The sequence below is a fragment of the Zingiber officinale genome, chromosome 7B, assembly GCF_018446385.1.
Source record: "Zingiber officinale cultivar Zhangliang chromosome 7B, Zo_v1.1, whole genome shotgun sequence".
Lineage (NCBI taxonomy): Eukaryota > Viridiplantae > Streptophyta > Magnoliopsida > Zingiberales > Zingiberaceae > Zingiber > Zingiber officinale.
In genome coordinates, this window is record NC_055999.1 from 4,717,561 (window position 1) to 4,789,649 (window position 72,089).

The following is a 72,089-nucleotide window of genomic DNA, read 5'->3' on the forward strand; positions in this document are numbered from 1 at the left end:
GGCTTTCGCTTTGGTCCTCGCCGCTCGGAGACTTCGCCCTTATTTCCTAGCACATACCATCATAGTCCGGACGAATAGCCCATTGGGAAGAGTGCTGCTGAACCCAGAAGCGTCCGGCCGGCTCATCAAATGGACAACGGAGTTGAGTGAATTTGACATCCAGTTTCAACCCCGTTCGACAATAAAGGCGCAGTCCTTGGCAGATTTTGTTACTGAAGTGCAAAATCTCAAGCCTGAAGCTATGTGGAAAATATTTGTGGATGGATCGTCCACTCGGCTCGGGAGCGGGATTGGTGTATTATTACTCTCTCCCCAAGAAGAAAGGATGCACCTATCCGTACGATTGGATTACAAGGCCACAAATAATGAAGCGGAGTATGAGGCTCTCATAGCCGGTTTGCAGGCAGCTCGGCATGTAGGCTCTGGTCGAGTGACACTCCATTCAGACTCCCAGTTGGTCGCTCAGCAGCTCTCGAGCACTTTTGAGATTAACAATGCTTGGCTCAAGCTTTACGCTGAGGCCTTTGAAAAGCTCAAGGCCCACTTCAGAGAGGTCATTATCCAGAAGATACCCCGAGCGGAAAACCAGGCAGCAGACGAGTTAGCCAAGCTTGCAAGTTCAATATCACCGGTCGTCATTCAGCAGCCAACTGAACAAGTATCTTTGGTGGCGCACGTCGACCGGATGCAGGGCATCGCGTTTCCGAGCAATTGGAGGACAGCCATCATGGAGTTTCTGAGATCAGGGGCAACACTGTCCGATCGGGAAGAAGCCCAGCTATTAAGGAGGAGAGTCGGTCGGTTCACACTCATTGGAGACCAACTCTACAAGAAGGCTTTCTCCCGCCCACTGTTGAAGTGTGTGAGCTCGGAGGACGCGGAGTACATCCTCCACGAAGTGCACCAAGGATCGTGCGGGGGACATCCGGGCAGTCGATCGTTGGCTAGGAAGATCCTGCTGGCCGGGTACTTCTGGACAACCCTACAAGCAGACGCCGCTCGGACCGTCGCGACGTGTCTCTCCTGCCAGAAGTACCACAACGTCTCCCACCGACCGGCGGAAGAAATGAAGGCATCTACAGTGTCTTATCCGTTCGATAAGTGGGGAATGAATATTGTGGGTCCGTTCCCTATGGCTACCGGTCAGCGGAAGTTTCTACTGGTGGCGGTCAACTACTTCTCTAAATGGGTGGAGGCCGAGCCACTGGCGAAGATCACCGAGCAGATGGTCAAAAAGTTTATCTGGCAACATATAATCTGTCGGTTCGGCATTCCTCGCCGGCTCATATCTGATAACGGGCGACAGTTTGCCGGGAAGCAGCTCGAAGAATGGTGCAAAAGTTATGGCATCGGACAACACTTTACTTCCGTGGCTTATCCCCAGAGCAATGATCAAGCAGAAGTAGCCAATCGGGAGATTCTTCGCATTCTTCGGGCTCGGCTCGACCATATGGAAGGAAGCTGGGTGGACGAGTTGCCGGGCGTCCTATGGGCTATCCGCACGGGCCCAAAGGAGGGAACGGGCGTCACGCCATTCCATTTGGTGTACGGCGGCGAAGCGGTTATCCCGGTTGAAGTCGGTATAGAGTCCGTCCGGATCCAGAACTATGATGATGACAACGCCGAGCGGAAGAACTTGGAGTTGGACTTGATCGACGAAGAGCGAGCCAAAGCGTCCGTCCGGCTGATGGCGTACCGGCAGAGAATGAAGCAGAACTACAACCGGCGCGTGATCCCTAGAGCGTTCCAGGTCGGCGATTTAGTGTGGAAGAAAGTAAAGCCGGTCGGGGACGTTGGCAAGCTGGAGGCTCCTTAGGGGGGCCCCTTCAAAGTCATCGAAAAGCTCCGCTCGGGTGCTTATTATTTGGAGGATGAAGACGGACGGCAGCTGGATCGACCATGGAGCGCAAATCATCTCCAGCCGTACCGAGCTGGGTGAGAGGTGCGCTGATGTAATTCATTTTGTGTATCTCTTGGTCGCCTGTGTTCTTTTAATGCAGGAAGCAAAGTGATAAAATGTATTTTGGAATTATTGGTCGAACGGTCGACTACACGAAGACCACGTGCCGCTCGGACCGTGTTGAAATTAGCCTTGAAGACCGTCGAGCTCCGACGTTAAATATCAAGAGTCGAACCGGCGACTATAAACCCTCCGGCCGGAAGACCGTCGAGCTCCGACGTTAAATATCGAGAGTCGAACCGGCGACTATAAACCCTCCGGCCGGAAAGCCGTCGAGCTCCGACGTTAAATATCGAGAGTCGAACCGGCGACTATAAATCCTCTAGCCGGAAGACCGTCGAGCTCCGACGTTAAATATTGAGAGTCGAACCGGCGACTATAAACCCTCCGGCCGGAAGACCGTCGAGCTCCGACGTTAAATATCGAGAGTCGAACCGGCGACTATAAACCCTCCGGCCGGAAGACCGTTGAGCTCCGACGTTAAATATCGAGAGTCGAACCAACGACTATAAACCCTCCGGCCGGAAGACCGTCGAGCTCCGACGTTAAATATCGAGAGTCGCGCCGGCGACTATAAACCCTCCGGCCGGAAGACCGTCGAGCTCCGACGTTAAATATTGAGAGTCGTGCCGGCGACTATAAACCCTCCGGCCGGAAGAAGACAATAAAGAGGTCGACTCTTAAGTCGTTTGGCCGATCGTCCAATTAACCAAAATTACTTTGTGAACATCTGGAGAAAATCCCGTTTGCGAAACAGGATATATTCCGCCGAGCGGACTAGCTACGCAAAATACTTCGTAAAAACCCCTTTCGAGCACAAGAAAGGTGGGATGAGAGGCGAATAACGAGGAGAAGCAAAGGAACATGAACGGTAGTTGGCGAGCCGAGCGGACAACACTCATATTGATTAGCAAAAGAAAAAGAAAAAGCAAATAAAAGGATAGCATTCAAGACATTAAGGCCGAGCGGCAGAATTACAAAAATAGATAAGTGTTTGGCCGAGCGGCCGAGTTACATAAAAACTTCCTATTCAAGGAAATCATAAATGCCCTGGGGGATTGTGCCGAGAAGCGCCGCTTGGTCTTGGGCCGGGATGAGGACGGAGTCGGCAAGATGACCCTTGGACTTCAAATAAGTTGTGGTGGCAGTCATAGCGAGCTCGAAGGCAGTGTACATCCGTTCGCAGACTTTCTCCGAGAACACTTCCGAACGGATGTAATTCAGCATCAGGGCTGCGACTCGGCCAGGCTCAGCTTCTTGATACTCCTTGAAGGCCGCTTGGGAGGCTACGAGGGACTCTTGCAGAGTTTTCAGCTCCTCCTTATGCTTATTTGCCTCCGCCGAGTGGGCCACCTTCTCGTCGGCCGGCTGGTCCATCAGCTCTTTAACCTTTTGCTCCAGACCCCGAGCCTCGACCTTCTTCTTCTCCAGATCGGAGATTGTCGTTTTCTTCCACTCGGTGGCGAGGTTTTTCTTCCGCTCCAGCGTCTTCACCTGCCTTTCAAGTTCTCCCAGAGTGTAGGCCTGATCGACCGTCTTCTTCCGTTCGGCCTCCAATAGAGCTTGGGTCTTTTTGAGCTCTTTCTACAGCTCGGCATATGATGGACCTTGTGAGCCGGAAGGGCCGCCCGGAGCCTTCAGCCTCTTTAATTCTTTGTCCACCATAGCCAGACGATTGGAGACCGCAATCTCCTCCACCCATCTCTGACATAAGCAAGAGTGTTAGTAGCCGATCGGAAAAAATGCGTAAAGGCCTTGAGAAAATTGGCTTACCCCAGTAGCCTGCTGCATGTGGCTGTTGGCCAGACTGCGGAGTGGAATCATAGCGACGCGTGCCCGAGCGTCGGCCCACATTTTGGCTAAAGGCCCCTTCAGGGTGATCGTGTGCTCGGGCGCGGTCGGCCGATCAGACTCGGGCAACAATTCTTCAGTGGGGAGGTGAAGCGAGACCCGGATGGTACGATACCGATCGGGAGTCGTCTGGGCAGAAGCCGGGGAAGGATCGGAGGCCGGCGCAGACATCTGGGACAAAATTGTTGAACGTTGAACTCGGCGGGCAGCGGGCGGAAGGACGCTGACTGGAACGGCCTCGAGGGGGTCCCTGGACGCGTCCAATTGTGACGGGGTCCGATCGGACGAGATGGCCTCCACCGCTGGGGCTTTGCCGCGGGAATCAGCGATGGTCCGCTCGGAAGGCTAGACCGCGAAAGTCGCCGATCGAAGGGGTGTCTCCACTCGGCGCCTCTTTTGTCGAAGAGGGCGCTCGTCCTCCTGAGTCGAGCCCTGCTCCCGGGCGGAAGGCTCTTGACTAGCGATTGCGCCAGCCGCCTGTTCCGGGAGGGAAGCCTGAGCGGCCGATTCCCCCACGTTCGTGTCGCTCTCCCCTTCATTAGAGCCGACCGACTGAATGCCAAGCGTCTCCATCTCTTTGGCGGTCACGGCCTCGAGCGCCGTCGCCTTCCTCTTCAAAATTCCAGCCATCACCGACTCCATGATAATGTTCGCTGCAAAGGAAAAAGGAGAAAATCAGTTAGCAATCAAGGCAAATGTACAAGCAAGATTCTTACCGAAGCCGCTCGGGAGGGGGGGGGTCCTGATCGGACTCAGGCCAAATATGTACATCACCCCTTCTGGCAGGAACTTATTGATGTCAAACCTCAGACCGGCTAGCATGTTGGCGGCGTGAAGATAGTCCGGTCGGATCTTGAATCTTCCTAGTTCAGGGGAGGTTGGTGGTCCGATCTGCCACTGCGTTCGGAAGGGGGCCCGCTCGGGCATCCGAAGGTAGAAGTAGAATTCTTTCCAATGCTTATTGGAAGAGGGCAGTTTATTGAAGAAAACTAAACCGGGCCGAGCCTGGAATATATATGTGCCCAGCTCGGACTGTTTAGGGTAATAAAAAAAGAAGAAAACCTCCGGTCGGAGGGAGATATTGTGGATTTTGAACAAGACGACGACGCCGCATAAAAGGCGAAAAGTGTTGGGGACTAGGCTTCCGAGCGGAATGCCGAAAAAGTTGCAAACTTCAACGATGAAGAGATGAATGGGAAATCGCAGACCGACTGTGAATTGGTCGCAGAAAACACAAAAAGCTCCGCGCGACGATTTATGTGGCCGAGCGGAGGGAGAGGGTAAGATAATTTCGAAGTCGGATGGGATATCAAAATTTTCCATTGGAATATCGGCGTCGCGCCGATCCAAGCGCGACTCCAAGGTAGTATACCATGGGCCGAGAGTTTGTTCTTGAGGCTGAGAGGAACTAGCCATTGTCCGAGCGGACGAAACCAAAAAAGGGCGACGGAAGATAGAGGGTAAAAGGAAGAAGATGATAGATGAAACAGTGTGCAGAGGACAAAAACACGACAAGAAACACAAGGCTAACAAAGAAAGAAAGAAGAAGAACCTTACAGAGAAGAATGAGGATCGGAGAAGAACACTGAATCGCCGGAAAAAGGAGAATCGAAGTCGCCGGAGTGCTGGAACGCCGAAGGAAGCTTCTGGGCACGCGGAAGCAGAAATGCGGCGAAGGAAGAAAGCGAAGGCTTTATAGGGTGGAGCCCGAGCGGCCTCAGCCATCGATTACAGGTCACGGGAACCGAAACCCGCATCTTACCGTCCATTTCGAACTAAGGCGGTCCCATCGAAGGTAACGCCTCCGCCGTACACTGACGGCATCAGGGGTGCCACGTGGCGTCGCAACATAAGTTACATTTAATGAGTGTGTGCTCGGCCTTAATGATCGAAATTGATGTAAACGTCGAGGAGATCCGAGGAATGTTGGCGTTGACGGATGTTTTTAGCTACCCCCGTAGGGGCCGAGTGGAGGGTAGTTGCATATGAATGCCGCTCGGCGCAACTGATGGTCCAGTCAGTCGGACTAATCGCCTCCTTCGACTAGACTTGAAGGGGAGGCAAGTGATCCAGCAGTAAGGACGGGGGACCCCCTTTGAGGGAAGTCAACGCCACGTGGAGGTCAAAGGTCAAATGGCCGGCCGGAAAAGGGGAGGCCGACCGACCGAACGGGGACTAAGCGGAAGCAGCAAAGACAACCTGACAAGGAGTCGGGTCTCCGACGCTCATGATGAACAAGGTCGCCAGGCCGAGCGGGTAGTCCGCTCGGCCGAGGCATAAAGCAATAATGCTGTGAACAGTTCCATCCGAGCATACGACCCGGAATCTCCAAAGCAGATCAGTATCTACGTCCGGTCGGACGTGATGGGACTGCCGAGCGGCCAGACGCTCGGCGTGGGAACAGAAGAGACAAAAGGACAAGGGAGACATCGAGAAACATCTTCTGACAACAGGCGTGTCTAACGACTAAGTCATACGCTGACTTGAACCTTACGACAGAAGATTATGCCGTCCCATCAGATAGGTGCTCAGGCTGTAGCAGTATGGTGTCAGGTAAGCTCCTCTGACAAGCCCATACTGAGGTATGGTTAGAGGACACGTATTCGCCTCGGTATGTGTGCATGAGACTCTTCACAGCTCTATATAAGGGTCCTCATACTTCGTCGGAGGTACGCTTTCTCCGATATTCAAAGCCACTTCCTAGTTTCCTCTTGCCTGACTTGAGCGTCCGAGGGTCGTCGCCGAGAACCCCTTCCCGGCCCGACTTCTTTGCAGGTTCGCCGGAAACCCCTACGGCCGGCCGGAGATCCACGTCATCAGTTCGGAGAGCGTCACGTGCCCAGCGTCTGTTGATTCAGCGTTCGGACAGGATCAGTTATCAATTTTGTATCATTCCTTGAAAATAATATGTATTTTTATAGAAAATTATTTTTTTGATAGTATTTGATATAAGTAATGTCTATATGAAATTATATATATGTTTTTTAAAAATCATAGATTTACTTATGAATTTTTGAAATTCGATATGAAATTTAGTTGAAATTGCAGACACGCCAATCAATTGGTCGCTATTACCAATCGATTGGTACATGCAACAATTGATTGGTGGCTAACACCAATCAATTGCCACAGGCAGTAATCGATTGGTCATTGAAACCAATGGATTGGTAGCTGCTGATTTCAACTAAAACGAGGTTATTTTAGTCGATTAAGCCGCGTTTATGTAATTTAACTATTCCTAACCTGACCCTTTGAAATAATTGGATAAGTATTTAAGGGTAATTTTTTTGATGAAAATGAGAAAGGGATGTTAGAAAGGGGAAGATGAAGATTTAAGGAGAAGGTTTAAACTCAAGGTTGAGTTTTCAACCTCATGACTTAAATTTTGAGATTTTCTAAAGGTTTAGAAACTCTTAATCATTGTTAATGCAATGGTTGAAGTTGGAGCATGCTTTGAAGAGGAGGCTCACCTTCAAGGTATGATTTGGATAAGAACTCTTGAAGGATAATGGTTGAATGCTCAAGGTGGAGCATTAGACATAAAGGGAGGTAGAGAATCTCCATTGGGATGTTGGAAGGTTAAGATGCATGAAATTTTGAAAGAAATTTTTGATATATAGCAAAGGGGAAGAATACAGGTTTTAAATTAGAAAATTCTCATTCATATTTTGGCATAAAGAGAAGAAAGTTGGGCTAATGAGTTACCATAACTTATACATATTATCAAATATCAAAAGGGGAAGATTATTTGTATAATCAACCTCGGGTCAAGGCTGACCAAGTTTGGATTAACATGAGCTTGAGTTTCGATATTTGATTAATATGTGTGTGAGAGTAGTTAAGTAGGTTAAGGTTGATCGGATACTTGAAGATGTTATAAGTCCAACGAAAAGTTGGTAAAAAAAAGTCCAAGTGGGTCAAGGAGAACCGAACACTTGACACATATAAAAAGTTTAAGTGGGTCAGGATGATTGGACATTTAGCAAAAGAGAAAAATCCAAATGGGTCAAACGTTGATTGGACACTTGGTGATCGGAAGTCCAATGAGAAGTTGACAAAAGGAAAGTCTAAGTGGGTCAAGGAGGACTAGACACTTAGTGATTGAAATCCAACGGAAAGTTGGCAAAGGAAAAGTTCAAGTGGGTCAATAAGGACCAGACACTTGGTGATCGGAAGTCCAAAAGAAAGTTTGTAAGAGGAAAGTCCAAATGAGTCAAAGAGGACAGAACACTTGGTGATCGAAAGTCCAAGGGGAAGTTGGCAAGAGGAAAGTCCAAATACGACGAAGGAGGACTGGATACTTGGTGAGAAAGTCTTGATAGACCAAGGTTGATCGAATATTAGACAACAAAAAGTCTCAATAGGTCACGAATGACTGAATTTTGAACAGAGAAAGTTATGGTAGGTTGAGGTTGTTGGTGCAACCTTAGGTCAAGGTTGACCTGGTTGACCAGACTCGAGTTGACTTGACTCGAGTTGTGTTTTGATGTTTGACGAGGATACAAGCTTGGGAGATTGTGGGTGCAACCCGTGGTCATGGTTGACCTGGTTGACCCGAGGTGAGTTGACCTGACTCGGAAAAGTCCAAGCAGGGAGCTTGGCACGGGAAAAGTCCAAGCAGGGAGCTTGGCATGGGAAAAGTCCAAGCAGGGAGTTTGGCATGGTGAAAAGTCCAAGCAGGGAGCTTGGCACGGGAAAAGTCCAAGTATGGAGACTTGGCACGGAGAAGTCCAAGTATGGAAGCTTGGCACATGGGAAGTCGGAGAGGGCTCGGTAGCTCATTCTCCGGACTGTGGTCAGAGAGGCTCGGGAGCTCGTTCTCTGGACCGGATGGAAGTCGGAGAGGGCTCGGTAGCTCGTTCTCCGAACTGTGGTCAGAGAGGGCTCGGTAGCTCGTTCTCTGGACTGGATGTGGAAAGTCCTGGTGAGTGAAGCCAGGCAGTGGGAAAGTCCTGGTGAGTGAAGCCAGGCAGTTGTGAAAACCCTAGTGAGTAAAGCTAGGTGAAAGTCCTGGTGAGTGAAGCCAGGCAGTGGGAAAGTCCTGGTGAGTGAAGCCAGACAGTTGGAAAGTCCTGGTGAGTGAAGCCGGGCAGATTGGAAATCCTGGTGAGTGAAGCCAGGCATGGGAAAATCCAGATGGATCAAGGGTGATCAGACATTTGGTGTTGAGAAGGTCAAGTAGGTCAAGGGAGTGACCGGATACTTGACACGAAGAGAAAAGTCCAAGTGGGTCAAAGGTATTGACCGGACACTTGGTGGGGAGTCTTAGCAGGTCAAGGGAGTGACCAGATGCTAAGCATGATGTACCAACAGGTCAAGGTTGACCGGATGTTGGTTTGGAAGGTTTGGGACTTGGTTTGGGCAAAAACCAAGCTCTGGATCGATGAGTGGATCAATCCAGTGATACACTGGGTTATCTGATCGGTCTGGTGATCGATCAGTAACCAAACAGTATGCTACTATATGTTATCTGATCGGTCTGCAGACCGATCAGAAAGCGAACAGAAGGCAAAGAGAAAAGGAGGGGATCGGTCTGTGGACCGATCCACATGCACCCTGATCGGTCCACAGACTGATCAGGAGACGATCAGAGAGTTGGGAGAAGAGTGCTGATCGGTCTGGGGACCAATCAGTATAGGTCCTGATCGGTCCCCAAGACCGATTAGGGAGGCCTCGGACCGATCAGGGTGGAGCCTGATCGGTCCAGATATATCTGTTGAGATTCAACGGGTATCTCCGTCTTCTTCGCTGTCTGCTTTGCTCCTCAGTTGTAGGTTCAGGCTATATAAAGGAGATCGAGGGCTGCTACAGAACACTCTTCTTCTGGTTCGAAGTTTCTGCTTCTTCTTCTTCACTGCTGTGATTTGAGCTTTGCTGAGCTCGCTTCTGCTTGAAGCTTCGTGTGAGCTTCATCGGCTGGTTCCTGCTGTTGTAGGCGTCGCTTGAAGCTGCTGCTTCATCCAGTCAACAAGAAGGCAAGCTAGGGTTACTACATTTTTGTATTGTACTTAGTTTCCTGCTGTATTCTTGTACTCCTGTTTATCTTGCTGTTGCAAGACATTGTGGCGAGGTTTCTCCACTCAGAAGGAGTTCTTATTAGCCGGTTTTCCGGGGACTCATCCACCGACGGATTGATAGGCTTCATCCACCTTACGGACACGCCGAGGAGTAGGAGTATCACCTCCGAACCTCGTTACATCGACGCGTGTTGAGGTTTGATCTTCTTGTCTTTGTTTCTTTGTTTTATTTTCCGCTGCGCTAACGTCAACTTGTAGAAAGAAACGAAGATTTGGGGTCGGATATTCACACCCCCCCCTCTCTAGTCGCGATCATCGGTCCTAACAAGTGGTATCAGAGCAAGGTCGCTCTTCGCCGGATTAACACCCGAGGGAGCACAAGCTAGAGATGGATCAACTCGGAGAAGACATCACCATTCCACCTTTCTATGACCGCGACGACTTCGCGTATTGGAAGGTAAGAATGAGGTATTTTCTTATGACTAACCTTAAAAATTGGAGTTGTGTTCAATTAGGTTTCAAACCTCCAATGGATAAGGAAGGAAAACCACTCGAGAAGAAGAAGTGGACAAGGGAACAAATCCACCATTCCACAATCAACGATGAGGTAATGAAAGTATTTGAATTCTCATTACCTAATGACATTCTATGTAAGATAGGTGGATACAACAATGCCAAGGAGTTGTGGAACAACTTGGCTAGGTTCCATGAGGGGAACTCCACTTCAAGCCATGAAGAGGAGTCAAGTGAGCCAAGGAGTTCACTTCATGGAGGAATGGATTTAGAAGTTGAGGGCCACTCAACATCTAAAGAAGAAGAAGAGGAGAGTTCTTCTTCAAGTTCGGAGCAAGAAGAAGAAGCTTCTACCTCCGGAAGGGATGAAGGAGAGAGCGTTCATCCATCCTCAACTCTAGGTAACTCAAGCCATTTAGTTTCTAGCAAATTACACATAATGTGCTTTGAGTGTAGGGAATTTGGACATTACAAGAGTAAATGTCCAAAGAGGGTTAGGAAGACTCCACCGGCGCCAAAGATCAAGGAAGCCGGAGTCCCGATACGCAAGAGCAAGGAGCACGTGATGTGTTTCCAATGCAAGAGAAGGGGACATTATCGGAGCCAATGTCCGAGGGGGAGACAATCTCACAAGGACAAGAAACCAAGCACGTCGATAGGGGGAGCTAAGGAAAACCCTAAGGTAACCTTTAAGGCTCATTATTGTAATTCTAATAAGACACATGCTAGTAGTTTTATTGCAATTGCTAATAATGATAAGCATGTTAATTATAGGAATCAATATATGTGCTTAGGTGCTAAACATGTTAGCTTGAATAAGGACAACTCTAGAAATGTCAACCCTAGGATTAACTCATCTAAGGTTAAGGGAAACCTAGGTAGGAATCCCAAAACTACTAGATATATGCCTAGGAGTACCTCAAAGAACAATGACAAATTAAAACTTGAGGTATTAGAAAAGGAGAATCAAGTCTTGAGGTCAAGACTTGACTCTCTAGAAAAGGCTCTTGAGGACTTGACTCTAGGGTCTAGGGGTCAAAACCCCAAGTTCAAGGACAAGAAAGGTTTGAGTCACAAACCTAAGTCCCAAATGGTCAAGATCACTTATCACAATGTTCCATTCGATTATGGAACAAAATCTAGGGCTAGGAAGACCATCACCAAGGTCACAAGGGGAGTCACCCCTAGAGTTGATCTTGATGAGTCCCAAATGACCAAGGCTTCAAAGCCTAGGAGGGTTGCTAGGGAAGTCATCCCTAGTGAATTTTTAGTGAACCCAATGAGCTCAAATAGGTATTGGGTTCCTAGGAGCGTGATTTCATCACGCTAGATTAGTTAGGGTGTGTCAACCTTACTTGAATAGGTAGTTAACCTAATCATGGCAAAATGTGGCACTTTAGGATTTTTCAAGGTATAATCAAGCCTTGAAAATGAAATTAAGAATTATTCCTAAGGTGATTAGAATGTGCCAACCACATTTGAGGAATTTTCTAGAGTCAATCTAGTTGGCACATAGTGATCTAAAAGTCTTGAGGATATGATTTTAGGTCTATTACACTTAGGAATATAGAATTTATGGCAAAATGATCAAAATTATCAAAAATGGCAACTAAGGCTAGAATTTGGTATTTTCTATACCTTGACATGTTGTTTGCCATATATTGTTTGTCATATGCTATGTCATGACATCATATTTAATCTATGATCATTTGAAATGTCATGATAATGCTTAGGTTATTTATATGTCATGCTTTATTTAAGTTTCATACTTTATGCCATGACATCATGACATTGGCACATGTTATTATGTATGATATCATTTTATGTCATGTCATCATTTCTTGCATTTATAATCAATGAAATTGATGTAAGGTTAAAAACATAATTTGATATGGAGATCAAATTGATGTTTAGAAAATGCATGAGACCTTAGCCTAAGATAACCTAAACCCATATCTCACATCAAAATTGACTTGGATGTGTTTGATACACCTTAGATGTGTGTGAGATATTAGGATGATGAGTTAGGAACAAGATGCATAGTTCTTGTACCTAGATGAGCCTAATTCAAAATTGGAGATCATAGGGAAAGCTTATGTACAAGTCATGTACATTTAGCCCAGAGATTGTGGTCCTAAATTAAATGGTTTAAAATCATTTCAAAATTGATTTGAAAAACCTTGATGAAGCTTTTCTAGTGATAGCATTCATCATTGAGAAAAGTGATACAAAGATGAGTTAACTTTGAGCTATTTCAAAGACTTTTAAACTTTGTATCAAGATTTGAAAATGGAACTTATTTTCATAGAAAACTATTTTCCATGATAGTATATGTTATGAGGAGTGTATCCTCAAAATGTTATAATTTTTAGAATTTTCTGTGATTTTCTAGAGGTTTCTGAATTTCGGGAGAAGAAATCAGAAATCAGAGGTCGTGGACCGATCAGGAGGTTCCCTGATCGGTCCAGGTCTGTGTGGATCGGTCACTGGACCGATCCAGAGGGAGCCTGATCGGTCTGGTGACCGATCATGGCGTGCCAAATTGCTGAAATTCGACTGGTTGTCTGAAATTTCAGCTCGGGAGTTGGTATTTTGAAGGTTTGAAACTCTCCAAGACATTGTTGGTGCAATGGTCAAGGGGGAGTTGATCTTTAGGGGGAGTTTTACCTATTAGTCAAGGGGGAGTTGACTTTTAGGGGGAGTTTTTACTCCTAAAGACTTGAGTGATATGTGATTATCACTAAGTTAATTGTTGGACCTTAGTATCAAGGGGGAAATTAAGAGTTTCAATGAAAGGTATGAGACTTTCATTAGGAAGAAACTCTTGACCTTGATTCACTCTTTTTGATGTGTGTCAAAAAGGGGGAGAGTGTAGGTTTGAGGAGAATAGAGAATGTTCAGGGAAGAATATTGGAAAACCTAAGTTAGGTTATCGGGTTAACCTAACTTGATTATGGGTTTGATTATGGGTTTTGTCAAACATCAAAAAGGGGGAGATTGTTGGTGCAACCTTAGGTCAAGGTTGACCTGGTTGACCAGACTCGAGTTGACTTGACTCGAGTTGTGTTTTGATGTTTGATGAGTTATGTTTGACAATGTTTGACGTGAACAGAAAAGTTGTATCTTGATGTTTTACGAGGATACAAGCTTGGGAGATTGTGGGTGCAACCCGTGGTCAAGGTTGACCTGGTTGACCCGAGGTGAGTTGACCTGACTCGGAAAAGTCCAAGCAGGGAGCTTGGCACGGGAAAAGTCCAAGCAGGGAGCTTGGCACGGGAAAAGTCCAAGCAGGGAGCTTGGCATGGGAAAAGTCCAAGCAGGGAGTTTGGCATGGTGAAAAGTCCAAGTATGGAGACTTGGCACGGAGAAGTCCAAGTATGGAAGCTTGGCACATGGGAAGTCGGAGAGGGCTCGGTAGCTCGTTCTCCGGACTGTGGTCAGAGAGGCTCGGGAGCTTGTTCTCTGGACCGGATGGAAGTCGGAGAGGGCTCGGTAGCTCGTTCTCCGAACTGTGGTCAGAGAGGGCTCGGTAGCTCGTTCTCTGGACCGGATGTGGAAAGTCCTGGTGAGTGAAGCCAGGCAGTGGGAAAGTCCTGGTGAGTGAAGCCAGGCAGTTGTGAAAACCCTAGTGAGTAAAGCTAGGTGAAAGTCCTGGTGAGTGAAGCCAGGCAGTGGGAAAGTCCTTGTGAGTGAAGCCAGACAGTTGGAAAGTCCTGGTGAGTGAAGCCGGGCAGATTGGAAATCCTGGTGAGTGAAGCCAGGTGAAAACCCTAGTGAGTGAAGCTAGGTGAAAGTCCTGATGAGTGAAGCCGGGCAAGGGAAAATCTAGATGGATCAAGGGTGATCAGACATCTGGTGTTGAGAAGGTCAAGTAGGTCAAGGGAGTGACCGGATACTTGACACGAAGAGAAAAGTCCAAGTGGGTCAAAGGGATTGACCGGACACTTGGTGGGGAGTCTTAGCAGGTCAAGGGAGTGACCGGATGCTAAGCATGATGTACCAACAGGTCAAGGTTGACCAGATGTTGGTTTGGAAGGTTTGGGACTTGGTTTGGGCAAAAACCAAGCTCTGGATCGATCAGTGGATCGATCCAGTGATACACTGGGTTATCTGATCGGTCTGGTGACCGATCAGTAACCAAACAGTATTCTACTGTATGTTATCTGATCGGTCTGCAGACCGATCAGAAAGCGAACAGAAGGGAGGGGATCGGTCTGTGGACCGATCCACATGCACCCTGATCGGTCCACAGACCGATCAGGAGACGATCAGAGAGTTGGGAGAAGAGTGCTGATCGGTCTGGGGACCGATCAGCATAGGTCCTGATCGGTCCCCAAGACCGATCAGGGAGGCCTCGGACCGATCAGGGTGGAGCTTGATCGGTCCAGATATATCCGTTGAGATTCAATGGGTATCTTCGTCTTCTTCGCTGTCTGCTTTGCTCCTCAGTTGCAGGTTCAGGCTATATAAAGGAGATCGAGGGCTGCTACAGAACACTCTTCTTCTGGTTCGAAGTTTCTGCTTCTTCTTCTTCACTGCTGTGATTTGAGCTTTGCTGAGCTCGCTTCTGCTTGAAGCTTCGTGTGAACTTCATCGGCTGGTTCCTGCTGTTGTAGGCGTCGCTTGAAGCTGCTGCTTCATCCAGTCGACAAGAAGGCAAGCTAGGGTTACTACATTTTTGTATTGTACTTAGTTTCCTGCTGTATTCTTGTACTCCTGTTTATCTTGCTGTTGCAAGACATTGTGGCGAGGTTTCTCCACCCAGAAGGAGTTCTTATTAGCCGGTTTTCCAGGGACTCATCCACCGACGGATTGATAGGCTTCGTCCACCTTACGGACACGCCGAGGGGTAGGAGTATCACCTCCGAACCTTGTTACATCGACGCGTGTTGAGGTTTGATCTTCTTGTCTTTGTTTCTTTGTTTTATTTTCCGCTGCGCTAACGTCAACTTGTAGAAAGAAACGAAGATTTGGGGTCGGCTATTCACACTCCCCCTTTCTAGCCGCGATCATCGGTCCTAATAGAGGTCAATCGGATACAAAGCAAGATATGAATTCAATCTTGAAAAGACTGAATTTAGGGTTACCAATCGATTAGGGCGATGTGGCAATCGATTGGTAAACCCTAAACCTGAAATTTAAGGTTTAAGGGTTGGACAATCGATTGATGTAATCGATTAACCTAAGGTAATAAATTGAGGCAATCGATTGACCTAAGTTTCTCGAACGAAGAGAACCTTGCTGAATCAATTGGCAGATTGATTCAACTTTGGCAAATAGATTGATAGTGATTTCTCTGTGAACACAAGGCTTTGGAATTGATTGAGTCAATCGATTGGAAGTTGACAATTGCTTGGAAGCTGACAATCGATTGGTGTGGCTCACCAATAGATTGGTTGGGTAAAAGAAAGGCCGTTTTGTAGGTTTGAATAGTTTGATATAACATGACAATTGATTAAGGGTAAGATAAATTAATTGGAAGATGTTTTTAGTCCGAAAGTAATCTTAGAAAAGGGGGTTTCATGGAGATTTGAAGCCTCTGATTCTTGAGGGTTCGAAGAGAAAGTGTTGTTGTATTCCATATCACCAAGAGACAATTCAAAGAATAAAAAAAGAACAATTAAAATAAGGTTCTTCATTGTAAAATCATTTTCTTTTGTAATCATGTTTGTTTTTCTTATTGTGTTCTTGTAAGAACAACATTGTATGAGGCCTCTTCATCTCCGAAATTTTTTTGAGAAGGATGTTCATAGTGGAAGTGATCGCTGAAGTGAGACCTTGGATTAATCATCTTAAGGAAACGAATATCAAGTAAAATGTCAAAGTTGTGCATGTGAAGTCAAAGTTGATTCAAGTTCCACTGCACATTCAATGACGAGCACATTGCAACGACGAGAAGTGATCGGAGCTATTCACCCCTCTCTAATTTGTAAGTGTCCTAATATGAAAGACAGTTACGCTATTTTATAGGGATAGAGTATTCTTTTAATAAAAAAATTAAAATGGAATATCTTTTGATTATTTAAAAAAAAAACAAGACTCTTTTAATTTTTGCCCCATATTAAATGGTCAATAACAAGATTTATCATAGCCTTATTTAGTACTAATAAAATGTTTATATTTCAGTTTGGATTAATATTGGTGTACCATTTCAAAAAAACAAAATCTAGCTCGATTTCCTTCCCGTCAATGGGATTCAACCACTTATTTGATTATTTGACATTTAAAATTATAAGAGGTATATATAGATTCGGATACCCGTTAATGAATCATTAACGCTTGACCACAAACAAGCTAACAAGCAAACGTACTGCCAGATTAAGAATAATATACACCTTTGTTGTTTTACAGCTGCGGCTAGGGAATTTTTTTCTCAGGTAACGGATTAGAGCCTCTATATGAGCACTGTTCAATATACACTTTTTTGAAAGCATGAAAAGGAGGGTAGGAGACCTACATATATGTAATTAGTTAGGTTTAAAATATTTTTAACGCGGACATAACCTAACCAATCTAACGAGCAAGCATGTGCCTAGGTTAACGATCACGTCTACATTTTTGTTGATTGGAAGTGTTGTTCAACAAATCCACAGAAATTACCACAATGAGTAACAAAACTAGTCTGCAATTTTGATAATCTGTCTCCATATTAACATGCATCCCCTAAAATTGCTATCAGAGTGCTGTTTAATGAAACCTCTATGGAACAAGCATGTGAAAATTATTATACAAACGATGGAGGAACTATAAAGATTGATCCAGTATAATTTCATTTTAAGGAACTGTGTAGTACGAAAAGAATAAAAATAAATACTCATTCTAAGAACCAAGATGGATAAAAGCCCAAAAGGTGCTATGAAGTATTTCAAAATGAGGCTGTCATGGTGGAAACACAAGTAACATCTTAGAAAAATATCATACGCAGTTCATCTGGCACCTAGAATATATGAAGCAGATCACTCAAGCTCCATAATTGACTATAGCAATCTAAGTATCTAAAGGTGGGCCATATGAATATCTCCATTGGCCACAAGCTGAACATTTGTCTTGCTTAGTGCTGTTCTCTAGAGTACAAAATTTGCACGACCAGGTCTTAAATTTAGACTCAGCTGCTTTTGGTTTTGGGGCACCACAAGCTTCACATGTTAGTCCCAGAGGCTATTGAGACCCGAGTGTGCAAATCCACCAGAAAGAGGAAGTAAACAACAAAAGTTAGTTCTTCAGAAGCATCTACTACTACACAATAAATTTTTAAAGAATAAATATTCATGTTCAACTAAAACAACAAAAAATATGATCATTAAAGCTGAAATGTTTTCAAGAAGAAAACAAAATAAGATGACAAAACAAAACAAATAGTATGGGCATAAGGTGTATCTATTTGGTGAGAAACCTCTCATATAGTATTAAAATTTGTAAAAAAAAAAAGAGCATTGATTATTAAACTTTTTGCTTACTAACAAAAAAAAAATGAGCCTACAATATATACCTTTAAAACAACTACTTTTTAGCTTAAGTTAATGCAGTAGTATGTAGTTTCTCATGCAAACCAAACTTTTTTAAGCCATATATAAAAGTCATATTTTTTTCCCAACTATTGAGGGTCATATCTTGTCCCTTCATTAGCTCTACGCAAAGCTATATATTGTATAGCTAGACAAGTTAATAGAGATGAAAGTGTGAAGGATAGTGAGAGGAGACATAACTCTGAATGATGTAATTAAAATGAATTAAGAGAATTGAATATTACTATGACTAAAGTTGCATAGGTTCAATGGATGGATAAATTCTATACAGCCCACTTAAATATTTGAGGGGCATATACTTGAAAGTGTACCTTGTTATAAGCTAAAAGGTGTCACATTGATGGAAATGGGAAAGTAACTCGTGTGCACATAACAATACAAGTGGAAAAATTAGCAAATTTTGGTGAATCAATTTGAGCAAAAAGTAACCCTACAAAAAAAATAACATTATAATTCTCTCAAGATGGACACAGGCATAATAAGTTCTGTTTTGCCAAAAAAACAAAAAGAAATAAACAAAATGCAATAGTTCACTGCCAACAAGTGACTGAATAGGGGGAAGAGCACATACTTGATTGAATAGAGTGCATTTGCTGCACTCCCAAATAACCTTATCGTCTGTATCGTGTTTGGGGTAAGGTGACATTGACCCACCTGGCATTGTTGCCCTATCAAAGGTGATACTAGATGTAGACTCTTCACCCTTGCCTTTACTGTGCAAATTGGTCCATCCTTTCTCAATTTTACCAGTACCACCTAAATCCCCTTTCTTTTCCCCATTAGAATTTGATGACTCACCTATTTCAGGAGCAGGATGCTTTGAAATTTCGGTGATACTTTCTATTAGATTAATTTCTTCTGACACAGATCCACACCATATATCATCATACAATCTTCTCTCTGCAGCCATGGCAGCAGCTTGTATTGGACTAAGCGCACCCATGATTTCACTGTTTCCACCTAATCTGTTTGGTCCAGATGGTAGCAAAGCCCCAGTGCGAGCTCGTTTGGCTGCAGCATCAACTGCAGCCTGCCGGAGCGATGATACTGAAGGCTGGACAGAGAAGCCACCTAAGCGTCTTCCAAGGGTGTCAAATCCTTGTCCAGTACCAGTTATCCCCTTTGCAACCAGTTCATCACATTCCTGTATAAATACATGGAATATAAATTCTGTTAAAAATTAGAAAGTCATGAACTTAAGAAGAAAAAACTCTTGGCATTGCAACATAATGATATTGCGCTTTTATTGGACATGTCATCATCAAATATTTGGTTGCTGATCGCACAAAAGCACTAGATGAAGAGAAAACTAGGGTTAAAAGTATGAGCTAACAAAACAACAATAGATGGAGAGTTGGAATAACTTTTGTGCTATGACAAGATTATAAAAACTTTCATGTTTAATTAAAATCAATACAAAAAATAAACAATTTTAGTATACAAAAATTTCTATGACGAGAAGAGATTAACATCTCTTATAGATACACCAAAAAGAAAAGTAAATGTTCAACAATTAAAATGAAAATACAATTGATAATTCAATAGCTTCTAGTAGAACATGGAGTCATGCCAGTCAAACGTCTTCCTCCACAAATAGATGACAAGAAAACTGCAAAAATTAAGCATAGAAGTCCAAGCATGAATTCATCTTGGTTCAATATTGATGATCATATTAATCATGATTCCAAAAACTTTGTTAAACACCTAAATAAGGGAAAGTTTGATATTTTTTTTTAGAAAGATAATGAGAAGAAAATTTGATCAAGAGGAATCACCTTGCGCAACTCATCCCAGAGCTTATAGAACGAGGCATTGTGCGGCCCATGCACGATGTGGCACAGCTCATGGAGCATTGTATCAAGAACCTGCTCGAACGGGAAGAAATCCCATTCCCTGCCAGGCCGCCTCAGCCGAAGCTTCACCTCGACGCCACCACCAACATTTAGCCCTAAAAGAGCCGGATTGGTCGGGCTACAACAACCACCCCAAAAGAATCGATCAACAAATGTCGAAGAAATGGAAAAGGAACAAGGAGAGCAAAAGAAGAGTAACATACTAGAACTCGGAGAGGAGTTTAACCTTCCACTTGCGGCGACGCATAATGGGCTGGACCTGCTTGGCGATGCGGTCAAGGAGACGGCGGGCCTCATCCTCGCCGGGCTTCTTGAGAGTTTTGATCTCCCATACCTTGTTTAGATCGTCCAGGCTCATGATCAAGGTGATCGGCGGAATGATCAAAGGAAAACAGAAGACCTATCTTTTCCCTACTTCACGGCGGGCCGACGGCCTTCATCTCCGCCGACTGAGACGATCCTTCATCGCCCCGCAGAGATGGGTATTTGATTTGGGAATCTTTATTGTTTTCGCTTCCACCAATGTAAATATTTTTGGCTTTATTTATTTATTAAATAAAGGGCAAAAGCCTAAAAAGCTCTTTTATAAAAAGTCGTATAAGAATTTCAATTTTTCGAAACGCCCTGTTAAAAGTTTTTTTTACTTTTACAAAATCATCGACCAACCAAACTTTTATAAACTTTGATTGTCAAGAACTAATTGAAGTTGACGCGAATTATTTTTTTTAAAATGAAAATAATTAAAAAAAGACTCTTTTCCTTGACCAGATTTAAACATAGGACAAGATTTAAACACTAGATAAGAGAAAAAAATTGATTTGTCAACTTTGTATTTTCCATGGAAGTTTTTCATCGATCATCAGGATAAATCGAGAAACACAGTCAACCTAGACGCCTAGCATCCTTTGATTGTGCTCCCCATTTGGAGGAAAATTTCTGCAAATACGTCGTAATTAGGGATCGAACCGCGGGTGACTGAGTGACAACCTGAATGTCCTACCGTGGCCCCGGGGACAAAAAATGATAATCCCAGTTAGGACTATCTTTGGGGGTGACCGGCCCGGTCTCACAGAAGTTTCCCACCGACCACCAGGGTAAATCGGGAAGCACACGCGACAGCCAACCCAAACACCCAACAAATTTCTTGCAAATACGTAATAACCGGGAATCGAACCGTGAGTATCTGAATGACAACTTAGATATCCTATCGCGACACCATACCCCGAGGACAAATGAAACTTTGCATCTTAACACATTTATTGGAAAGGATGACAAGTGAACATAGAAATATTGTTCCAGATAGAATCAACTAATTTGAGAACAGATCCTCTATATCAGATCGAGCGTACTTTAATAATAGATGGGATTCATTCAAATCAATAAATCAACTTCTATAATTCAATCTTCTGGTCCGTATTTGAATCTTGCTTGCAACCAACCTGCTCAAAGCAAAATTCTTTACCATAAAAATGATTTTTGTAAAGAAACCATGAAACATAAATACCCTACATTCATGTGTTTTTTAATCGAGTTAAAAAAATAATCTGTTAAGAGTTTAGAATTTTGCTTTTAATTTCGACTCCCCAAATTTGGACTATGAATTTGAACCAGTAGATTTATTGAAATTGGAAAATCCTCAGCAAGATTTGTGAGGACCTCCTGAGCAAAATGAAACAATTACTTGTGTCATTCTTAAGCGATACTTTCCTTAGCAACACAGTAATCTTAGACTAGCACACCATCGTGGAGGGAAATTATTTGCTTATTTTATCAATGTTTAAGACACCGCCGAATGCTTTCGGCATAAAAAAGAAAACAGATTGTGGGGCCGATTTTGACCTCATTGGCACCGTGAATGCATAATTTAAAAATCAACCGGAATAATTCTTACAAAAGTCAATTAAAAAGGTTTAAAAATCAGAACACGTTGCATTTAGGGAATTTGAAAATTTCTTGACGGGGAGGGCTATCCGTTAGGAATATATGTACATTTTTTTTTCAATTTATTCGGTTAATCGATGATAGACGTCTTCGTACTGTTCATATAAGATATTTTTCATGACTATGAAAAACACTTTTCATGGAATAAAATTTTGACATCGTAACGGATAAGTCTTGGATTATTCGGGATCAAACTTGTCTCATTGGAGGCACCTTTCATGACTATGGAAGGTGTCTTCCATGCCCTATTTAAGGTTGCTCACCCAAAGCTTCTTCAACAACTCCTATACGAGCTACTGCACGTCTGATTGAACTTCCGATTGCTCTAGACTTCTGCTACGACTCCGCTGCAAAGCTGCTGCGCCCGACGACGGCTCCGAGGACTTCCGATCGTGGCCGGCAGACCGACATCGACACGAACGCTCCCACTTCAATCTCCAAAGTGTCGGTAAATTTTTTTTGTATAATTAAATACTGCAAAAGGATAAGTGCAGGGTGTTGCACTTGTTCTAACTTTACTTGTACTTCGATTCCCTCTCCCGGAGGTACTGGAAGAGGTTTCTAGTGAATTTTTCATCAATAGGTCCGCGGGACTTGAGTCTTGGAGTAGAAATCGCCGAAAGCTCCGAACCAAGCAAACCGCTCGTGTTCCTCTCGTGCCTACTTTTCGTGTTTTTCTTTTCTGCTGCGCTTGCACTCTGATTTTAAAACGACGAAAAGAGAATTTTTGAAAACCACGTTATTCACCCCCCCCCCCCTCTCTCTCTCTCATGTGCGACTTGATTAAACAAGTGGTATCAGAGCAAGTTTTGCTCTGATTTGGTGCAACCATCAATCAAGCTGGGGGAATTGTCGTTTTTTTTGTTATATCTGAATTGGTAAAACTTTACCTATTCAGATAATTGTTTTCATTCGGGTTTAATTTGAGATTGGTGTAACACCTCTCCAATTTTTCTACATTTTATTTATCTCAAATATTGCTAATCCAAGACCAAGTCTTGGTATCTCATTTTAGTTTTTCTTTCTACAACTGTGAAATGACACAACTTGAAGGGTACATCACCATTCGTCTTCCCCCTATTCAACGGTGACGACTTCCCTTACTGGAAGAAGTGGATGGAGGTGTACCTGAAGACCGACTTTGACCAGTGGTTCAGCATCACCAGAGGCTACAAAGCTCCAATCGACAACGCCGGAATTCCAATGGACCGGGAACATTATAATCCGAAAATGAAGAAAAAGGCGCAGATCGATTTCAAAGCATTCAACACAATTCAGTGCGGACTAACGAAAGAAGAGCTGAACCGCATCGGCCCACACGAAAATGCAAAGGAACTTTGGGACAAGCTCATAGAATTGCACGAGGGAACTAACAACGCTAAGGTAACAAAAAGAGACTTATTTTTAAATAAATTATTTAATGTCAAAATAAAGGAAGGTGAGACGGCAAGTCAGCTACACACAAGGATAAAGAACATCCTCAACGGACTCGACACAATCGACCACCAATTATAGAACCGGGACCTGATAAGGTATGCCTTAAACGCATCTCCTTGAAATGCACTATGGGCATCCATCGTGGATGCATATAAGATTTCGAGGAGATTGTCAAAATTAAAACTAGATGAATTATTTTGTGAACTAGAACTACACGAACAGACTAACACCAAATTCAAGAAAAGTCTTGCTCTTATTGCAGGATCATCAAAAGACAAATCCAAATCCAAGCCAAAAACTGAACACGAGTCTGACTCAGACTTAGATGATGAAGAACACCTGGTGAACTTGGTAAGAAAATATTCACCAGGAGAATGCAAAACTTCACCAACAAGGACTTGCAGAAGATCAACTCTGCTTCCAACTCTAACAACAAGAACGTGATCTATTTCGGATGCAACAAGAAGGGGCACAACAAGACCAACTGCCTGAATCTGAAAAAAAGGAAGGCCCTCAAAGCGACGTGGGATGAATCGTCTGGAGATGAATTAGACGGTAGAGAACTGAAGCACTCCAACTACCTCGCACTGATGGCGCACAGACCTGAATTGGAAAGTGAATCGAAAGACTGGTCTGAACCCGAATCAAGCCACGAGTCCGCACTCATTTCTAAAGGTTCCGATGAGGTATATTTTAGATTAAATAAAAAGTTCTTTAAAATCATTACATGCTTAAATAAGAAATTAACTGTTGGGATCTTTGTGCCTGCTAGAGGGGGATGAATATCGGTTCGTCGCGCTTGAGTTGGTTTGCTTCTTCTTGATGATGTGCAGCGGAAAATACAAGAACCAAACACCAACAATGATAACTCTAAGGATTTACTTAGTATCCACCTCAAGCAGAGGTGACTATTCCAAGGATCCACACACTCACGCACCCTCCACTATGAAACCACTCCTTTGCGGTAACTACCGAAGGCGGAGAAGCCTTACAAACTCACAATACAACAAGAGTATAAAGAGAAGCAAATACAAGGGAAATCTTACAAGATTTGTACAATAAATCCTAACCCTAGCTTCTTCTTCTTGTTGCAACTCACCTCTTGACTTGGATGTGCCTCCAAGAACTTTCAAGACTGGCGGAGAGAGTTGTGGAGAAGTCGCTGTGAAAGTCGCACACAAATCGCAGGAGAAAGCTCGCGAAGAACTATCAAGAAAACGCTCCGCCAAGGCTCAAACAGTGTTCCCAATCGATCCAATCCATCCCCAATCAATTGCCACGTCAGCAGTCAGCAATCCCAGTCGTCCATCACCTGCAACCTGCGCAACGGTCACTTCCCAATTAATCGACCGATCGATTGGGACTGCTTGAATCGATCGACCGATTGATTCGGAGCCTTTTTGTGTTCTCGCGTCCGGGCGAGAGCTTTTGCTGCCCAATCGATCGATCGATCGATTGGCAGCTCCCAATCGATCGATCGATCGATTGGCAGCTCCCAATCGATCGCTCGATCGATTGGGAGAGCTTCTGTGCTCGCGATTTCCTGACCCCAATCGATCGACCGATCGATTGCGTTATTCCAACAATCGCAGCACACTCCAATCGATCGGCTGGTCGATTGGAGCATATTCAATCGATTGCCCGATCGATTGAACACCTTGGACTTGACTCAAACTCAAGTCCAGCTTCCCAAACCCAACTCTCGGTCAACCATGACCTATTGGGTTTGCACGCCTAGCATTTGACTACTCCCGACCAACCTCGAACTAGTCTTCTAGCCTCCTCCATCAGCCTTGCGTCCCTTGGATATCTCCCTATCCTTCACGTCTTGCCTTCTGGAGCTTCCATCGGCCTTATCCTAGTTGTCGGATTCTCATCGCCAAGTCATACTAGGACTTACCTCGCCAAGACCACATACTTGGACTTACAACCTATGCCAAGCTCACACTTGGACTTTCCAATTGTCTGGCTCATCACCAGGACTTTCTCCTTTGCCAAGTTCACACTTGGACTTTCCAATTTGCCTGATCTCACTTATCAGGACTTTCACCACCAAATCTGATCAACACTGACCTACTTGGATTTTCACTCTTACCAACCTTCCTATTGGACTTACCTTTGCCTAATCTTCAATTAGGACTTTCCCAGTCAAGTCTCTTGTCAACCTTGACCTACTTGACTTCTTTCTTGTCTAACCTCCAGTTAGGACTTTCCCGGTCAAGTCTCCAGTCAACACTGACCCACTTGGATTTTCACTCTTCATCAACCTGGTCAATCCCTTGACCATCTCCATAACCGGACGATTGCCCTAGTAATCTCCATATATTGTCAAACATCAAAACGCAAATCCCGACTCAAGCTTAACTCAACTCAAGCTTAGTCAAACTGGTCAAACTTGACCTAGGAAAATTGCCCCAACAATCTCCCCCTTTTTGATGTTTGACAATTCCTCTAAGTTAGGCTAAGTTCCATAGCCTTAACATTTTCTTTATACCAAGGCTAAATCCCATAGCTTTAATCCTCTCATGACAACGCATGAATGAAGGTTTCCTTCATTCTCTCCCTTTCCTAGAGGGCAAATTCCCTTTGTTTGGGATGAAGGCCTAACTTAACCTTCCATTCTCCCCCTTTGTCACACATCAAATCGGAAAACAAACTCTTCTCCATAAGAGTTAACTCTTCATTGTTTACAACCTCACATGTTGTTAACAACCCCACAATGAAGATCTCATATTCTTCATTGTCTCCAAAGCTTCCCCTTGAGCTCTACTTCACTTCACAATGCTCATCCTAGAGTATGCATCAACTTCCCAATGAAACTCTCATTCATTGTATTCAATGCTCCCCCTGAGCAGTAATCGTCTTCACAATGCTCATCCGAGAGCATTTTCCTCTTTACCAATGAAGGTCTGATCCTCTTCATTAACCCAATGCTCCCCCTTGAGCAATAATCTACTCCACAATGCTCAGCCGAGAGCATTTATCATCCTAGCAATGAAGATAACCAATCTTCCATTACTCCCCAATACTCGACCCTGAGTATTAATTCATCACGAAGGTTTACCCCCCTTCTAAGGTCTTTGAAAAGATTTTTATGTTTTCAAAGAGTAACTCCCCCTAAAAACATGGTCAAATTTCTATCATTGCACCAACAATGACTTGGGGTTCCTAAATAATTAGGAAACCAAAACTCAAAGTTTTGAGGTTCAAAATTCAATAAAGAAGCTAAACCTCAACCTAAACTTCACCTAAGTCTACCTTAACCAATCCATACTTGCTTTCAACATGAAAACTCCCCCTAAATGGATACAAGTGTATGCCAAAGGATTAGGAATGGTTAATGACCCTTGAAAACTAGAACTTGAAGTTTTAAGATTCTAAAATTCAGAATTGAAACTAAACCTTATCCTAAACTTCACTTTGGTTTCTATTAACCAATCCATATTTGTTTTAATCATGAAAACTCTCCCTAAATGTCTACAAATGTATCCCAAGGGGTTTGGAATGGTTATTGAGACTTGAAGTGCTGAAATCAGGCTTTTCAGGCCAAAATCAGACTTCCCAATCGATTGAAGTTGAGACTCAATCGATTGAAATCACTTCAATCGATCCATTGATTGATTCCGCAAGCTACTGCTCGCAGAAATACCCTCTGAATCAATCCACTGATCGATCTAGCCTGGGTCAATCGATCGGCTGATCGATTCAATACCCTTCTGTCCGTGGGAAATGACTTCTCAATCGATCGGCTGATCGATCAAACCCATCCCAATCGATCGGTTGATCGATTGAGTTTCTGATTTGCTGAAATTCAATTTCAGCGAAATTCAGAAACTCCCCAAAAATTCTACAAAATTCTAAAAATCATGAAAATTTATGTAGACATTATTTAGGATATACTTTATCAAGAAAAAAATAGTTTTATAAGAAAATACTTCTTATTTTCAAATATTGACATAAATTTGAAAACTTATAAAAACTTTAGTGTTTTCTTCAAGTTTGTGTCTAACTATTCAGTGATGATCACTATCAAAAGATAGTCTTCACCAAGGTTTTTCAAAAGCATTTTAAAATCATGTTCAAAACCAATATCCAACCATGTTCTTTGGGCTCAATGCACATGACTTGTACATTAGCTTTCCCAATGATTGGAAGTCATATAACTATGTATTTTGATGAACCTAAAACTCAACAAGATGCACTAAATCAACATCTTGAGTTTTGTTCACCATCCTAACATCTCACTTGTATCTAACGCGTATTAAAACACATTCAAGTCACCTTATAGTTCTTGTGAGATGTATATTTGATTTTGCCCTAAACTAAGGGATCATGCATATCTATCTAGGCATTATGAGACTTATGATCATCCATCTAAGATGTCATTTGGTATAATCTCACTTGTTGGGATATTTACCATTCTTAGTAAATGTCTTTTGTCCTTAATAGTAGGAAATTAAAATAATGCATGATGTTACATGACATACATCAAAATAAGCAATTTTCAAAAGAAAAACATGCTATAGCTACATGATGTATGTATGACATGACATGATATTTTTGTATTTTTCATAATAAAAATGAATGCAAAAATAAATATGATGTCATGACATATGATGGGCAAACAATCATGTCATTTTAGAATAGACAAAATATACCTAGATAATCTATCTAAGTATCCTCAATTTTTAGCTAAACCTTAAAATTAAATCCTCGATTGCCCAATTTCATCAAGAATGTGCCAAACCCAATTTTGACATTTCTTTTCCCTTTCTAAATTTGTGCCATTTTAAATTAAACAAATTCCTCAAAGTATGACAGATTTTACTTTTTCAAAGAATAAATGAAATCAAATTAAGGCTTAGATTCTCCTTTAGCCTTCTAAGAAAATGTCAAAACCCCAACTTAGCATTTCTTATCGTTTTCTACATTGTGCCAATTTAATTCAAATATAATTCCTTAAGATTTGGCATATGTTACTCTTTCCAAGAATGACAATTTGGATTAAGGTTTACATTTCCCTTAATTCCATAAGAAAATGCCGAATTCCAAATTTGGCATTACTTTTGCTTCTCTCTAGTGTGTCAATTTAAATTAGATTTAACTTCTCAAACTTTGACACATTTTTGCTCTTCAAGGCTTTAATCACATTTGATTAAAGCATGAGTTTTCTCTTAATTCCTTAAGAAAGTATCAAAATTCTAACTTAATTTTTCTTATACTTTTTTTAAGTGTATCAAGTTAGATTAAGTTCAACTCTTCAAATTTTGGCACATATATTACTCTTTCAAAGAGTAACCCTACAATCCTTTTCATTTTCAAAGGTTAACCTTGAAAATGCTTTCAAGTGTCAACTTTAACAAGGTTGGGTTAACTACCATTCCAAATGGAGTTGACACTCTCTAAACCCACCTAGGGTGTAGAGAATATGCTCCTAGGAACCCAAAACCTATTGGTGCTCCTTGGATGCTCTAGGTATTCCCTAGGGATGACTTCCCTAGTTACCTTCCTAAGGACCTTTCTAGGCTTCTTAGAAGCTTTGGTCACTTCTACTAGGTCACTCCTAAGGATAACTTCCCTTGTAACCTTATTTGTGACTTTATTAGGCCTTTTTGGAGCCTTACTCACCTTTACTAGATCGACTTTAGGGATGACCTCTCTTGTGATCTTCCTTGTGACTTTGTTAGACTTCTTAGAAGTCTTAGCCACATTGGTTTTGCCAAAAAGACCTTTAGGGATTCCTTCCCTAGTATCTTTGACTTGACCTCTAAACCTAGGGTTGGTTCCATAGCTATATGAAACTCTATGAAAGGAAGTCACATCCTTCTTGACTTTAGGTTTATATCCCAAACCTCTATAGCCATTGGATGACTCTTGTCTAGCTCTCCCTAGAGTTTGCTCATTTTGACCCCTAAGCATATTTTCCATTCTTGCTAGGGTCCTTTCTAAGTTATCAAGTCTTGACCTCAAGACTTGGTTCTCCGTCATTAAATCCATAGATTTGGATTTTTCTTGACCCCTATGAGCATTTCTATTTTTAGGCATATATCTAAAGTCCTTAGAGTTATTGCCTAAATGGTTATCTACCTTCCTAACTTTAGGTGTGGTAGTTCTAGCATGAGGAGGAATGTATTTACCCTTAGTGCTATCATGCTTATTACTTTCATGATAATTTGCATTAAAATGATAAGTGTTATTTCTAACATGCATTTTATCATGACTAAGAGGAATTGCACTATTAAAGGTTACCTTGGGTTTGCTCTTAGAAGCTCCCCCTTGATTTGTGTTTTCTCCTTTAACTTTGATTGACTTCTTCCCTTTAGGACATTGACTTCGGTAATGCCCTAAAATCCGGCCACCACCACCAATTTAGGAACCAAAGAGAGCAAGGGAAAGGCAAGGGGAGAGATCCGGCCATCATGAGATAGCACAAGCAAGAGATTAGAATTAGATGTCTTCTTCTTCTTCTTCTTCTTCTCCTTCTCCTTCTTGTATCCGGCCACTTAAAGGAACCACAAGCAATATGTGTGGCCGACCCTAGCACGATAAAGAGCTAGGGGTCGGCCCTAAGGAGGAGACTAGAGAGAAGAGAGAAAAAGAATTCATTAATTCATGAAGCCTCTCCTCCCCTTCTTTTATAATACTTGCCCAAGGGAAATAAGGAAAAACATTTTATAAAAAATTAAAATCTTTCTCATGTTTTTCCTTTTCCCTTTTAATTTTTTCCTTTTCTTTCCTCTTGATTGAATCAATCACCAATCATATATTTGATTGGATGATGATTTAATCCTATTGGTCGGCCCCTTGCTTAGGCACCAAGCAAGGGTGGTCAGCCCCTATAAGGAAGGAAATATATTTTTTTATAAAATTTTACAAGAAGAAATCCTTTTATAAAATTTTACAAGCTCTCTTTCAATTTCCTAAAGTAGGAGTTAAAAGATGAAAGTTTTAAAAATTAAAACCATGTTTTAAAATTTAAAACTTCTCTTATAAAATTTCCTTTTTTAACATGGTGATAGAAAATTTAAATTTTAAAACTTCTCTTCCTTTTTTTCTAAACCATGAGGATGGTTAAAAGGGAAAGTTTTAAAACTTTTAAACTTTCTTTTAAAACATGTGGCCTAATTCAAATAAGGAAAGTTTTTAAATTTTAAAATCTCTCTTTTAAAACTTGTAGTTTTCTACAAAGAGAAGATTTTAAAAATTCAAAAACACCCCTCCTTGTTTGAATTATTGTGGCTGGCCCCCTCTTGCTTGGGCACCAAGCAAGGGGCCGACCCCTTTAAGAGGATATGATGGCCGACCATTGCTTGGTCACCAAGCAATGGACCGGCCCCCTTCTTGGACACCAAGATGAGTCTTTCTTTGAATGGATTTGAGACTTTAATGAGGCTACGACAGGGACCTAGAAGAGAAATTGGTTTTGGTCTTCCGATGAATTTGAGTATCCCGTGTTCGCCCCGAACACACAACTCAAGTTCATCGATAATAACTCATTCCACTAGAAAGTTATTATCGCACTACCGCACCAATCCCAAATTACATTATGGGCTCCTTCTTATCATGAGTGTGTTAGTCTCCCTGTGTTTAAGATAACGAATGCCCACTAATTAAGTAAGTTACTGACAACTCACTTAATTAATATCTAGCTTTAAGAGTAGTACCACTCAACTTCATTGTCATGTCGGACTAAATCCACCTGCAAGGTTTAACATGACAATTCTTATAAGCTCCTCTTGGGGACATTTTCAACCTAGATAACTAGGACACAGATTCCTTCTATAATCAACAACACATACTATAAGTAATATCATTTCCCAACTTATCGAGCTTATTGACTTATCGAGTTAAATCTCACCCATTGATAAGTCAAAGAAATAAATACTAAATATATGTGTTTGTTATCATATTAGGATTAAGAGTACACACTTCCATAATAACTAAGGTCTAGTTCTTTTATAAAGTCAGTACAAAAAGAACTTACCTAAAATGGTCCTACTCAATACACTTGGAGTGTATCAGTGTAATTTATTAGTTAAGATAAACTAATATTTAATTACACTACGACTACTTCAACGGTTTGTTCCTTTCCATCTTAGTCGCGAGCAATTGTTTATAATTTATAAAGAACCGACAACATGATCTTTTGTGTATGACACCACACACTATGTTGTCTACTATATAAATTAATTGAAAAAATTACATTTAACAAATAAATGTAGATATTTGACCATTGTGATTCTAAATAAATGTTTATACAAAAGCTAGGCTTTTAGTATACACTCTAACATCAAGGACTATTTTCAGATTAGTATACCCATTAATCTGTGGGACTTTATCATTAATTATATACGTACAGAAAAGTAAATAATTAATGATAAATACTTGCCTTTATTAAATAATTATCCATAAAATACATAAGGAGTGTTTTGGCACATAAGTGCACACACTAACACTTTATTGGGTGTACCGTAAAACTATTATTAATGGCGCGCCTTAACTGTGCGCTGTTGATGACGTGCTGCAGAAAGTTATATTTGTTGTAGTGTATGACATTACGACGTCTTACTACTATAGAGAAGTCATCCAACACCGAGCTCGATCCAATAATCTTTAAGTTTTGGTGCATAAAGGAATATATAGATTGTTATAGTTGTCCTTAGTTCACTACATGTATTTGATTCTCTCTTCCGGTGATTTCAGAAGAAGTTTATAGTGGATTGTCCGTCGATACAGTCTGAGGAATCGTGAATCTTGGAGTAGGAGTCATCAAAGGTTCTGAACCAAGTAACTCCTTAAGTTCATGTTCTTGCTTTTTGGTTCTCTATTGTTTTATTCCACAGCGTACTTGATTTTAAAATGAAAAAAATAAGTTTTTAAAAGACACACGATTCACCTTTTTCTCATATGTACACCGATCCTACCCTAACAGTTTAAGCCCTCATCCGAGCCTTCGCCAATTTTATTACTATTTTTTTTAATTCCCATTTTACTAATATTTAGGATACTTTTAGTATTTTATTTGGTATTTATGGATCCTAGTTTGTCTATATAAGTGTTCTATTATGTTAATTTCAATTTCTGTCAAGTGGTTTTCTTTTCTGAAAGGATTTTTTTTCTACAAGATTATTGGAATTGAAATCCATATATTAGGATTTATTTTCTTTCTTAGTTTTAGGATTAAAGTCTATATAAATATGTGTTTAACTATATGAGGATGCAACCCTCTATTAATATCAAAGTTGGGAAACCATGAGATTTCACTATATCTTCTTATCCACCCGTAGGATAATTTCTATCCTACTCGGTATTACTAACTTATCGTGCTGTTATTCCTTCTTAATATGTTTTTTGATGCTTATCGTCTAAAGGACGATTACAAAAATCAAAAAATTCTTCCTCCTCCACGAACCAAATCCTTATAGATCTTGGATGTCCTTCTCTCGGAATCCTTAACCTCTGCTTTTAGCAATCAACCTCCCTGCGGCGATTCACGTATTTTCCAAATCCTCACTTGGACCCACACATATATCATGTGTTCAAGCAGTTCGAACTACTACATGCAGTAAAAGCAGTTTAACTGAACTGCACACGTGGTACACTACTGCCAACATATACGTCTTGAATAGCCAAATCACTTTCATTGTAGTGTGTTTACGCTCATTCTACATTCATCTTACCGTTCATTCCTAAATTATATGAAGGGAAAAAAATCATAGGGTCAATTTAAGACAGAATATTTTCATGAAGAAAGATGAAACAGTCGATAACATTGGCATTGGAAGAATTTTGAAATCACATTAAAGGTGATCGTATACATTCTCAATCGAACATTTTATATGCATTGTTGGTAAAAAAACAAAGAAAGGGGTTGCCTAAGAACACCCTTCATTCTGAAAAGCTTAATAAAAAGAAAGCAATTGCTAATGTATGTCGCTTTTTCAGTAAGCACTCACCCGGCGTCTTACTGGTTCGACACCCTCTTGCTGTCGGCCAGGAATGCAAAACTAATTCCTTTGCTCAATCAATGTTCACATATATCTTTATGCTAACTATAAGAAGCGTTCAGAAGGAATAATATATACTTTGAGGATCTTCTGGGAAGGCGATCGACCGCCATGGATTGGGTTTTGGAATGACGTCTCCATCTTCCTCTCCCAGCTTGTGGATTCATTTGAAAGTAGAAAGCATATTTGCTGTCAGGTGGAGACCAGGCGGCCGTACGTAGTGGGGTATATACATGCCAATAATGGCTCGAAAGTGGAGACGGACCGGTAATCATGCATGTCACGACATGTTACTTTCCGATCATTAATCAGAATTATAGTTTTTTTTTAATTTCTTTTTTTTTTTGTATAAGAATGCTAATCATATTGCATTTTTATGCCCATTGTGTACGTCACGCATACCCATTCCCACACACAGCCTTACATACACGCATGGGTGATTAGTTTTATAAAGCCTAGTATCAACAAAATTAAGGACAATATATAATCATGGGTGATTAGGCACGCTAATCCATTGACATATTTTCAACGCATTTTCTTTACCGAATGGCCGCATCCCTTACACCGGTGTACGCGCTCAAAGGTACACAAACTGCACAATCGATTCGCGTGCCACAGGAGATAGCAGAACACTCAATTTGGGTCCAACGATATAATTGATTTTTAAATTTCCAAATTTCTCCTTTTTTTCGGGGAAATAAAAAGAATCGAAGTATAAACTTTCATGACTGCAGTCTTTCCTGCAATGCAATTTGATCACGCGACGAAGAAAAAGGATCGAGAGAAAAAAAGAAGAAGATTCAAACAATATATTTTTTTTTCTCAAAACGAGAACTACACACACAAGTTTTGGCTCTGCCTTTGTTGGATACTCAACTGTTCCACCTCCCTGCGATCCTTCTCTTCATCCTTCCTGGCTCCTCCATCGCCAAATGACGACGCTCGGCTTGAAATAGGCGTCGCCAGGTACGTCGGAGTCTCCTCCCCCGCCATGATCACCACCACCTTCTCCTCGTAGCGCGGCTGCGGCTCGGCCTCCTCCGATGCCGTCTTTCCCTCCCCCTCGTCGCCGGCGACGTCCTCCTCGAGCCGCCTTGACAGCTTCCAGTACGAGCAAGCGAGGAGGAGGAGAGCGAAGGCGATGAGCCCCAGCATGGCTGCCAGCCCACCGAACAGGTACGGCACCGGCGAGTGCCACCTCGAATGGCCTACGTCAGCCACCGGCGCCGCCGTCGCCGTCACGTTCAATACTGCTTCCGCCCTCATCTTTTAACCTCTCGACCTGAAGCTAGTTAATTCCGAGGTGGTGATGGGAGAAACGGAAGCTTGGGGACATTTATACGAGGCAGGGAAGCTAAGGGTGAAAGTGTAATAAGAGAAATAAAAATGTTTAAAATTGAATACTAATTCTTTAGGATTTTAAAAAGCAAGAAGATGGGAGCGGAGAGAGAGGCAATTGGAGGATTGGGATAGGACTTATCCAAAAAGGACCTCTCGAGCCCATCATTTCTTTTATTTAATTATTTAAAGGAATGTTTGATTGGTGAATTTAAGAATGAGGGGATGAAGTTATATTTTTGGGAATGATAATTAGAAATGATTTTTAAATTTATAGGAATCAACTAAACTGATATAACTAGGTAGGTTTCATTTCCATTCTCATTTTTATTCCACTTTACTATCAAACTCATATCCATAGTTTTTCTTATCATTTAACCAAACACCACCTAAATGTAAGGGTGCAAATGAATCAAGCCGCTCGTGAGCTATTGGAAACTCGATTCGATAAAAGATCGTTTGAGCTCGTTTAATGAGGCTCTTTAAGATAAACAAACCAAGCTCAAGCTTCACAATACTCGGCTCATTAGCTCGTGAACATATTCGTTAAACTCATGAATCAGCTTTTAAATTAAAAAAATAATAATTTTGATATTGAATTTATAGATTTTACACTCTACTTATGAAAAATATAGACAAATATATTAAATTTATTTATTAGAATAAAATTATAAATTATAATAAGAAAATTATAATTTTTTCTAGATATATAATTTAATTTTTAATGAATATTTAAATTTATAATTTATATTTATTAAGCTCGTTAGACTCGATAAAAGTTTGAATAAACTAATGAGCCATGAATATATTTGGTAAATAAAATTCGAGCTCGATTCGATTATAAACAAACTAAGTTCAATCATTCAAAAATTCAAATCGATTCGACTCGATTACATCCCTATTTAAATGTCACTTTAATCTGATGTGTGTGTATACATAAAGGTATTGCGCACTACGAAAGAAACTTTTTGACATCAAGATCGACGGGTTATTTAGTGATAGAAGGACGTTGCGATGATATATACTGATACTAATTAGATTGAAATGATTAGATTACTTTTGCGAGGATTATCTAATTCATAAAGTAAGGTGCTTTTTTGATCACGAAATCAATTGATTGCCCCATGGCATCTTGCAGTAGTGGATAAACTACTATTTTCCATGTTCATATATAAAGAAAGGCATGAATAAAGAAAAAGTGATCAATTCAGTAATGGGCCAATCCCATAATGTACATCGGTTATTTCAACTTAACAAAACTGAGCCATTCGTTTCTTGTAAGCAACTATCAGGTTGTTATAATTTCTACAATTGTTTTTAGTAAAAGTTGAGTAAAAATGTCGTCTTGTGCACTTGGCAACTTGGCAAAATGACGAAAAATAAAACTGAAATCAGGATATTTTGCATTTTTGCTATACATTATAATAGTTAACTAAAATAATTTTTTTTTTGAAATGGAATATTTTTTGATATATTTTTTAAATAGGATACACGATAATATAAATAAAAGCCTTTCTTTCTTCTTCTTTTTGTTTTTGTGGCCCCATATCCTTTCTGTCATCCTCTCCTGCCCTACCAAATTCAACACATTATACAAGGATTTAACTATCACTAGGTGGGCTGCTGAATTTAATTATGATAGATAAATGCTAAGTACAGTTAAAGTTATACTTTAGCACATCTATGGAACGTGTAATTAGCTCAGCGGATATAACGGAGTTGGTACTCGACAGAATTTGTCATAATTAGTGAGACATATAGTTTAATTTCTGACAGATATAGATATTCTTTTGGATTATTTCCTGTTAAGACTATTCGACTAAAACTGAATAAATTTTCATGATTTATCACCTTCCAGGATATATGGAGGGTGCTAAAGTACGGCGCCACCAGTAATTAACCCAGGGTTTGAAGACCCAAGGTTGCAGCACTCCATAGGGAAATTAAATACTAAAAATCGAAGGTTAATAATAATAAATAAAAATCATGTTCACCGGTAAAGATTTTGAACAGGATTAGAAACTGCCTTCTGTAGAGATATTATTTAACTGCCGACCTCCATGCGAAAGGAAATGAGCCACCCTTCATTGGAAGCTAATCTATAAAATTTCAATTTAATTTAGTTTTGCAACATTTTGAGGTTTTATGGGTTATTTTAAAATAATGTTAGGTGTGATTTCGTTTTAAATTTGAATGCCTTTATTCGAATTTAACTCAAAAAATTTATTGCCGATCGAATCAATGATGATAGAGTTTTACGTATTTAAAAAATACCCTTTAATCCACTCTGTGAGCTCGCCAGAAACGAATCCTGAAGCCCCTGAAGTCCGGCCATACCTAGCTCCCACATCTCTGTCGCATTATTCTCCGGCGATCGCCACCATTCACGCTGCAACCGCCTTCCCGCGGCTATGAAAGAGAGGAGGAAGAGGTTTCCTTCTCGACCTGTTCCTAGCAGATGAGATCGTAAAGTGTAGCATAAGCTGGCGTCCGTGACGCCCACCTGTGCACGAATACACCTGTAGCATAATGCTGTTGCACTCCGGCACTTCCTGGGATCGGGCATCAATGGCGGAGCAGAAAATTTATAATCCCTGAGTTGATCGGACAAACAAAAAACCTCCGACTATTTTCTTTCTTTTATATCCAGGCTACCTTCCCCATATATATATATATATATAGTTTAATGGCAGGAAAGGAATTATAAGTGGGAGGAGGGGCAATTTTGTCATTGTACTATTTAAGACTTTATTAGGGGAAGAAAACACTATTGCAAAAGGGGGTTGGGTTCGTGTGGCGCCGCCACCGCCAACAGGAAGATGACCTTCCTCGTCCTCTGCTCCTCGCCAGTGCCGCTGCCAGCTGCCACCTTCACTCTTCTCCCTCTCCTTCTCGTGACATCGGCGACGACCGTACCTCCACTTCCCCTCTTCCTTGTCTCCCTCTCCTACGGCCAGTCGGGGATTTCGATCACCATCTCCCCTCCGCCGCCACCAGCATCCCTCCTGGTCTCTCTCGCCGCCATCCGCTCGCGTGACGACTGCCTCTCCTCTTCCTCCTCCTCGCGACGTTGCCGTCGGAGAGACCTAGTAAGTGAAGGTAGGTAGTTATGAAAATCCTGGTGAGTGAAGCCAGGTGAAAAACTTAGTAAGTGAAGCTAGGCAGATGGAAAGTCTCTGTTAGTGAAGCGGGGTAATAGGAAAATCCTGGTGAGTGAAGCCAAGTGAAAGTCATAATGAGTGAAGCTAGACAGGTGAAAGTCCAGTGAGTGAAGCCGGGCAGTGGAAAGACCTGGTGAGTAAAGTCAGGCACGTAGAAATTCAGGTGGGTCAAGATTGACTGGATATATGGTGTTGGAAAGTCCAAGTAGGTCAAAGGGTTGACTGGACACTTGGCACAAAACGGTAAGTCCAAGTGGGTCAAGGTTGACCGGACACTTGGCATGAGGAGAAAAATCCAAATGGGTCAAAGGATTGACCGGACACTTGGTGAAGAAGTCCCAATAGGTCAAGGTTGACTAGATGCTAGGCAGGAGTCCCAATAGGTCACGGTTGACTGGATGTTGGGTTTGGGAACCTTGAACTTGAGTTTAGGTAAGTCAAGGTTGGGATAATTGATCAGTTGATCGATTGGGAGAGTGCTGCGATAAGCAACGACCCAATCGATTGGGAGCAATTGTTGAGAGCACAGAAGCTTCCACAATCGATCAGCCGATCGATTGAGAAATGCCAATTGATCAGCCGATCGATTGGGACTGAATTTTTTGCTCGACGCGATGAATGTTGAATCAATCGGGCGATCGATTCAGGCATTTCCAGCGAGAGCACAAAGGCGCTCTGAATCGATCAACCGATCGATTCAAGCCTACCCAATCGATTGGTTAATCAATTGGGATACGACCGTTGCGCAGGATGTAGGCTTTGGATGACCGAGATTACTAGGATCTGACGTGACAATTGATTGGGAGGATCCCCAATTGATTGGAAGCCCTAGAAGCGCAGATATAAAGGCGATGAAGCATTCAAACACGGTAACCCTTCTTCCCGATCTTCACACGATCTTCTCCGACACTCACCGCCAATTCTTAGAAGCTCTTGGAGGCAAGTGCATGTGCACTTCCAAGATTCAAGAGGCGTCAACAAGCAACAAGTTAGCAAGAAGAGAGTTTTCCTTTTATTTTCATTGTATTTTTATTCTTGCGTTGTATTATATTTGTTGTGTGAGTGTTGTACGAGGTTTCTCCACCTCCAGTAGTTACCGAGGAGTGTTTTTGATAGTTGAAAGTGTGTTGTGTATAGATCCTTGGATTAATCACCTCCTTTTGAAGTGCATACCAAGTAAATCTTTTGTGTTAGCATTGGAGAGTGCTTCTAGTTTTATTCCGCTGCGAATCATCACGAAGCAAGCCAATGACAAGCTATTTACCCTCCCCCCCCTTTTGCACAAATAGAACCTAACAATGTCTACTCGAGCCGAGCAATGGTACAAAGAATGAGCGTCCGATTGGGAAACAAGGGATGCTAGAAGCACCAACAACTAAGTATAAGAGCAGCTAGTGTCAAGTGTCAGAACAAAGAGTGGGCGTCGATCGAAGTGCAAATATCCTATGATAGTTTTGATGTGGTCAAACAAATTAAGTTAAGTCTTGTTATATTTGATCCTTGTGTCTAAGTGTGCAGAAGCTTAAGAACACAAGAAGTTCAGCGGAAGATGCAACTAACGAGAATGATGGCACAAGAAAGGAGCCAACGGGCTTGGTGCATCCGAAGGACTAGGTGCTGCGAAAGAGTACACTAGTGGACGAGAAGGACGCGCATAACATTCGAGGGATGAGAAGCCGGAAAGGAAGCCAACTCGAGGAGAAGAACGGAGTTAGATTCGGGTGAGCTCAACTCTGTGTAGCCGGAGCATCACCCAAGAAGAGATCAGCGTTTGGTAGTTGATCTGCCTTTTGCCTTATGGAAAGCGCATTCGCTAGACATTAGCTGAGGATAAAGTTTTATGCTCAACTGATAAACTCTATCTGATGGAAGACACCTTGGACCTCTTTGATGGTGCCTTTAAGTTGCGGATAATATTTCCAGGGTCTATAAAAAATCTCTAGACCTAGGAAATTAACAACTCTTGTATTCATTTTCTAACATATTTCTGAACGTTGAACGAGTGTAACAGATTTCTCCTACATAAAGATCTTTTTAGTAATTTTTTTATCTTGGATTAATAACCATCTAAGTTGTAACTAAGTAACTTCTTAATCTGAGCTAGATTATATTGAACAAAATGTTTCAAATTATAAACGTATAAACAAACGGCACCAACTGGCCAGAGTTGGAAGATGAACCTGTTCTCGACTATTTACGAAGCATGTTTAGTACCTGCGTGGTGATTGGATATTTAATACGTTTTTACCAGGACAAGCAATCGGTACGCGAAGAATTATTCATTTACAGAGCGTTTCTATATTTTCAGTTCGTGCTTGTAGACGCCCGGCCCAGTCCAGCCCAATCGAAACGCAATGAAAGAATTTTTCATTCCAACGATCGCTACTTCCCACGGTCCATCCGTTGGGACGTCCTCGTCGAGGAAAAGTTGTTGCGACGGCAACCTCTTTATTTTATTTCAACGGGGAAATTATCCTTTCTATATAAAAAAAACAATAAACAAAAACAAAAATCACCTTTTATTGCAGGTGTATCTAATGGTCCATGACTCGATCGGTCCAATTGGTCTCAACAGTAAACGTGGATGAAATCATCACCCTGTCCCTCCTCACCATTACAAGTTTGCAACTCTTCCTTTACCTTTGGAACGGATCCAAGCAGAGGTGGAAAGTGCCAAGAAGATTCCTCAGTTGTTCTTTCCCCATGCTTGGAGGGGACCTGACTAACGACTAGCTAGGAATCTTCAAACTGAGCCAGTCGACCAGTCCAGAGACTCCAGACTGCTCGGCGGCTACTGGTCCGGCCGAATGATGCTGGCCATCAAATGGATTTTTTTTCTAAAAAAATAAATAAAATTAAACAAGATCTATGGCAAAAGATTTTTATGGATGTCGAGATCTCCGAACCCAGACTTCCCGCACGTACGACTGAGAAATCTACCCACCTCCACAACATCATTGCCCCACCGATTACACGGACAACGCATTAAATATCCGATCGCGCGTGGAGACGATCCCGTACGTTCTCTCTGAAGCTTCTGCCCCGGCTGTTGTCCGGTGCCTCTGCACAACTTAATTAGTCAAGTCAAGAAAACATCTATGCGCAGAACATGTCGGCATGAAGCACTCGATCGTCGGTTCGAATCGAAGACGTGAAATATGTATTAAAGATGGTGGTTGCCAATACTATATTCAAAAGATTTTGGCACTTATAATTAATTATCCACCTCTCGACACTTCCCTAATGCACGAGTATGCGTGCATAAACTTAATTAAATCAAATCCCTTATCTTAATCCATAGATTAGTCTAGTTTGTCTGCGCTGGAGGCGGCCAAACCCCTCCCCAGTCTCTGAAAGAGCTTAAAGTAGCACTGTAGGTGGTGGACCACTCAAAATTGCCTTGACCGATCGATAAAAGTCTAATTAGGTATTTATAGCGTCCCATCATCGACCATGTCCATAAATCCACCGAGACCTATTAAATCTTTTAGAATAATAGGAAACTAAATATATCTTCTACTTACGGTGGGTGCGAGCTGTGCAAGTGGGTGCGCGTGGAGTTGTTGTGTCTTATTTTCAGCGAAAGGTCGCGAATTGAGAACGTCGAGCGGCCATCGGTTGACGTGCCTTCGATCTCATCGGGGCTCGCGACGTACGTGTCGCCCGGTGTGGCAGTGCCCCGGCGGCCATGGCGTCGCCGCCGTCGCTGTGGAATCCTATTAAAACCCGGTCTACCGTAGACGGTGCGCTGCCGGCGACCTGGGGCATAGGCGACGTGAAGATCACGTGGAGGCCCCCCCGGCGTCTCACTACTCTTCGCTGTTGACGAAGAGACCGCAAGAGTTCGGCGCGTCCAGTGTGGACGCTTGTCAGCGGCGGCGCGGCGACTGGCACCGACACGTGGGGAGTTGGCAAGGAATTTTGGGACAGATTTTTACCAACTACGCACCATCGTGTTCGGTGACATTTTAGTCTAAATATGATTTTGTCGCTCAACAACAATAGAAAATACAATTTCTGGAAGAAGTTGTAAAACAAATAAAAAAAAAAAAAAACTTAAATTGGGAGTTCAAATTGTTCATCGGTTCCCAGTTGCGATCTGGTGTGGATAAGGTTGAGGTAGCTGAGGTAGATTGTCCTTGTGGTTGCCCGTGGTTGGAGAGGAACAATTTATTGTACCATTGATGGAGATCTTATCGAATCAAGTGTATGGTTCAACATCTCATAAACCGTCCTATTAAATAATTGAATGAACATAATTAGTATAAACATGGCAACGTACCACGACCCTAATTAGTGAGAAAATTTATTTTGCCCTTGTTTTTAATAATATTTTATCTAATAAATTTATTTTATAAAATTAGAATAAAATATTTTTAACATTATTCCTTTTGTGTGAATAATACTTTCAAAAAAAATTGATTTATATTTATTTTTATTTTTACAAATGAATAAAATATAAAACATCGATTTTAAAAGATAAGATAAAATATAATATTTTAAAATATGGAGGCTAAAATAAAATTTTCTCAAATTTTAAAAGCAACGAAATCGTACCGGCTGCTTCCTGTGAATCCCCTTGCAGCGCCCAAAGAAGACCCACATCCAGCTTTTCTCCATTTCTATTTTTCCTCTCTCCCCTATCCAGTCAGTCTCCTTCTCAGTTTCCAATTTCATACGGTTCCCGTCTCCTCCTGTGATTCTCGTCGTCTTCATCTCAAAAGCACAAGAAAGGAGCGGATCCCTGTGGCTTATAGTCACCTGCCGGTGTTCTGATCCCTATAAAACCAAGTTTACGCACACCCAATGCAAACCTCCTCCTCCTCTGTTCTCCTTCCTTCCTTTTCTTCCTACTCTGCGACGCCCACCGCCGGCCAAGTCCCGAAAGCTGAAACTAACCTTACGAGCTTTGGCACGAACTCCTAGTCCCTGGGGGATCGATGCAATCCTTTTCCTCAGCCAACCTCCTTGAGCTGGCCGCCGGCGAGGACGCCGACTTTGTCGCCTCCCCGCGTCGCTTTCCGCTCCTGCCCCGCCTCATGGATGACGCCGCAGCTACCGGCGAGGACAACGCTCCAGGCTCCCCGGCGCAGCGGGAGCGGCGGATCGTTGTCACCCACCGCCTTCCCCTCCGTACGGTTCCCGATCCCTCTGCGCCGGGTGGCCTAGCCTTCTCTTGGGATCCCGATGCGCTCGCGCTTCAGCTCCGCGCCGGATTCCCGTCCTCTTCCGAGGTCATTCACGTCGGCACCGTCGCTTTTCCCATCGACCAAGCCCACCATGCGTCCATCTCCCGTATTCTATACGAACGTTTCAGGTGCCTCCCTGTTTTCATTCCCGCCGATCTCCACCATCGCTTCTACCATGATTTCTGCAAGCATTATCTCTGGCCCCTCCTCCACTACCTCCTGCCTTTCTCGCCGTCGTCTTTAGGCGGTCTGCCCTTCGATCGTTCCCTTTGGCTCTCCTACCTCTCCGCCAACAAGCTTTTTGCCGACCGCGTCATCGAGCTTCTAAATCCCAACGATAGTCTTGTGTGGATCCACGACTACCATTTACTTGCTCTTCCGACCTTCCTTCGAAGGCGCTCCCCTCGTGTAAAGTTGGGATTTTTCCTCCATGCGCCCTTCCCTTCGTCCGAGATATTCCGTACCATTCCCGTTCGCAACGAGCTGCTTCGCGCCCTCCTGAATGCTGATCTCGTTGGCTTCCAGACCTTCGACTATGCTCGCCACTTCCTCACCTCTTGCTCCCGGTTACTTGGCCTGGATTATCAGTCCAAGAGAGGGTATATTGGCATTGAGTACTATGGAAGGACGGTCACAGTCAAAATCCTCCCGGTCGGGATTGACATGGGGCAGCTCGAATTGGTGATATCTTCTAAAGATACCATTGCCAAAGTCCACGAGCTCACAGCAATGTATAAGGATAAGATCTTGATGTTGGGAATCGACGATGTTGATCTCTTCAAAGGTATTGGAATGAAGTTGCTCGCAGTGGAGCAATTGTTGGAGGAGCATCCGCAGTTAAGAGGGCGTGCAGTGTTGGTCCAGATCACTAACCCCCCAAGGAGTGAAGGAAAGGACGTGCAGAAGGTTCAGGATGAAATAGGGTCAATCTCACGGAGAATCAACGAACGTTTCGGAAGACCTGGATACGAGCCCATTGTATTGATCAGTCGCACTGTACCAACCTACGAAAAGGCTGCCTTTTATGCAGTAGCTGATTGTTGTTTGGTGAATCCAGTGAGAGACGGAATGAATTTAGTTCCATACAAATACACAGTCTACAGACAGCTGAGTCCAGCATTAGCAGATGCTCCAAAGAAAAGTATGATCATTGTTTCGGAGTTCATTGGGTGCTCACCATCTCTGAGCGGTGCTATTCGAGTTAATCCATGGAATGTGCATGCAGCGGCGGAGTCGATAAACTTGGCCATAACAATGCCAGACACTGAGAAACAACTGCGTCACGAGAAGCATTACAAGTATGTTAGCTCTCATGACATTCCTTACTGGGCAAGGTCGTTTGATCAGGACTTGCAGCGTGCTTGTAGAGAGCATTTCCATAGGAGGTGTTGGGGGATTGGGTTTGGGATGAATTTTCGGGTTGTTGCTCTTAGCCCTAACTTCAGGAAACTATCTGTTGAGCATATCGTTGCCTCGTATCAAAGGACAAACAGTAGACTCATCTTGCTCGATTATGATGGGACAATGATACCGCAGTCGTCCATTGATAAAAAGCCAAGCTCTGAAGTTATCTCAGTAATAAATGGATTATGCGATGACCCAAAGAATGTTGTTTTCTTGGTTAGTGGTAGAGGGAAAGATGAGTTGAGCAAATGGTTTGCCCCCTGTGAGAAGTTGGGAATCTCTGCAGAGCATGGATATTTCACTAGGTAATTATTTTTCATTGGAATCGCAAATTATTGTTTCTCTGAATTTGATTCTTATTGTTATTTTCATGACATAGGACCTCGAAGCATTGATAATTATTTGTCCATGCTTACTTGCTGATATCCAAAATCCGTACTTTCTGATAATGATGGGCATGATTATGTTCCATTTCAAAATCTAATCCAAGCACTCGATTCAAATAATTATCTTGTGACTGACGACGTTTTAATCCTGTGCTGTAGGTGGAAGAGGCATTCGCCATGGGAATCTTGTACGTTAGCTTCAGACTTTAATTGGAAGAAAATTGCAGAACCTGTCATGACGCTTTACACGGAGGCCACGGACGGATCTGCCATAGAACATAAAGAAAGTGGGCTGGTATGGCATCATCAAGAAGCAGATCCTGATTTTGGGTCTTGCCAGGCAAAGGAACTCCTTGACCATCTCGAGAATGTGCTTGCCAATGAGCCCGTGGTTGTGAGAAGGGGTCAACATATTGTAGAAGTGAACCCTCAGGTATGTATGAAGCACTGGATATGGCTTTTGGTTGCGTTTATTAAAAGTATTCGGTTTGTATCTGTCTGGCAAAGAATGAACTTTTGACGTTAGCATTCGTGGCTATCATGATCAAACAAACTTAGCTTTCATAATGAAGATCCATGGATTAGGATTGACTTCGAGGATAAACTCCGCCTACCTCACTTTCTGACTCGAAACACATTAAATATATTTCTGGATATGCTTGGCCTCGTGTAGGCCGACTACTGTCGCCAAGTCTTATTTTAATATCACTTCCTTTCCTGGCACTGCTCAAACATGGCATTTCAAATTATGTTACGTTTCTTTTCTTTTAATATTACTTCCTTTCCAGGCTATGTTTCACATTGACTTGTCGAAATATGCAGGGCACAGGCAAAGGCATGGTTGTGGAAAATCTCATGACAGCATCGTCGAGCACTGGAAAGGCACCAGATTTTCTTCTTTGTATAGGGGACGACCGGTCGGATGAAGACATGTTTGAGAGTATTAGCCGTTACACAAGCGATCCATTGGCCCCAGCAATTGGAGAAGTCTTTGCGTGCACAGTGGGTCAAAAACCAAGCAAGGCTAAGTATTATCTCGATGATACAGCGGAGGTCATAAATTTGCTTGAAGGGCTAGCCGATTCATCATGCGTAAAACCACCCTCGTCTGCAGAGCTTCAAGTATCATTTGAAGGCTCTCTCTATGTTGTTTATTGATTAGTTAAGTATTATCAAAAAGATGTCCCTCTCTTTGATTTTTAGTCGACTTTTTACACTTTCTAGTTCTTATACTCAAATGGAAATACTCGAGTACCCTTTTCTTTAATCTCTCTCTTCTTGTCTCCCTTACTAACAACCCCTTTGGCAACGACGCCTCTTTCATCTCCTTCGCTACGCGAAAAGAAGTAAACATTCATCTTTTGTTTTCACGGTGGCTGGGGCGATGACCTTCTTTGGTTTGCTTTGCATCGAGAGAACCTTCTGTTGTTGAGCTGACAATGTCAAGCTGCAATTGAACATGGCGTTAGATGTTCTGCTTCGACGCGTGTAGACCACTCGTGAAGTCTTCTCTTACTATTTTTTGTCGGCCTTGTCGTGGAGGGTCTCCTCTCACATGCCTCTGTTGCGTTCTGCGTCAACGTATGTCTTGGCCAAGAGAGAGGTCTTCATCGCTCCTTCCAGCCTTCGCTTTGCTGCCATCAACCTAGCTTTCAGACTTTTATTGTTCTTTTAGCACCCTAAATGTGATTTCATGTCTTGTAGATCATATATGTTCAAATTAACCTTCTAAATAAGAAATGGTCATGTTGAGTGTTGTTTAAACTTTTAGATGAGTTTTTTAGTGGATCCTGTCTCTAAGCGGGGAGATGACATGCAAGTTACAAGGCGGCGTCGAGAGGTTTGGATATTGACTGTGTAAAGACTGAATTGAAGTAAAGTGACATCGAGCAAATTTGCATAGTAAAACTAGGAATTGGGAGAGGGAAGTATTAGTTACCAAAGCAGGGAAAGTATCCTTAGCGTAGATATTTCGACGTTCTAAGTCAGAACAATAGTCGAGCGAAATGGAGAAGGAGATGAACAGTAATAACAACTGATGAACTATGGTAGCGAGATCTCACGTACGTACCTCAACCTTCACAGCTAACGGAGAGGATCCCCTTTTTATACCATCTCTCATAACTCTGTATTAATGAAGCGGCAAAGAATGTCTACTGTCAGAGTATGTCGGGTGGTGAAGGATGTACAGTAGCTTCCCCGTGGTTGGAAAAAAGTTCTGTTACATGTATATGTCAGAATAATGACATATTCTCTGACAGGTTGTTACGATTTTCTAACAATAGTATCCCCTAGAGAGAGTCTGACTTTGGGTCAACTGTTGTAGATTATAGTTATGCACATGAAAAGTGGGAAACTGGGCCTCATAAGTCCTACCGGCACTGGGGTTGGGTGGATATAAGTTGAGAGCCTTGCATTTGGAGAAGTGGGGAGTTGAGCCCCTAAGGTCCGATTGACCTTTGAGCCAACTGAGTTTATGCTAGGGATTCGGCATTCACCAGGAGAATATGCCCGGTCAAACTTTATGTCGGGGGCTCATCTTGCACTCGACTGCTATACTTGAATTTAAACTCCGGTCCAGCCGAGCAATGTGTCTAGCGTGTCTGATAAACCCTTTGGTCCAGTCAGTTAGAGTATTCGGTAGTGACACTGGACTTATTTCGGCATGACATTGATACGACCTTAGAGTTGACCTCTTCTTAACTTTGACTACCACATCAGCCAACTTTCTTGACATCGAACCCAACTTCTAGGGTCTCACCTTATTCGTCGTATCACTAGCCTCCCATTTATGTCTAGTCAAAGGAGGTTACAAACTTAACTAACTAGACACTTGTGTTTTGTAGTGTCATTGGCTTGGACACTCGGTCCTATTTCTGCCGTTTGAGTTTTATGCCGGGAGCATTGCCCATTCAAATAATTCGTAGTTGTGATAAGAGTTGAGAATAAGCGCGAGAGCATACCCGCTTATAACTCAGCTGAGTAGCATGAGAGTCTGAGACAAGCGCAGGGTAAGGCTCACTTATACCTTTGCCGAGCGGAGTTTGGAACATAGGCGCGAGGGTAGACTCGCTTATAACTCGGCAGGATGGTATGAGAGTCTGGATATAGGTGCGAGGTCATGCTTGCTATAACTTGGTCGGTCAGCACGAAAGTTTAGGACTTGGGCGCGAGAGTGGGCTCGCTTATAACTCGGCCAAGTGACTCAAGAGTCTGGAACACAAGCGCGGGGGGAGACTCGCTTATAACCCGGCCAAGTGCCACAAGAATCTAGGATAGGTGCGATGACAGACTCACTTATAACCCGGCCAAACGGTACAAGAGTCTAGAACATATGCGCGTAGGTAGACTCACTTATAACTCGATCGAGCGACATGAGAGTCTGGGGCATAGGCACGAGGGCAAGCTCGCTTATAACTCCGTCGGTCGACACTAGGGGTGTAAACGAATCGAATCGAGCCGAATATATAGAAAAATTTAAGGCTCGAAATAGGTATATTCGAGTTCGAGCTCGATTCGAAGCTCAAAAAATTTAAAATGTTTTATTCGAGTTTGGTTCGAATTAGGGCTTGGCTTCGAGTTTGGCTCGAAATATTCGAACATGTTCATGAACTATTCGAATTATTGCTCAAAAAAAGTTTGAAAGGCTCATAATTTATTTATTTATTTAATATATATTTAACTTATATTAATAAATATTATGGCTCGCGAATGACTCAAACAATATAATTTGGGCTCGAGTTTGGCTCAAAAAAAGTTGGAACATGTTCGAGTTCGACCCAAATTCGATAAATTCAAATACGAATCGAATATTTTTCGAACCGGCTCGAAAAGCTCGCAATCCGGCTAGATTCGTTTGTAGCCCTAGTCGACACGAGAGTCTGGGACTTAGGCACGAAAGTGAGCTAGCTTATAATTCGACTGAGCAAAATAAGAGTCTGGAACATAGTCGTGAGGATGGACTCGCTTAAAACTGAGTTGATCGGTATAGGAGTTTGGGACATGCACGAGAGAAGGCTCGCTTATAACTCAGCCGAGTGGCATGAGAGTCTAGAGGCACGGTGTATGACCCGAATGCCTTAGAGAGTAGAGTCACAGTGTATGACCTGAATGTCTTGGAGTTTGGAGACATAGTGTATGACCTGAATGCATTGGAACACGAGCACAAGGGTCTGCTAATTTATAACTTGGTTGGGCAGCACAAGAGTCTAGGATAGGCGCGAGAGTAGACTCTCTTATAACTTGACTGATCAACACGAGAGTATGGAGGCACGATGTATGGCCTGAATGCCTTGGAGAATGGGGGCACAGTATATGATCTGAATGCCTTAGAGTTTGGAGGTACAATATATGATCTGAATGCCTTATAACATAGGTGTGAGGGTATGCTCACTTATAACTCAGTCAGTCGGTACAAGAGTTTGGGATAGGCATGAGAGTTGGCTCGCTTATAACTTGGTCGGTTAGCACGAGCGTCTAGAAGCACAGTTTATGACTTAAATATCTTGGAGAGTGGAGGCACAGTGTATGACCTAAATGCATTAGAGCTCGAGAGTGGAGGCACAGTATATTCAGGTCATACACTCTCGGTCGGCATGAGAGTGGATGCATAGTGTATGACCCGAATGCCTTGGAGAGTGCAGGCGCAATGTATGACACGAATACCTTGGCACATGTGCACGAAGGCATGCTCACTTATAATTCGTCTGGTCGACACAAGAGTTTGGGACAGATGTGAGAGTAGACTCTCTTATAACTCGACCGATCGACACAAGAATATGAGACATGAGCGAGAGTAGGCTTGCTTATAACTTGGTCAGTCAACACAAGAGGTTGGGACATGCGTGAGAATAGGCTTGCTTATAACTCGATCGTTCACCACCATAGTTTGGAGGCACAGTATATAACCTGAATGCTTTGAAGAGTGGAGAAACAGTGTATGACATGAATGCCTTGGAACATGGTCATGAATGCATACTCACTTATAACTCTGTTGGTCAGCACGAGAGTCTAGGACAGACGTGAGAGCAGACTCACTTATAACTCGGCCGATCGGCATGAGAGTCTGGGTCAGGCATAAGAACAAACTCACTTATAACTCAATCAGGCAGCACAAGAGTTTGGGAGGCACGGTGTATGACCCAAATATCTTGGAGAGTAGAGACACAGTGTATGACCTGAATGTCTTGGAACATGGGCGTGAGGGCATGCTCGCTCGATGTGGCCAAGTTGCCAATTGAATTTGCCACTCAACTTTTAATTGCCAATCGGCTCCTACTTGAGGATGTCGATCAAATTTTATGTGCAGATGCCGAATAAATGTCTGAACCAAGTGTCTACTAGGCCCTTCGTACTATATTCTTGAAGGAGATCGTTCGAAGGAGAGTGAGGATGATTTTTTATTTGCTTCTCCTGACTCGATCATTCAACGGGGCCTCTTGGTATACTAATGGCATTCACTAGTATCATGATGAGGAGATTGGTAGTAACCACAAAAAATGTGTATGCCTTTCAGACAGTGACTGATCCATTTTCCGCACTGCTCTTTCTTCCCGGACTAGCGGAAGATTGGGCAGGAGTTAATGGGGTGGTCAGGAGGTGATGATGGTTTCCGACCGGCTTGACTGATCCGACTGAGACAGTCACCTCCTTCGGTATGAGGGCTCATCATCGATGCAGCTGGGTCATTTGGTAAAGGACCCCTAGATGCTGCTTGTTGCTGCAGTAACTTTTACGCTCAGGCTATTATTAGCAATTCCAAATCTTTTTGTGATAAGGTGATGGTGGTGAGTCGTTTAGTCTCTTCCATCTCCATGTTTCAGATTTAGGTGAAGTTCCCACAGATGATGTCAAATATGATCATGTTTGAAAGCGGGGGAGATGGCACGTTGGCAAGGGAGCGTTTAGGTGGCTTGCATGTTAACTAGGAGAAGACTACGAGTTGGAAGGAGATAACGCTAACTGATCCTGGAGCTAAGAGCTGCAGACATATGCACACCACAAACAGAGCTAACGAGAATGTTAGAGCGAGAAACAGAAAAGGGTCACTAGCACAAGCACTCTGACACTCAAGTCAGGACAGTGGCCGAGTGAAAATGGAGAAAACAATGAATACTAGAACAACATTGTAAATGTATGAGTGTGTGGATGCATTCCTTCGTGTATCTGGCCAATGAAGAAGGTCCCCTTTTGTACTGCCTCTTATAATCTCTGTACTAATGAGGTAGTAAAGAATATCTGGTGTCAGAGTATGTAAAGTAGTGGAGTATATACAACAGCTTCCCCATGGTTGGAAGAAGATTTTGTTGCAAGTATATGAAAGAATAATAGCATATTCCCTAACAAGTTGTTACGATTCTTTGACAATATTGTCTTCTAGAGAGAATCCGGCCAGCTCAGGGTCGGCTAGCTGCAGACTAGGAGTTATGCTCATGAAAAACGGGAAGCTAGATCTCGTAAGTTCTACCGGTGCTAGGGTCAGGCGAATGTAAGTTAAGAGCTTTGCATTTAGAGAAGTTGGGAGTTAAGCCCCTAAGATCTGACCGGCCTTTGAGCCAACTGGGTTTATGTTGGGGATTCGACATCCGCTCGAACAATATGTTCGGTCGGACTTTATGTCGGGCATTCATCTTGCACTCGGCCGGTATGCTTGAATATAGAGTCCGGTCCAGTTGAGTGATGTGCCTAGCATGTTTGATCAGCCTTTTGGTCCGGTCAGCCAGAGCACTGTATGGTGACACTAGACTTATCTCGACATGGCACTAATACAAGCTGAGAGTTGACCCCTTCTTGAATTTGACCACCACATCAGTCAACTTTCTTGACATTGAACCCACTTTAGGAGTCCCACCTTACTCATCGTATCACTGGCGCGACCATTTAGAGATATTAACTGCCTACCTGATGACTAGAGGGATATAGTCTAAATTTAAACTCTAAAATTTAAGTTCATACTTATCTTCAGATGACTTGAGCTGATAATCTCAAACTTCCAAGTAAGGTTGGATGAGGTACGATGTCAAATTTGAAGAGTGGCGGATCAACTTTGAAAGTTTGATCATTGAAGTTGTCGATTGAATGTTTTGTCTGAGCGCCAGTTAGGATCTTTTATTCGCTTCTCCTGACACGACCATTCGATAGAACTTTTTAGTATACTAATGGCATTCACTAGTACCATGATGAGCAAATTGATGGTAGTCAAAAAAAACTTTTCTGGCAGTGACTGATCCACTTCCCGCACTACCCTTTCTTCCAAGATTGGCGGAAGATTTAGGCGGGAGTTTCTAGGGAATTTTGGAGGTGGCAGTGGTTTCCAACTGGCTTAACCGATCGGAGCTGAGATAGTCACCTCCTTCCGGGCGGCCTGGGTTTTCTCTATATTGATGTATTTAACCACTTTCTCAGTAGGTCATCGAAGTCCTTTGGGGGCTTTTTGACGAGGGCTTGAAAAAATTCTCCTTCTGAAATGCCTTGGGAGAAATCGCTTATTAATATCTCAGAAGTGGCGGACGGACATCTAGCGCCACTTGGTTGAATCGCCTTATGTATGCTTGTAGAGATTTTTTTCGCCCCTTGTTTGAGCGTGAATAGACTCAGGCTGGTCTTTTGATACCTCCTGTTACTGGTAAAGTGGTGCAAGAAGACTTTGCAAAAATCTTTGAAGTAGAAAATGGACTTAGCTAGGAGCCGGCTGAACCACCTTTGTGTCATTCCAGAAAGAGTGGTAAGGAATACTCAACACTTAATGTCATATGTGTTTTGATGAAGGATGACTATATTTTTAAATTTAAGTAGATGATCTTCTAGGTTGGTCGCTCCTCCATACTCTCCGATCATCAAAGGGTGAAAGTGACTCTATAGTCTATCTTCCAAAATTTCTTGAGAGAACGACACACTTCTCTGCTTAGGAGAATATTGGCCATCGACATTTTCTTCTTTCAAAGGTTCCGAGTGGGTGTGCCACCAAAAGATGATATTTGGGATCTTTTCGCTCGTCCCATATCGTCGAATGGGGTGTGGAATAGTGCCCTATTTTACGCAACTAGGGAGGGTACTACATGCAGTGAGCTGCTCGACTACGTAGGTGCTTGCACGAAGCCTACTCGAGGAGGAGGAATTGGTTAGAACGCTATTGGGCCTTCCACTCAGGTCCATTGTTCGATGTGAGGGTCCGTCATTAACGCAACAAGGTTGTTCTGTAAAGGACATCTGGCTACTGCCTATTGTTGCTGCACTAACTTTTGCGCTCGGGTAGCTATTAGCAGCTCCAAGTCTTCTTGTGATAAGGTAACGGTGGTATGTTGTTCCACGTCTTCCATCTCCGTGTTTCAGATTTAGGCGAAGTTCTCGTAGAAAGCGTCAAATTTGATCCAATCTGAAAGTGGGGAAGGTGGTTCGCTGGCTATGGGGTGGGGTCGAGGTGGCTTGGATGTTGACTGTGTGAAGACTGTGAGCTGAAGTAAAGTGACACCGAGCGAACTTGCGCAGTAAAAATAGGAACTATGAGACGGAAGCATTAGCCACCTGGCTAAGGAAGGAATCCCTGGCGCAGGTACTCCGACACTCAAGTCAGAACAGTAGGCAAGCAAAATGGAGAAGAAGTTGAATAGTAATAATAACTGATGAACTATAGCAGCGAGACCTTGCATACCTTAGTCTCTACGATCAACGGAGAGGACCTCCCTTTTTATACCGCCTCTCATAACCTCCGCATTGATGAGGTGGCAGAGAATGTTTGATATCAGAGTATGTTGAGTGATGAAGGATGTACTATAACTTCCCTATGGTTGGAAGAAGGTTTTGTTGCATGTATATGTCAGAATATTGACATATTCCTTGACAGGTTATAATTCTCTGACAATACAGTCTCCAAGAGAGAGTCTGACCAGCTGTAGACTAGGAGTTATGCTCATGAAAAGTGGGGAGCTGGGCCTTGTAAGTCTGATCGGCGCTGGGACCGAACGGATGTAAGTTGAGAGTCTTGCATTTGGAGAAGTGGGGAGCTAAGCCCCTAAGGTCTGATCGACTTTTGAGTTGACCGGGTTTATGTTGGGGATTAGGCATTCGCTCGGACAATATGTTCAGTAGGACATTTTGTTGGGGGTTTATCTTGCACTCGACCGCTATACTTGAATATAGAGTCATGTTCAACTGAGCGATGTGCCTAGCATGTCCGATCGGACTTTTTGTCGGGGGTTCATCTTGCACTCGGCCGCTATACTTGAATATAAAGTCCTGTCCAACCGAGCGATGTGTCTAGCATGTTCGATCAGCCCTTTAGTCCAATCGACCAGAGTACTCGGTGGTGACACTGGACTTATTTCAGCATGACACTTTTATAACCTATGAGTTGACCCCTTCTTGACTTTGATCACTATATCATCAATCAAATTTCTTAACGTCAAACCCAACTTCAAAGGGCTCACCTTACTATCGTATCATTACTCCATATCATTAGTCATCTTGACTATTCTTTAAACATAAATGGAATCATTTGATTATTTTGAAAGTATTAGTATACTTTGCTGTTTCTTATATATAGTTTATCTATCTATTTAGAAAAAAAAATCCACTAGCAATTTTTTTAAATATAATATATTTATTTTTAAGTGAATTACTAGTTTGTATTCCAGTTTATTCATTTAGAGAATTTGCAGAAATATATTTCCTAGTATGTTCTTCCAATCTAAAAGGATTTTACACGCAAAAATGATGCTGCTGGACGGCATGCTTTCATAATCCTCTGCTCGTGGTATGTATGTAAGAACCAAGATGTATTATTATATATATGATTAAGATTGGATAATTTTCCATGGATAATTAACTAATTCCGAGAGGATAATGTTTATCTTCTTTCAGGCCATGCGCATTTACGTGGATCTCTCTTTGATTGAAACAACTTTGATGTTAACAGTTTTTCTTGGATGTGACTGATGGGTGGAGTTTGCACTAGGAAAGTGAAATTAAAAGAACTAGGCCAAGAGAATTATACTACCAGGAAATTTTCTGACGAGGACAAAGCTAAGAAGTGATGCAAGTGGGCAGCTCTGAAGAAAACTAGCTCTGACAAAGGTCTTTCTCACGTCTGCAACTCTGAAGAATTCTATTTCTCGCTACAAACCCAACTGTTCTTATTCAAAGAGGCGTGGTCATAGAGTCAATACAATACTTGCATGCTGCATTGTTCAGTCAACCACGTAACTAATTAAATGTAGATGAGCATGAATGATTCCTACACCGAGTGGAGGTAATGCTTTCCGTCTTGCCACTTGCCAAGCTCAGCTCTCTGACTCCGGTGTGGCATTCATAAATTTAAAAAAATATATATCTAGAAATCAAAGAAAAAATTGTTTAACAGGAGAAATTTAGAGAACAAATTGATATAGAAATGGCTAGTCGACACCCTGTGGTCTCCGCTCTAATCAAGAACACAATGAGTGTGACTTGTTCATTGGCGTTTCAGACATAAAAGTTACAATGGTACGAGAAAATAGCAGAGAGAGTAGATAAAATTTTACTACTCTAATATCACCTATATACTTTTCACGAAAGCTTCGTAATTATGGCACTTTAAATAAGGACGTAAATATGTCATATACAACGGACAGTCGCTTACCTTATGACATTCAATGATATTAACAAAATTTAATTAGATAAGGAAAAATGTGTGTTGATCCCTGTTTTACCCTTTCTCATGGTCAACATAGAAAATGTAGTTTTACTTCTTTTGAAAAAGACAATCTAAAACATGATAAATGCTTACAAATAAGAAAATTCAATGTTTTTGAACTCCCCAAGTTTTTTCCGTCTAAGCGTCAAAGTTCCTGCCTAACCAAAGTGTTGGTGTAGCGAGGACAGATAAGAGAGGAGTGAATTACTTGTAAATAAAAGTTACCCTCCTCAAAGCGTTTCAATTCTAAAATAAAGCAACACTTAATAAAAGAAAGAAAAGTGAAGACAGAATCTTAACCTGGTTACAACTAAGAGAGTTGTTAATCCAGGGCGATGGAAAGCGCAGTAAGAAACTCCTTCTTTGAAGGCGGAAAAGCCTTTTACACTTTGAGAGCACAGAGGTTGCTTAAACAGTAATTACAGAGTTGAATTTCGTTCTAAAATCGTTGTCCTGAATAGCTACCCGAGACCCCCTTTATATAAGGGTTCTAGAGCTTATCAGTTAACCTGAACCTTCGGGATCAAGTTTGACTCGAGAGGGATCGGTCGACCGATCCCCAGGTTCGATTGACCAAACCTGCTGTACCTGCCCAGTCTTCCATCCAGGTACAGTCTCTGAGGATGAGTTTTTGATCGGTCGACCGATCCTTATGTTCAGTCGACCGATCGGCTAACGGTCTTCCAGCTGAGTTGGCCCGATCATCTTGCTCGACTAAGTCTCTGGATTAACTTCGGTTCAGTCGACCGATCAGGAGGTTCGGTCGACCGATCAGCTTCACCAACGGTCAGCTTCTGACGTGGCATTCGACGTGTCTGCTGCGGTTGACTTCGGTTAAAGAATGTTCGGTCGACCGATCGGCTAACGGTCTTCCAGCTGAGTTGGCCCGATCATCTTGCTCGACTAAGTCTCTGGATTAACTTCGGTTCAGTCGACTGATCAGGAGGTTCGGTCGACCGATCAGCTTCACCAACGGTCAGCTTCTGACGTGGCATTCGACGTGTCTGCTGCGGTTGACTTCGGTTAAAGAAGGGTTCGGTCGACCGATCAATAGGTTCGGTCGACCAAACCGTTGACAAGTCAACTTCCAGTTGACTTGCTCCGGTTCGGCTCCTTGGGTGATTGCGGCCATCCGGAATAGGGCTCACCCGAACCCAGTTCCCGACCTTCTCCTCGAACAGGCTTCCGTCCGGCTTCTCATCCCTCGAACGCCGCGCACGTTTTTCTCGCTCCACCAGAGTACTCTTCCACAACTCTCTCGTCCTTCGGACGCATCGAGCCCGTCGGCTCCCTTCACGTGTCGTCCTTCTCGCTAGCTGCATCTTCCGCTCGACTTCCTGCGCTCCTAAGATCCTGCACACTCAGACACAGGGTTCAGATAAAATGCAAGACCTAACTAACTTGATTGATCACATTAAAATTATCACGGTCCAACACAAAGTAGTTATTAGAATCATTCCATTGACATCTACGTCCTTCAACAAAGTTTGGAATTGTATGCGAATTAGCCTATGGGTGTTGGATAAACGTAATGAGCTGTAACTCTATTCTGATCTTCTTTACTGCTACCTTTGTTTTTTTCTTCTGATTAATTTTAATAAAGAGAAGAATACTTGAATTTGTGTTGGACGGAACATTGTTGGAGGAACTCTGAGTAAATAATCTAATTCTTTATCCGGTGGCAATAAATTAATGACTAGCGTGGCATTAGCATATTCCTTGTAGATCTGCATCTTATTCCTATCACAACTGAAAGATCATGCTAGGACCGGGAACGAGTGCAAGATCAATAAATTAGGGAAGTTATTGTGTTCTTAAAGAATATATAGCGAAAGAATATAATCTTAATCGATCAAAGCTAAGTGATTGATACATAGCCATATGTGGCATCTAGATTCCTATACAAATTTCAGACAGTAACAGCTGGTGCCTTTACTGAGGAGGTCAGTGGCACCAGTCCTTGACTCCTAACGTGAGCTAGTCATATCTGCTACGCAGCAGCCAGCTATCTGCTGGAGGCAAAACATTTGCCAAGGAAAACCTTGCTCCAGCTGCCAACCACAACTCCACACCGGACTCTGGGAATCTAGCTAGGTTGGTCGTCGGTCTCTCAGTTTCACATGGTACTCTGAAGACAGTAGCAGTTCAATGAGCTACCACCAGCCTACAATGTCAGGTAGGTCCAACATATGTTGGATCTCACATTTAAGTTATTGACTCCAGTCGATGGCACCGAGATTGCTCAGGAATGCCAGCGTTCTCCTTTTGCTGCATTATCTGTCTCCACATTGTCATTGCAGAGCAAACAAGCTCGCACACCCTGTATTTTTTAATAAAAAATGTTCTACGACAGGCTTTATATGATAAGAAAGCAAATGATCGCAGAGGCTTCGTACTGTGAAGCCAGTTTGGTAAATGATGCATGGGGTGGCTCAACCTGTTTGTTTCTCCCAATCTGATGAGCTATGGGAGTGAAGTACCTTTGGATGGTCTCCTACCCAAAGAGAACTGAGAGGAATCAAATTGTTGTTATCCTAATTAATGGGAAGAGGCATGAGCTGTTGAGTTTTAATTGGTCCAGGAGCACGAGCTCGTTCCTGTTAAACTCAAAGCAGGACATCTTTTGTACACAATGGACAGTTATCATTTTCATTGAATAATTATTTCATTTTTTTAAGCTGTTCTAGAACATTAATCTTTTATCTTTGGCTATGCATTTGATAATTTTAAATATCGGAATGAGAATTTCATTTCTATCAGACACGTATTTATTTTAAATGACAATTTGACAGGATTTAGTTCCAAATCAGTGTGTTAGAAGCTTTTGGGCCAGTGGATGGGCCCCCCATGTATAACCCGGGTGAAATTCTGGTACACTGTTCTGTGTTGTCCAGACTCCATTGTAATCCAAGCCGCATACATAAATTAATTCCTCATTGATTCAAATGAGACGGGGTCTATACCAAAATATTGAGCTTTCGCCTAACTGAAGTTTGACGCAGCAATTGGTACAAGAAGAACAGTGCCTGATCAAATTATTTAAAGGGAGAGACAATTCCTAAGCAGCATCAACAGGCATTCCTAATCAATCGCTTCTAGTTTACTCAATAGTATGCTAGCTGTCACACTAATCCTATGAGCAGCTCATGCATTACTGCTGCCATATTTTATTCTGCTAAGTGTGACAGCGTAATATTATATTATAAAGATGAACACAGGTAGTATTATGTGTGCATTAAAATTTGTAATCTTGAATATTATAATCTAAAAAGTAAATAGAAAATATGAATTTTAAAAGAAAAATTTTATTAGTTTAAATCTATTATAATTCAATCCTTAAATCCTAAAATATTAAACCCTAAATACATATAATTTACATTGTATCTAAAATTTTAAATTTTGAACACTATAATCCAAGAGGAAAGCATAAATCCTAGAGTGAAAATCTTATTTGCTCAAACTCATTATAACTCAACTCTTAAATTTTAAAATTTTAAATCCTAAATACATATAATATATCCTAAAAACATAAACAAAAAAAAAATCTTACTTTAATCCAGGACACCTGTATTGAATCTAAGCGCCTAGATTCAACCCTAGGGCATGAATTCAATCTAAACGTCGAGAGTTCGCATATATCTCAGGGCATCTGGAATTGATCCAGATGCCTATATATTAACGATACATTTATTTTATTTTATTTTTATTTTTTTAACTTCAGGGTTAAGCAAATGAGATTTTACCTTTAGAATTCGCGGATTGACTTATAGTGTTCAAGCTAAAAAAAAATTAAACAGGAAAAAAATTAAATTCTCACGAGATATAATATATATATTTAGAATATTTTTGGTTTATATATATTTAGAATATTTTTGGTTTAAGATTTAAGGAATTTTTTATTTTTAAAATATTAAAAAAAGAATAGAGGTGTTTGCAATAAATCGAGGTGTCTCGACCAAAAATAAAATAAAAAAAAAAAAAATCGAGGCGCCTGGATTAAATCAGGCGCTTCGACTAATCTGTCATGGACCGTTCCGTAGCGAATGATCTGTAGCATATCATAACACTATATGTAGAGAGAGAAATAATACCCTGCACACTCTTACTCCACACACTCTTAGGCAACCCTCATACGCCCGGTGATCGAAAGCACTCCCGATCGTCCTAATTATATATGATGTGTGCTCCGTGTAGGTCACGAAATCATGGATCACGTTCTTGAGGAAGATCTTGAGGACTCCGTGAGTCTCCTCATAGATGAGCCCACTGATGCGTTTGACGCAACCCCTCCTGTCCAGGCGCCAGATCAGCGGCTTAGTGATGCCCTAGATATTGTCACGGAGCATTTTGTAGTGGCGCTCTACCCTTGCCAACACCTTATTGCCCTTCCCCTTCCAGACATCGTTGCAGAATCAAGCAGTCAATCTACAAATTCCTGCACAAAATCGAAGTGATTTTAGAACAATCAAATCAGGATATGAAGCCAGAAATTAGAGAAGGGTCGATCGAGTGAAGGATTACGCAGGAAATCCTAACCTAAAGAATGTGAGATCTGCGAAACGTAGAGTAGATGGAGATAGATCAGGTGCAAGTGGGACTTACTAGCGACATCATCTTGTGACATAGAGCTGCTATGGAGCAGCGTAAATCCACACCGTTAGTTGATGTGAAATGGACGGTGGATGATGTGTGAATGTAAATCACATGGATCGTTGAGTTGACAATAAAATATATAGAATTTATATAAAAAATCAATTAATTTTCACATATAAATAATATTTTTATTATAATTTTTAGTTGATTAATTGAATTTGAATGAAAGAGAAATCATATAAATATAGATATATTTATAACTATGTTAAGTATTAAATAATTTGTCAATAATATAAATATCAAAATATTTATAGCTATGTTAAGTATTAAATAATTGGTATTGTTTGATTAATTGATTAAAAAATTTTAGAGATATGTTAAGAGAGAAAATTAGGAAAAATGAAAGTGGTCTAAGTGATAGAGATATTTATATAATTTTAAAAAAAAAAGATTTCATAAAAAAATATGACATGATTTAACTTAAAGTAATACTAGTGTTTCTTTGCATACATTGTATGTATATATGGTAATTGTTTTTATATAAGTACTCTTGTTTTTTAAAAAAAATTAAAATCAAATTTATTTATTTTTTCTTATTTTTAATAAGTTTTTTTAAAACAACTTTTTATTTTTATTTAATTTTTATTCAGAGATAAAGATAATAAAGATCTTAAGTTAGCAATAGTCACATGATTAAGATAACTCTATTGCATAAATAAATAAATATTTTAAGATATTGTTATAAGAAATAGGAGTATTTTAGAATCAATAGGAACATTTTGATAACTATTCTTAGAAGTTAAAGCAATAAAAAAAGTTAGTAGCAGCATTTGACATAGAACTACTGCTAAAATTATCCAATATCAACAATTTCAAGATATCTTTTAATAGTTGTATCATTAAGAATAGTTTACAGTAGTGGTTTATTCAAATTGGTGCTAATGTTATTCAATAAGAGCGATTGCAAAACCGTTCTGAAAAGGTAAGGCAATAGAAGCGGTTTAGCTCAAACAGATTCTATTGTTCAATTTTCAAGAGCGGTGTTAAAATCACTCTTAAGAAATTATTCCTATATAGGTGTTTTTTTTTGTAGTGATAGTCTCTCGAGCAATTACATTCTCGAATGCTACAGTAACATCACTACGACAGTAGCTATAGTAAATGCTATAGCGCCAACTCTGCTACAAATTCTGGAAATCATATTTATCTCCCGAGTAATTAATTCCCGTATGTTATAGTATGCTGCAGTAAATACTACAGTGCCAACTCTAATACAGTGTTCTGGAAATTAGATTAATCTCTGAGCAATCATGTTCTCTAGTAACAACATTGCTATAGTAACTATATAGTTATAGTGTTATGGGATAGAGTCTTCTCACGAGTAATGACATTCACATTAAATATTACAGTACCAGCATGCTATAATGATATACAGTACACACGAAGCTATAATATTCTCGAGATTAATTTATTCTCCCAAGCAATATGACAAATGCCCGTCAAATAATACAATCAAGTTCTCCCGAGCAATATGACAAAGTTCTCCAGAGCAATATCACAAAGTTCTCCTAAGCAATCTAACCAACTTTCATCGAGCATCAGGGTTTGAAGTTTCTAATTGAAGTACATGACACTTTTTGAGTGGGAGGAGCGAGTAGTGGATGTTAGAGTTGGTTTTTTTGATTCATTCCTCCTAATACGTGATAATTAATGAATGGAGTGCATAATGGATTGTTAGAAGGCTCGTCTTCATCAACTCATGGAAAAAAGTAGAGGAGTGCATGACATCTAACATGGATATGCTTTTCACACATCTATATAAGCACCAAGAAAGTAAGTCACAAGTATATGAGTCTTCTTATTCTCGTAAGCAGAGGTATCTTTTCTCCACCAAGCTTCTCTCCTCTACTTCATCTTCTTCCTGCTTCTCAGTGACTAACTTGAGAATCGAAGCAGTCATATAGGAAAGTTAGCCCAATCTCTAATTTATGTTACATCTTAAGGTACTAGATCTCACAAGTTGAAAGGATGATCCTAGTTTACTAGAGAGGCTCAGCTCAAGGCCATTAAATTAGCACCGTTTATGAGAAAATCCTACAAAAAGCTACAATAGAAGATGAGTGGAAGGAGAGAAGAAGAGCAGCAAAGACATCAACCGTAACCTTCCCATGAGCAAAAACGTTGAGGTTGAGGTTGAGGTTGAGGTGTCGAAGGTTGAAGGAAAGAACTACGAAGATTACTCTGATGATCTTCCCAAATCATTCAGTCGAAGCATCCTCGAGCATATCTAGGATTTTTTTCATTATGTCAGATTTCAAAAACTTTAATCCATCGTTGGTATGGAGATCTATCGATGCCTCGAGGTAATCAATTCCTTTTTTGTATTTTTGATATGGGTAATGCTAAATGGCCAGAATCTAGCCAGCTAGAATTCATGCATGCATGCATGTACAAGAGTATTTTAGTAATATCATATGCATATATTAATTACATGCATGTATTATGATTGGACGATAGAAAATTCTAGCAGGTCAGATTCTGGCTACCAAGATTTACTCTTTTGTTTTGATATATATCTCGATTCTACTTGGCATCTCCTTGGACGTAGCTATCCTGGTGGTCAGCCACAATAAATTCTGCCACGACACTATGAAGTTTCCACAGTATTCAGAATATCTTTTTTTGTCAGTTATTGGCATTTATTCATCACACGGCCCCTGGAGTTCGAGTTTTTGCTGATCTGAATCAAGGTCTTGTGGGATATTAAGTTTCGTCATGCTCATCATATTCATCTATTTCGATTGTTAATCTTTGATTTCTTGTGATTTGTTCTTGGATGTCTATAAGAAACTCCATTTTGTGGTCTCCAATGATCATTGGTTATGCACATAATGTTGGATATTGGGGCCTTAAATGGACCAAAATGATTTTGAAGAAGGAAGTCATCAATTGTTGAAAGCCGTAATTGACTTCAAAATTGAAATCTACAATTCGCGTAGATAGATTTAGACTATTAATTTGCTCAAAACCGATTAAGGGTGAATGAGAAATTAATGTTTAAAGTCAGCCCAAAATAACATTTATTATTCATTAATAAAGTGCATGAGAGAATAGTCCCACATCGGAAATTCTCGATGTGTATTCTCTACTTATTAATGAAGATGTATTAATGGAGTTAACACAAAAATAAAAGGACAGGTGCTCCCTTAGCCCAGGGCGAGCAGGTGCTCGCACCTGTGAGCCCGCCACGTGCGCAATGGGCGCAATGGGCGCAATGGGCGCTTTGTAGGCGCACTTTGCACTTCAGAATGGATCCAGATCCGATGGCCGATGACAATAGGCGGGATCTGAGGGTCACAACTCCTCAGATCTGATGGATGAGATTGAAGTGGGCTTGGAGAAGGGTTACAACCCTTCAGAATGGAATATTAACTCAATCCTCTCTTCTCTTCCTCAAGCATTCATCTCATCCTGTGCATTCAAGAGTCCAAGAAGTCTGGTCTCGGAAGTCGGAGTGCTACGATTCCTAGACGTTCGTCGTCGTTGTATCTTGGGAACGAATTGCAATAATCCGTTAAGCACCGTAGCGGAGCAATATCGTTTACGGAGATAGTGTCGAACACTAGCCTCGACGATCAGTTTGCATACTCCAGAAGCTACCCGGGATAAACAGTCGTAAACGATATTTCGTGCAAACTGATATGGCTACCAACGACGTTCCGACCGTCATTCCAACCGCCATTCCGACAACCATTCCGCACGGAGAAAAGCCGGAGAAATTCACTGGAACCGACTTTAAAAGATGGCAGCAGAAGATGTTGTTTTATCTAACAACGCTAAACCTTGTACGATTTTTGCACGAAGACACGCCAGCCGCTACGGAAGGTAGTGTAAAGCCCAAAAAATTCCCGAATTTATTTTAGAATTATTCTATGATTTTTCTGGAATTTTTAGATATTTTTCCAAAATTTTCCGAGTAGCGGAAGTAGCAAAAATAATTAGAACCCCAAAATAGCTTAGGCGGGAATCGAACCCGAGACCTATGGTGTAAGGGATAATGCTAGTAACCGGTGAACCCAGCAGGGCCGTGCTGAAAGAAAGGAGAACCAAATATATTTATATTAGAGTTGGGTTTATTAAACCACTTGATATGAATAATAAACTTAAGTTGGAATTGGTTTATTTGGGGAACTTGGTTCGGCAACATCTTTTCCACCGAGACCTAACACCACCGCCGCACCTCTCCTCTTCCCCTCTTCCTCACGCACGGCACACACCAAGCCAAGGGTCAAGGGAACATCTTCCGGCGACGACTCCAACACGAAAAAGGGTCTCCTCCGCGAGAGGAACGTCGAACGGAGCAGTTTTCCGGAAAACCTAGCGGTTAGAATCGTAAGAAAACCTTGCGATTGAGGTAAGAAATCCCTCACCTGCAGTATAATTGCTCTCGCTTGTTAGTTTTGGCGTTAGTTCAGTAATTTTACAGTTTTCAGTTTTAGGGTGTGCTTTTAGTGCACACCAAGCATTCGGTAGAATGCCCAGTTCAGAAGGATGCACTAGTAGGCGTCCTAACAGCATGTAAATATATTAGAAACATTTTATTCAATTATTTATCAGTTATTACAGCTATATGGATCAGATATCCATTGGGTAGGCTCCCACAGTAGCCTCTAGGTTCGGATAACCTAGCTCTAGGTTCAGATAACCTAGAACAGCAAAGTAAAATAAAACAGTATTCAGTATTTTACTTTTATTCAGTTGGCACTGTACTTGGATCAGATATCCATGGGCTGGACTCCCACAGTCGTAGATTCGGAACTTGCAATCCCGGGTCTCGTAGGGATGCGCGCACAGTAAGTACAGTTGCCAGGGCCCCAGTAGCATGTTTAGTATTTTCATCTATTATTATATATAGTTTTTCCAAATATGTAATCAGTGATGGAAACACTAACTTGGTTTCAGTTTCAGTTGATTATCTCAGTTAAGTTTCATGATTTGAGTTCATGACCAGTTAGATGTATATGCATGACCAGTTCAGTATGTATGCTTAGTTTCAGATACAGTATGCTATGCTCAGCTTGTTTGTATGCCATGATCGATTCAAGACATGTTTGTATGCCATGCCATGTTGCCATGCTCAGTTCGGTTTTCAAATAGCATGTTTTGAAACCATACTGCATCGTTGCATGTTTTGTGAGGTAGATGATTTCTTACTAAGCTCTTTAGCTTATAGTACTACTTTTCTTATCCTGCAGATAGGTAAAAGAAAAGTGGACTAACGGAGGTGGAGGACAATGCTATGGAGGTGTGTGTGTGCAAGGGTTTGGAATAAAGATCCTAGGGGTCAAACAACTTAATTCCAGTATTTACGTTGTTAGTTTGTTTATGGTTTAGTCCTTAGTGGTTAAATGTTTTAATCCAGTAAAAACTATGCACTATTCAGTTTGTTCAGTTTAGGACGCATGTAGGTTAATGTTAGATTATTTTTCATGTATCTAGAACCTATGTCCGTGAGTTGTGGTACGCTCTAGTGCCCGAAAGTTCGAAATCGAAACTCGATTTCAGATCGAGTTGGATCGATGCCGACCGATCCGTTCGAAGATCAGGGATCACGGATCGGTCCACCGATCCGAGGCATCTGATATGCTCAGATGCTATCGATCGATCGTCCGACCGATCCGACCGAACAGAGCATCCGGCGTTTCGGTGCTCGGATCGGTCTGCGACCGATCCAACACACGGATCGGTCTCGCCGATCCGACCTTCTTGGATCGGTCCGCAGACCGATCCAGCAGGGCACAAAATCGTAGCAAGTTTGATCGATCCGTGGATTGATCAGCAGCTAGCTGGGAAGTTAGTTCTGAGTTCCTAGCTCAGATGGGAGGTCAAGTATCCTCCTTAGCACATATACACCAACCGGAAAGGGTCTTGAATCCTTCCTTAAAACAGCATGGTGTATCAGTTGTCAAATTAACCGAGTCAGTTAGTGAAATTTTATTTTACCCAGTTTTCCGCGCAGTAGCTTCAGTAGTTAATGTAGCGATCCGGCTCACAGATTAGTACTCAGGAGTTGGGTCGTTACAGGTAGTAAGGCTGCTAGCGATGTGTGGTCTCACGGAGATTTTCCGTGCCGCAATTATATACTCAACGCCTTGGACAACACGTTATATAACGTATATTGTTCTCTGGAGACGGCAAAATCTTTGTGGGAATCCCTTGAGAAGAAATACAAGACCGAAAATGCTGGATTGAAGAAATTCATCGTCGGTCGATTTCTGGATTTCAAGATGGTGGACTCAAAAAGCGTCTCATCTCAAGTCCAAGATATGCAATTAATACTGCATGATCTGGACGCCGAAGGCATGAAGCTGAACGAGACATTCGCAGTTGCTGCGGTAATTGAGAAGCTCCCTCCGTCATGGAAGGATTTCAAGAATTACCTAAAGCACAAGCAAAAGGAGATAGGGCTGCAAGACCTGATCCTGAGGCTACGAATAGAGGAGGATAATCGAAAGTTATCCGACTCCAGAGGAACCAAGCGGACTATAGACGAAATGTCCAACCTGGTCGAGCCGAACGCTAAAAAGCCGAAGCAGTTCAAAAAGAAGGCTCAAGCAAAGAAGTTCAAAGGCTCCTGCTACAACTGTGGAAAGGCAGGACACCTGTCCAAGAACTGCAGACGCCCAAAGAAGCCAACCAAGGGGCCAAAGGATGCTGCAAATCATGTCGCAACCTCTCTTGAGGACTTGGATCTCACTGCGGTTGTATTTGAAGTCAACTTGGTGGATACCAACCCGAAGCAGTGGTTCATTGATACTGGAGCAACTCGTCATATCTGTTCCGATAAGGCGATGTTCTCCAAGTATACTCCGATAAATGGCAGGAAGCTCTATATGGGTAATTCCACGACGTCGCCAATTGTTGGACTCGGAAAGGTTGTTCTGAAGATGACGTCCGGAAAGGAGCTAACACTCATTGATGTACTCCATGTTCCCGACATCAGTAAGAACCTAGTTTCTGGAGCGGCATTGGTCAAGGCCGGATTTAGGCTAGTGTTCCAGTCAGACAATTTTGTACTTACGAAGAATGGTGTCTTCGTAGGAAAGGGGTACATAGAAAAGGGTCTATTCAAAATGGTTGTAATGCCTGTACTCCGAAATTTTGATGGTAATAAAATAAATGCTTCCAGCTATGTTGTTGAGTGTTTTAATTTATGGCATGATCGACTCGGACATGTGCATAATAATACTCTCAAACGTCTCGTCAAATTAAATTTATTACCAAACGTCAATGTTGACGGAACACACAAATGTGAAGTGTGCGTGGAAGCGAAAATGATGAAACTACCTTTTCATTCGGTGGAAAGGACAACAACTCCTCTAGAGTTAATACATAGTGATCTATGTGACTTGAAATTTGTGCAAACTAGAAGAGGTAAAAACTATTTTATTACTTTTATCGATGACTGCACAAAGTTCTGTTATGTCTTTCTTTTAAGAAGTAAAGACGAAGCCCTAGAGGCATTCAGAACCTATAAAATAGAAGTTGAAAACCAACTTGACAAACGAATTAAAATAATTCGAAGCGATAGAGGTGGAGAATATGGTGCATCGTTTGATGAATTTTGTACAGAATCTGGCATTATCCATCAAACAACGGCGCCTTACTCACCTCAATCAAACGGTGTTGCCGAACGTAAAAATCGGACACTAAAAGAAATGATGAATGCCTTGTTGATAAATTCAGGCTTACCTCAAAACTTGTGGGGGGGAAGCAATATTATCGGCAAATCTCAACAGAATCCCTCATAAGAAAAATGATAAAACTCCATATGAACTATGGAAAGGCCGCGAGCCATCGTACAAATACCTGAAAGTGTGGGGGTGCTTGGCAAAGGTCGAAGTACCTAAACCAAAGCAAGTAAAGATCGGACCTAAAACGTTCGATGCAGTATTTGTCAGATATGTCCATAATAGTAGTGCATATCGTTTCCTAGTTCACAAATCAGACATTCCTGATATACATGTGGGAACAACCATAGAATCTCGGAATGCGATATTCTTTGAAAATGCATTCCCAAATAAAAAGGGAAACGTTGAAAGTGATAACAACGGAAGTTCAAACAAAAATGACGTTACCGAACTTAGCTGTTATAAAAGGACTATTGACGATCAAAGTGATGAGCCACGTCGTAGCAAACGGGCTAGAGTTGAGAAATCGTTCGGGCCAGATTTCATGACTTTCATGTCAGAAATGGAACCAAGAACATTAAGTGAAGCTCTCTCTAGACCCGATGCTCCAATGTGGAAAGAAGCTGTCAATAGTGAAATTGAGTCTATCATGAATAATCATACTTGGGAATTAGTAGACCTTCCTTCTGGTAATAAACCATTAGGTTGTAAGTGGATACTAAAACGTAAGTATAAAGTTGATGGATCAATTGACAAGTATAAGACCAGACTTGTAGCCAAGGGGTACAAGTAAGAGGAAGACCTTAATTACTTCGATACATACTCACTGGTGACAAGGATTACGTCCATATGAGTGCTAATAGCCATTGCAACACTGTATGACCTTGAAATACATCAAATGGATGTTAAGACTGCGTTCTTAAATGGTGAGTTGGAAGAAGAAATTTATATGGAGCAACCCGAAGGGTTCATGGCTCTTGGAAATGAGAAAAAGGTGTGTCGACTTGTTAAGTCGGTGTACGGACTTAAGCAAGCGCCTAAACAATGGCACGAAAAATTTGACAAAGTAATGCTGTCAAACGAATTCAGAATAAATGAATGTGACAAATGCATTTATGTCAAAAACACACCTGAAGGCTATGTAATTGTCTGTCTATATGTAGACGACATGCTAATAATGGGCAGTATCATGATGTAATCATGACTACAAAGAAAATGTTGACCAGAAATTTTGATATGAAAGATATGGGTCAAGCAGATGTTATATTGGGAATTAAAATTTTCAGGACATCAGAAGGGATAGTTTTAACACAATCCCATTATGTAGAATCTGTATTGAAAAAATTCAATGCGTACGATCTCTCTACAGTGAAAACACCTATAGATCTAAGTCAACACTTAGCGAAAAACCATGGTGAGACCATATCGCAGTTGGAATATTCTCGGATAATAGATGTATCTCACAAACTGCACACGTCCGGATATTGCCTGTACGGTCAACAAACTGAGTCGTTTTACGAGTAATCCAAACGTCACCCATTGGAAAGCATTGATGCGAGTTCTCAGATATTTGAAATATACTATGAACTATGGATTACATTATGGAAAATATCCCGCTGTGTTGGAAGGATATTGTGATGCTAATTGGATATCAGATACAAAAGACTCCAAATCCACTAGTGGATATGTATTCACGATCGGTGGGGGAGCAGTATCTTGGAAATCCACTAAGCAGACTTGCATTGCTCGGTCAACTATGGAATCCGAGTTTATAGCACTAGACAAAGCAGCGAGGAAGTTGAATGATTGCGAAATTTCTTGGAAGATATTCCGAGTTGGATGAAACCTGTGCTGCCGTACTAATCCATCGTGATAGTCAATCGGCGATTGGAAGGGCACAGAGTAATATGTATAATGGGAAGTCACGACATATATGTCGTAGACATAATACCATTAGGCAGTTGATCTCGAATGGAGTGATTGCAATCGACTATGTTAAGTCCAAAGATAATTTGGCAGATCCTCTAACGAAGGGGTTGAGTCGAGATCAAGTATACTGCTCATCAAGAGGAATGAGATTAAAAATCTACAACTGAAAACGACTGTAGCGGTAACCCAACCTTGTTGACTGGAGATCCCAAGATCTTGGTTCAATGGGATAACGAAGTTACAGAAGTTGTGGTCCAGCACATTAGATAGTTTATCTCTATCCCAATCCTAGGATGAATTTGTGCTGTCCTACCTCATGTAGTGAGGTTAAGCTTATGCTTTTAGTGACTTTTATACCTGATAAGGTGGAGTATGGTAGGATACTCTTGATAGAAGTGTCACCTATGTGAGTGTGAAGACAGGCCGCTTCAATGAAACACTCATGAATCCAAGATGGTATCCATGGTCGAAACGGAACCAACCATGAGAACCTAAAGTAGGTGAGATAGATCTCTGTGTAGGTGTTATTGCCTAAGTATACACCAACAGCTGAGCAGTTCAAGACATCACGTTTACTGCGCAGCCTAGTATACTCGATAGCATTTCACTACGGAAGGTTCAAAGCCACAAGCTACCTCTCCCGATGCAGTGACTTATCGATTGGACTCTTGTAAAGTGTCAGCATGCATACACGCATTGCATTAATTTCCATTCATGTGGGGGATTGTTGGATATTGGGGCCTTAAATGGACCAAAACGATTTTGAGGAGGGAAGTCATCAATTGTTGAAAGTCGTAATTGACTTCAAAATTAAAATCTACGATTCGCGTAGATAGATTAGACTATTAATTTGCTCAAAATCGATTAAGGGTGAATGAGAAATTAATGTTTAAAGTCAGCCCAAAATAACATTTATTATTCATTAATAAAGTGCATGAGAGAATAGTCCCACATCGGAAATTCTCGATGTGTATTCTCTACTTATTAATGAAGATGTGTTAATGTAGTTAACACAAAAATAAAAGGACAGGTGCTCCCTTAGCCCAGGGCGAGCAGGTGCTCGCACCTTTGAGCCCGCCACCCGCCACGTGCGCACGTGCGCAATGGGCGCTTTGTAGGCGCACTAGAGCGTTGGATGGCTACCGTTGATCAACGTTTATCAAATAGGTATGATGGATCGCTTGTGATGCGATCTAGAGCGTTGGATCGCAAAGAGTAACAATCTGACGGCTTGGGATGAGACTTGATCTGAAGCATCGAATCAATGGATCCAGATCTGATGGCCGATGACAATAGGCGGGATCTGAGGGTCACAACTCCTCAGATCTGATGGATGAGATTGAAGTGGGCTTGGAGAAGGGTTACAACCCTTCAGAATGGATGATCTAGATCGATCCAGCCCAAAGAACACATCCACTCACCCAAAGGACACTCAACCTCTTCTTTCATTATAAATAGAACCCTCCAGATGATGGAATATTAACTCAATCATCTCTTCTCTTCATCAAACATTCATCTCATCTTGTGCATTCAAGAGTCCAAGAAGTCTACTAGAAGGTTCGCTGGTCTCGGAAGTCGGAGTGCTACGATTCCGAGACGTTCGTCGTCGTTGTATCTTGGGAACGAATTGCAACAATCCGTTAAGCACCGTAGCGGAGCAATATCATTTACGGAGATAATGTCGAACACTAGTCTCGACGATCAATTTGCATACTCCAGAAGCTACCCGGGATAAACACATAATGGAAAGAATGAGGCGCCTTTGCATTTTCTGTCTGAGCTACACAGGCTTGGAACTTGTCCCAGCCTTTCATGCTTAACAAGTGATTTTTCTTTTCTTGTGGCCATATTAGAGCTTTTAAATTTGATAGACAATTGCACTTTCTTAGTTTAAGTTCTCAGTTCAATTCTTATGCAAACAATTGTCTAATTACCATGTATTCCAAGTGGAAGAACACGGAAGCTGTCTCACGAGTTTTCATCTGGATGAGAGCAAGAGATACTGTCTCATGGAATTCTTTCATAAGTGCCCTTTTCAAAATAACGATGCACGGATAGCTTTTGATATGTCCAACCTAGATATCTTATCTGCATATGTACAGAGATTTCTATTGGCTCATCATGCGTCCAGGTTGTTTCAGGATTTTCATCTTGTTAAAAACGTGAGAGGTTTGTTGTTGAAATAATTTCTTCACGGCAGTGGCAAGTGATCAGTTATGCAATATAGTTATTTTTTTTTACTTTGCTTAGCAAATATGCAAAAACTGAAAGCTCTACTCTTGACGCTAGTATTTTTGTTCTCTATTATTAACACATTAATTGATGGAGCTATAAAACATGAAACTCGTGGTCACTGAGCATCTTTTGATGCATGGAAGGTTCTGCATTATAAATTTGATAAAATTAATAATCCATTTCTCCGTGGCCGAGTTTCCTTGTTTCTCTACTTTGTTTGTCAAGGAAAAAGTCTGGGAAAGTGCGAGGCCATTCAATTATTTAAGCACCTTATGGATAAGCTTTATGATTAACACTTCTGTTATGCAGTATGGCCTCCTTTCATTACTATACCTCAACACTAGAAAATTCAGAATCTGAGGTTACGACTTAAGAAATTTCGAAAGATT

The 72,089-nt window shown here is 41.8% G+C and overlaps 3 protein-coding genes across 5 annotated transcripts; 1 reads left to right on the forward strand and 2 right to left on the reverse strand.

The window, feature by feature from the left end:
• Positions 1 to 17,173: 17,173 nt before the first annotated feature.
• On the reverse strand, positions 17,174 to 20,234 carry LOC122005119 (DNA-dependent metalloprotease WSS1-like). 3 transcript variants are annotated; one of them, XM_042560039.1, is made up of 4 exons: positions 19,924 to 20,234; positions 19,643 to 19,838; positions 18,439 to 19,011; positions 17,174 to 17,499 (listed from the first exon to the last, which is right to left on the reverse strand). In XM_042560039.1, exons 1-4 carry the CDS (start codon positions 20,076 to 20,078, stop codon positions 17,329 to 17,331), a joined length of 1,095 nt encoding a protein of 364 aa, XP_042415973.1. In that variant the 5' UTR covers positions 20,079 to 20,234; the 3' UTR covers positions 17,174 to 17,328. The 3 variants fall into 3 exon arrangements, with proteins under 3 accessions (XP_042415973.1, XP_042415975.1, XP_042415974.1); XM_042560041.1 differs by having other exon boundaries at positions 19,947 to 20,085; XM_042560040.1 differs by lacking the exon at positions 17,174 to 17,499 and adding an exon at positions 17,519 to 18,297.
• Positions 20,235 to 33,891: 13,657 nt separating this feature from the next.
• Positions 33,892 to 34,413, reverse strand: LOC122003522 (protein GLUTAMINE DUMPER 5-like). Its single transcript, XM_042558629.1, has one exon. It carries the CDS (start codon positions 34,369 to 34,371, stop codon positions 33,940 to 33,942), a length of 432 nt encoding a protein of 143 aa, XP_042414563.1. The 5' UTR covers positions 34,372 to 34,413; the 3' UTR covers positions 33,892 to 33,939.
• Positions 34,414 to 42,173: 7,760 nt separating this feature from the next.
• LOC122005120 (probable alpha,alpha-trehalose-phosphate synthase [UDP-forming] 9) lies at positions 42,174 to 45,799 on the forward strand. The gene is made up of 3 exons (XM_042560042.1): positions 42,174 to 44,502; positions 44,743 to 45,016; positions 45,406 to 45,799. Exons 1-3 carry the CDS (start codon positions 42,545 to 42,547, stop codon positions 45,739 to 45,741), a joined length of 2,568 nt encoding a protein of 855 aa, XP_042415976.1. The 5' UTR covers positions 42,174 to 42,544; the 3' UTR covers positions 45,742 to 45,799.
• Positions 45,800 to 72,089: the final 26,290 nt, after the last annotated feature.

Excerpts from the sequence above, each read along its gene's own strand:
- LOC122005119 (XM_042560039.1), bottom strand. The coding sequence starts at position 20,078 with ATGAGCCTGGACGATCTAAACAAGGTATGGGAGATCAAAACTCTCAAG. Across the intron at positions 19,839-19,923 it reads AAACTCCTCTCCGAGTTCTA|CCCGACCAATCCGGCTCTTT; the intron begins GTATGTTACTCT and ends TGGTTGTTGTAG. Across the intron at positions 17,500-18,438 it reads AATGCACTCTATTCAATCAA|CCTCTGGGACTAACATGTGA; the intron begins GTATGTGCTCTT and ends GGGTCTCAATAG.
- LOC122003522 (XM_042558629.1), bottom strand. The coding sequence starts at position 34,371 with ATGAGGGCGGAAGCAGTATTGAACGTGACGGCGACGGCGGCGCCGGTG.
- LOC122005120 (XM_042560042.1), top strand. The coding sequence starts at position 42,545 with ATGCAATCCTTTTCCTCAGCCAACCTCCTTGAGCTGGCCGCCGGCGAG. Across the intron at positions 44,503-44,742 it reads GAGCATGGATATTTCACTAG|GTGGAAGAGGCATTCGCCAT; the intron begins GTAATTATTTTT and ends CCTGTGCTGTAG. Across the intron at positions 45,017-45,405 it reads TTGTAGAAGTGAACCCTCAG|GGCACAGGCAAAGGCATGGT; the intron begins GTATGTATGAAG and ends CGAAATATGCAG.